The 70,517-nt window shown below is 41.7% G+C and overlaps 7 protein-coding genes across 12 annotated transcripts in view; 4 read left to right on the top strand and 3 right to left on the bottom strand.

Moving 5' to 3' along the window:
• Positions 1-11,517: 11,517 nt before the first annotated feature.
• On the bottom strand, positions 11,518-16,160 carry slc52a3-1 (solute carrier family 52 member 3-1). Its single transcript, XM_079166960.1, has 4 exons — positions 16,020-16,160; positions 13,968-15,055; positions 13,063-13,186; positions 11,518-12,773 (listed from the first exon to the last, which is right to left on the bottom strand). Exons 2-4 carry the CDS (start codon positions 14,972-14,974, stop codon positions 12,561-12,563), a joined length of 1,344 nt encoding a protein of 447 aa, XP_079023086.1. The 5' UTR covers positions 14,975-15,055; positions 16,020-16,160; the 3' UTR covers positions 11,518-12,560.
• A 3,508-nt stretch (positions 16,161-19,668) lies between these two features.
• peds1 (plasmanylethanolamine desaturase 1) lies at positions 19,669-28,639 on the bottom strand. 2 transcript variants are annotated; one of them, XM_079172475.1, is made up of 8 exons: positions 28,481-28,639; positions 27,439-27,558; positions 27,175-27,266; positions 26,940-27,084; positions 26,590-26,802; positions 21,271-21,419; positions 20,801-20,926; positions 19,669-20,356 (listed from the first exon to the last, which is right to left on the bottom strand). In XM_079172475.1, the coding sequence occupies exons 1-8, from the start codon at positions 28,614-28,616 to the stop codon at positions 20,210-20,212; spliced, it is 1,128 nt and encodes a 375-aa protein (XP_079028601.1). In that variant the 5' UTR covers positions 28,617-28,639; the 3' UTR covers positions 19,669-20,209. The 2 variants fall into 2 exon arrangements, with proteins under 2 accessions (XP_079028601.1, XP_079028600.1); XM_079172474.1 differs by lacking the exons at positions 26,590-26,802; positions 26,940-27,084; positions 27,175-27,266; positions 27,439-27,558; positions 28,481-28,639 and adding an exon at positions 22,092-22,148.
• A 1,908-nt stretch (positions 28,640-30,547) lies between these two features.
• Positions 30,548-32,238, top strand: cebpb (CCAAT enhancer binding protein beta). The gene has a single exon (XM_079169204.1). The coding sequence runs from the start codon at positions 30,833-30,835 to the stop codon at positions 31,751-31,753; it is 921 nt and encodes a 306-aa protein (XP_079025330.1). The 5' UTR covers positions 30,548-30,832; the 3' UTR covers positions 31,754-32,238.
• A 9,716-nt stretch (positions 32,239-41,954) lies between these two features.
• Positions 41,955-48,735, bottom strand: ptpn1 (protein tyrosine phosphatase non-receptor type 1). Its single transcript, XM_079179294.1, has 9 exons — positions 48,471-48,735; positions 47,182-47,272; positions 45,923-46,023; positions 45,310-45,408; positions 45,050-45,187; positions 44,732-44,941; positions 44,360-44,521; positions 44,071-44,231; positions 41,955-43,947 (listed from the first exon to the last, which is right to left on the bottom strand). Exons 1-9 carry the CDS (start codon positions 48,525-48,527, stop codon positions 43,656-43,658), a joined length of 1,311 nt encoding a protein of 436 aa, XP_079035420.1. The 5' UTR covers positions 48,528-48,735; the 3' UTR covers positions 41,955-43,655.
• A 392-nt stretch (positions 48,736-49,127) lies between these two features.
• On the top strand, positions 49,128-56,570 carry klhl12 (kelch-like family member 12; the record flags this gene model as incomplete). Of its 3 annotated transcripts, none has more annotated exons than XM_079182056.1 (12): positions 49,128-49,371; positions 50,166-50,392; positions 50,933-51,086; positions 51,549-51,766; positions 52,491-52,640; positions 52,744-52,858; positions 52,966-53,072; positions 53,159-53,354; positions 53,438-53,596; positions 54,131-54,229; positions 54,313-54,499; positions 55,100-56,570. In XM_079182056.1, 11 exons carry the CDS (start codon positions 50,210-50,212, stop codon positions 55,224-55,226), a joined length of 1,695 nt encoding a protein of 564 aa, XP_079038182.1. In that variant the 3' UTR covers positions 55,227-56,570. The 3 variants fall into 3 exon arrangements, with proteins under 3 accessions (XP_079038182.1, XP_079038183.1, XP_079038184.1); XM_079182058.1 differs by lacking the exon at positions 49,128-49,371 and adding an exon at positions 49,523-49,580; XM_079182057.1 differs by lacking the exon at positions 55,100-56,570 and having other exon boundaries at positions 54,131-54,233; positions 54,313-54,493.
• Positions 56,571-59,609: 3,039 nt separating this feature from the next.
• On the top strand, positions 59,610-62,653 carry tuba5 (tubulin alpha 5; the record flags this gene model as incomplete). The annotated part of the gene is made up of 4 exons (XM_079175789.1): positions 59,610-59,880; positions 60,955-61,103; positions 61,598-62,278; positions 62,354-62,653. 4 exons carry the CDS (start codon positions 59,610-59,612, stop codon positions 62,651-62,653), a joined length of 1,401 nt encoding a protein of 466 aa, XP_079031915.1.
• A 2,398-nt stretch (positions 62,654-65,051) lies between these two features.
• The window catches only part of kdm5bb (lysine demethylase 5Bb), a 14,825-nt gene continuing 9,359 nt past the window's right edge, over positions 65,052-70,517 (top strand). The window contains exons 1-7 of one of the 3 annotated variants that reach the window (XM_079171235.1): positions 65,052-65,387; positions 66,708-66,785; positions 67,261-67,383; positions 67,475-67,645; positions 68,126-68,182; positions 69,030-69,185; positions 69,342-69,366. In XM_079171235.1, the coding sequence (XP_079027361.1) occupies positions 65,061-65,387; positions 66,708-66,785; positions 67,261-67,383; positions 67,475-67,645; positions 68,126-68,182; positions 69,030-69,185; positions 69,342-69,366 (937 nt within the window). In that variant the 5' untranslated portion in view covers positions 65,052-65,060. Of the gene's footprint in view, positions 65,388-66,707; positions 66,786-67,260; positions 67,384-67,474; positions 67,646-68,125; positions 68,183-69,029; positions 69,186-69,341; positions 69,436-70,517 lie in introns of all 3 variants that reach the window. The other 2 variants (XM_079171233.1, XM_079171234.1) reach the window with 2 other exon arrangements.

The raw sequence follows: 70,517 nt of genomic DNA, 5'->3' as shown, positions 1-70,517 counted from the left end.
CGCCCGTGTTGTTAGATCAGGAGGCGCAGGGCGAGGGACAAGCAGAACAAGACCGAAACACACTCTTCTGACCTGTGCTGTGCTACGTACCCACTAGCTAACGATCAAGTGCAGTTTTGTGTATACAACAGCAGTTTGGCTCTTCAAATCCCCAAATCACATATTGTATTCGCCCCCAATCTTTATAATAGGAGGAGAAAAGAGGAGTTTAGATGTATAAATAGGGCCGAAACAGGATTCTTTGACACATATTTGTCCTAAACCAGGAAAAAACTAAACAATAAGGACACATGACTAGAACTTCACCTCTGTTTTATGTCACTGAGTCTTTAATGTTTAGTTTAGTTTATTTGTTTTTAACTCCCAGAAGACCAAAATATGTCTTCGGCATGATGTTGTGTTCACAACAATCTGTCACCACAAAGTGTCATTCCTGCTGATTTGCACTTTCATGGCTAAAAGGACAACTGTGAGACTTACATCAGATTTTAATTAGTACGTAATCAATACCTCCGGACCCTGGGGTTATGTCCTCAGTGGTTTTTTTCGGGGACTTTGAGGGTTTTAGTACTCTAGGGTGTGTTTAAAATCCAACCTACCGTTGTTTTATGCTGATTCCAGCATGTTTTTTTTGACTGAGCATATTTAAATTCCTGGCACAGAGGAGCATTTAAATCTCCATGTAGGGAAATAAAACACTTTATTTTACAGGGTGAAAATTCCCTCATCATTTCTTTGACAGCTTCCTGGAAAGAACAATGTAATTTCCCTTTAAGGGAAAATGGAGAATTCTCTGAGACAGGTATTTTAGTTAACATAGTTTATGAGCAGTAGTTGAAATAACTGCTTCGTTTAAATAAAACTATAATTTCACAGCGAAGTAGATACGTTTGATGAAACATCTGAAAAGGTTAACATTTTTGGAGACTTTCCTTTTGAGGCTGAAGAATGGAATCATCCTTAACCTCACCCGTACGCCCCTGATCAATACCAGGAAGAAGAAAAAGACTTCACAGTTTCACTCGCTGTGTTCGTAATGACCCGTTTCTTCATTGATATGACAACAACTCTTTGTTCTGAGATCAAAGGTTGTTTCCGGAATAAAACCGATATTTGCTCAGAGCTCTGTGAACCATAGGAGGAGAATGCACCGGGGCCCAGGAGGCTGGAGCGCCCTGGATGTGGAATCATCTTTTGTAACGGTGCTGAAATGCCTCCTTCCTCCACTGGCTATGAAAGCAGGAGGCAGCCACAGGCCCGGAGCAGCTAATAGAAAGACAGAAAGGACAAAAAGATCCTCTGGAATCAAGATTGGTGTTAGAAATGAGGGTAGTAAACGGAAGGAAAGATGAGTTTGACATGGGCACAAAGATGTGTGTGGAAAATAGTATATCTTGACCATTATTATGGTATCATCATTATTGGCTTTTGTCTGCATGTGTGAAGCTTAGTTTATTATCGCCGTAGTGAAGCTGGCACACCGAAACATGACGTAATCACGGCCAGTGCGTGGTGCGCGTTGTGCTCCGCAAGTGGTCGTTCCGCTTGGTGCTGCACCTCTGAATTGTTCCGCTTAGTCGGGGAACGACCGTAGTTATGATTAAAGAAACCGGCGTCTACTATCGGTTGAAAACGTGAAACAAACGGTGTTAGAGGAGACATGTCATGCTCATTTTCAGGTTCTTGGATTTGTGGTTTCTACTAAAACATACTGTCTGTCTGAATGTACCTTTAGCGCCAAAGCTCTGGAAGTCCTGACGGCTCGTTTAAAAGGAAGTTTCTGAATATGGGCTGTGTGCATTCGTCATTTATATTTTAAAAGTATTTATATAGCACCGAGACCTGCTTTATAATCAAAAAGATGAATCTTAACTTTCTACAATACGGGACCTTTAAAGTCCAATAGTTAATCCATCCGTCCACCACTCTACCTCTGCAGACTTCGCTGCTCTGTAACATCACACTATTCTTTCCTTTGCTCCTGAAGTCCCAGAGCTGCTGGAGGTGTTTGTCCCGTTAAACTTTAATATGTTGTTTTGGGGGATTTTACTGAAACAACTGATGCTGTCGCTCTTTATGAACAAATGTATTTGACAAATCAAAATTAGATGTATGGGTAGTAGGATTTCAGGATGTCTTGGTGCATAATAAGTAATAGAATATTACATTACATTTCAGTCATTTAGCAGACGCTTTTATCCAAAGCGACTTACAATAAGTGTATTCAACATCGGTATTCAAGAGAACTACTAGTCACCAGAAGTCATAAGTGCATCTCCTTTGCTAAACAAGTATCTAAGAGCATAAACCAGAGCAAACGTACAGTGCAGAAACAAACACATACAATAAGTGCAACGAGCTAACATGAATACAATAAGTGCTAAGTGGAAGGCTCAGGGTTGAAACATTTACAGTAAAAATGTATGTATTTCAAAATAAGAGAGCTGTACAGTGTTTGAAACCAAGAGGATGTGCAAAAAATATATAATAAAAATTGCCAAAGTACATAACGTAAACATTTGACCTGATGGTGTCACTAGATGAAAGGTTAACGGATCAACAACGTTTTTACAATTGATCCTGATTAGAAGGATGAATGTCTGTACAAAATCTTTTTCCAATCCATTAGCTAGCTGAGACATTTCCGTGTGGACGGACCGACATTGACTGCCATAGAGCCAAACTGCCAGCGTGGCTAAAAAGTGCTTCGACAACCAACGCAACTATCTTGCTCTGCAGATCTTTAATGGGTGAGATCCATACCGAGCAAAGCTTCCTCTCCTCTTCCTCTGCACTTTGGACGATCATATGGCCACCAACATGAGGAGGCGTACTGTAGAACCGCTACCTGTCATGGAGGGAACAGGATGCGATGCTCAGGTTTAGAGTGTCACCCTCAGGCCACAGAGTGCTGAGTCAGTCGCCACTGACAAGGTCTCCTCGCCCTGCATTCACCCTGACAGCTGAATTATTCATTAAAGGAGGGGAAAGCACAGGGGACCCTGCTAATTTCTCAATGGGATTGTTGGCTGTCCTCACAGTAAGCTGTCCAATGATAAGACAAGCGTCACAGCATCGGTCCGATATGATCACTCAATATATTTATGAAATGGATTTCACCCGCGATCCACGCGGTTAAAAGTGCTCTCAGTGACTCATTGACTTGTGGCAGAGCGGACGGATCTTATGTTTCCTGAACTGATATGGCATTAGCTGCTTTCAAGGACACTGAGCGCCGATGTGTGGGAGCCTGAATCAGACCCTTCGCAGATTTATTGAGTGCACTCCCACCATCGGATACGTCCAAAAAAAGCGGCTTGAGTTGTTTTAAAAGGTTGGGAACTTTGCCAGTTGTCGTCATGAAACAGAGTGCGGCTATGTCCGTGTCCTTTCATAACTGGCAGCGAGCCAGCGAGGCGTGCAGAGGTTAACTTAGCATATGACATTCTCTACAGCACCGAATCCCCATAATGAACTAAATCCTGTTAAAGTGAGAGCGTACGGGGAGGGAGGCCACCGCTTTGAACATGACACATTACTGTTTTTCATCCCCGACTATTCCACTTACAGAGTAGCAGTGCAGGCGCGAGAGAGATCAATAATCTGTATGAGATAATGAAATAAATCATTAGAGCTTAAGAACCCACACTGGTTGCTGCCGAAACTACTGGAGAGTCCTTTGATACCAATTAAAAGGAAATAGGAAAACTAAATGTCATGCACATTTAATACAAGTACACCACAAAAGATTATTTAATTAAATTACAAGTGAGAGAGCACAGCAAACAATACAGAACGCACGTCTTTTCCATTATCATTTAATCATTTATCAATTTCTTATGACCAGAACAACCCTGAATCGAGTTACATATCGCACATCTATCAGAAAGGTTCAATATTTACAAGGTCAGTGGTATCAAAAGTCATGTTCCCATGAGATGTGTAGAGGCCGATATTCTTCACTGTAATGCGCAGCTCAGAGACATTATGATCCGTCAAACACAAACAGTTTCACCGTTTACCCTCAAGACGAAGGCTTAGAAAAAGGTTTAGGAAAGGTGTGTACCATTTGCTGTAGCCTTATACCTTTTACATTACAAGATGTTTCCCATTAGTCTCTTGCCTTCATGTCTTTGGCTTGTTTGTCATTTGTTCTAACGGTTTATTAATATATAATATATTTCATGCCTTTAGAGTGTACGAAAATTATTGGGGTATGAAACGTTGTGATTCACTGCATGAAAGAGCGAGACCCTCTCCCCGCATTACTAATAATTTATTTGGACTGCAACACCCTCCCCCAATTATTTCAAAATAATATAACGGTAGTGCATTGGTACAAATAGTGCTAACATTATAATATAGCCTGTGTTTTAATCAGCTATCAATAAAATACTTTCCTACTCCGTGTTAAATGTATACTGGGGAAGAAAACAAGACTATGCGTAACAGATGAGATGAGCGCACGAGACAAAATACAGTTTAAAATATTGTTTGTAAGGACATTAAGCCTCTCTGTCATGATCATTTACATTGTTCCTCTGCACTGCTTCCCTCATTGAATTTCACTGAAAAAAGATACTTAAAGGTGAGACACAAATCCACATACACAGGAGTATTTAACGCTGAAGGCGTTCAACACCACCTTCGAAAGCCTTTTAATGCTCTCCGAGAAGATACGGTGTACATGATCACTAGTATAATGCAGACTCAGCAGGATATAAAAATCTGTTGTTCCAGTATGTTAGAAAGACTGCATCTATTTGTTTCTTTTATGCATATCTTTACATCTGTTTATGGGGACGATAAAGGGTGCAATATGCTCATTTCCTCCGAATGTATAGATCTAAACACCCCCCAGCTCTCTAATGCTACTTCTGTTTCTACTAATTACACAGCGAGCATCTTGCCACATTTGTTTGTCACCTCTTTCCGCTTTAAATACCTGTTTCATGCCTACAGAGAGAGCGAGCGAGCTACACCTCTGGGGGCAGCGGCGTCAACAGGCGCAAAACCACAAATCACATATTTTCTGCAGCCTCCCACTCCCAACACACACACACACACACACACACACACACACACACACACACACACACACACGTGCGCTCAGATAGATGCCGACCTGTTCGCAAGCACGCTCGCCCACAGCGTCGCAGCAACAGATGGACGGCCTTGAGGCAGAGCCTGAGAGACTTGTGTGAGGGTAGCGCTGCCAATTGATTGCTAAGATCAGGTGTGCGTCTGCACAAAGGCACCTCCTGCTCTTTTCAAGTATCGGGGCTGTACTCGCCTCGGGACAAATGGAGACACAAAACAACAGTGGCATCTGTGGCAGGTAATGATCCCTTGACCAAAAATCTGGATAATGACACACCCCGACCATTTGTTGCAGTTAAAATCACTGTTGCTCCACGTGTGTCCTCCAGCAACATGTGCCGGAGCTGCGAGAGAGCGGCTTGGTCGAGTTACAGCCGTAGATCAGCAGTCAGCCGGTGTTGGAGTCGAGCCAGTTGACAGCAAGGCCGGCTGAAACGGTGTCAGCTTTTATCTGCTGCTGATCCAACCTGCAACCATAAATTGGGCTGCGCACATTGCATTAGGTCAAAGGTGGATTAGAGCACACTGCATCAGCTAATGAGCATATTAATCTTTTTCTGAACCGTATTTCAGTTGTCAAAACACTGAGAGCAGCATTTTATATTCTTCATTTGTCCTGTAAAACGCCGTCACTCACTTAAAACAATTAACTTGTGTCAAAAGAAGAGACATTTGTCCACCAAACCCACCATGATGTCATGTCCCCTTATCGTTACTAAAAGCGTCTATAATCTCTATTTTTATGATAATAATGTTTTAAATGACAAAGTGAACGGGGTCACTTGTAGTGATGAACGTGCAGTGCATGAAGTAAGCGATTAGGTGGTGAACGTCTGAACGACTGATATTTTCCCTGAACATTGAACTTACATTCATAAAGGAGCCGAGTGCACCAGCTGTTTGTAAAAAACACAGGTCTTTGCTACGTCTAACTTTGTGATTTCAATTTACACCGAGTGCACCAAGCCTGACTGACCTCGGTTGTAGCACCATTTCGTCTCAAGAAACACACTTCTATCCAAAGCGCACTCTAACTTCTCCCTTCAAACAAACTGGGAAAGATACACATTGCACATACCCCATACTGGTCTTTTTTATTTTTGTTAGTGTCGTTTATGCCCATAAACTAGTTACTAGCCTACGTTTGAGCATTCCCATGCAGCGCTCAACGCTGTTCCTTGTTGTTGCATGTGTTTTGTTTAAGTTGTACTCTTGTGCAGTTCTCGCTGCGATGACAGGTGTCATTAGCTACCGCTTCAGTAGTAATCCACCATCTCAGAGGGGAAGATCCCTGCCTCTGTCTCTGAGACTGTGAGCATCATGAGTCGACCCAGGCTCGACACTGGACCTGTCCGAGTTGCAGACAATTTGTAGATTTGTTCCGTGTCAGACGTGGCTTGGAAACAAACAAGAGTACCGTCAATGCATCCGACTGTTACGAACCTCTTGGCTCATCAGTTACTCAAGGAACTAGCAAAAAGAAACTCTGAACCAAGCCTAAGCACACAACTGCTGCTGAGGCCAGAAGCTGGAAGGGGACAGAGTGAGCTGGACTTTCTATTCCCTCTTCATTGGCTTCCTTCAATCAGGCCCCAACCAGGTTCACCTGAGAGGAAACACAAGTAAACACGAGTTAACGCGTGTACACATCACAGCCAGCAAGGGGGGGGGGGGGGGGGGGGGGGGGGGGAGCATGTGACAATACTGTATAGCCTTGATTTAAAATAGAAGTCCTACTTGGCCCAAGGACACTCTTCTAAGAACCTGGCATGCTGGCTGTCGTCCGATGTACATTCATCATGTCTCCCAGTATTTTGAAAGGCTACATTTGCATAAAATCTGAACGCAATCAGCACCTGCATGCAGGGCGGGCGACAGCACTGGGTTTCTGTCCAATACATGCTGGAGTTGAGGGGAGAGCTCTTCAATTAACTCAAACAGGGCTCATCTGCCAAAGCAAAACCTCTCAATCTGCTCACTGTCTGAATAGATGTCCGGTGGGTTTGTCCGAACTCTTTCTGGTCTTAATGTCCTTTCACTGTTTATTCTGTGAACAAGATCGTTGCTTTTCTTTTCTGGTTTTGTGATCTTTATTTTTTGATTTTGCAACTCAGGCCTGCATACTGAGTTACACACAGGTGACTTAACAGCAGCTTAAAAGGTGATAATGTGTCAATGTTGTGTACACGTGTTCCTGCCATCAAGTATAACTGTGTCAGTGAGACAGAATACACTAGAATTGTGTATTTTTGTGTTATTTCTCAAGTATTATATCCTCTACAGCTGACTGAATATATTCCCGTAATACAAAGTTTCCACAGTTTATTTACAGGTTTCTATTCATATTAAGAACATTTTACGTACCACTAATGTATGTCTTAATACAATACTCTCATGTAAATAGGAAACCATTTAGAAATGAAAAACAAAGATATTTGACTGCTGTGTGAAAGCAGCAACAAATGCGTGAATGTTTGCGAGAAAATGAGACCTTTGATAATCGCAATAAGTGTTTTGAGAGTCATGATTGTCATTAGAAGTGCAGCAGTTTGTTACCTGCGATATCGGACTGAAAACAGCTGTTTGAAAAGTAATCACAGCGTGCTGAGACAAACCTATCATATCACCACCTGTTCACTAAAAGCTCGACTGACATGTTGAAATACAATCTCCACCTGGCTGCGAGTGATCCCATGTCATGTTTCCCCACAATGCCACCGTGGTGCGGCTCAGACGAGCACCCCGCTACCCCTGGACTCAAACATCAACCAACAGGGTCTCTCCCCTTGATCCCCTCTCCTCTCCTCTTGCTTTAGTAAACACGATAATAGCGGCGCGGTGTTCGTGTGGGCTCCCATGTTAACACTGTGGCTGTCAAAGGCCATCATGCCCCTTCAAAGGATGATGGCTCTCTAAAGTGGGCTCTCTCGGTAGCAGCCATTTTCCACTTGACTGGCCCCACACACGAGGGGGACTGGTAGCCCCTAGCAGCTGGGCAACTGGTCACTGGGGGTGGGGAGAAGGAGATGAATGGGCTGCGTGTAAGGGGAGGGGGCTAATAGCAAGAAAGGAAGGGCGTCTATATGCATCGAGAGGTGTGTTTGGTATTTTGACCTAAAATATACCCTTTAATTTACCCTCCAAAACACTCCTGCTAATGCACTTACCGCTCAGGTGGGTTTACACATTTAGGTCGACCTGCTCGCTGTTACATTTTATGAAATGCGTACATGTTCACTCACTGGCGTCAGGATGAAGCATCATTTTATACGTCGGCTGAAACATTTTGTTGCTCGCCCCGAAAAAAACCTGGCAGATCTCTTGCACTCCTTGATGAGAAACAGACTGCCAACATCTCATCAGAAGCTGGGAACAAAAGCCCATCGGGTTGTTATGATATGAATGATAATTCGGCGAGTGCGTGTTTGCTCGGCCATATGGGCTTTGTGTCAACACTCCGGGTCCAGCCAGGTCTCGCTCGGGACCGGCCGAGCAGGATGCATTTTCATAAATCATTTCTTGACACCACATCAAGGTTATGTGGTTGGCAGTCTGTAGCCTGTAAATTGCCTTTGCATTGACAATGCAAAGGAGCTCCACTGGGATTTAAGTAGTTCAGTAGCTATTTATGGCCCGAAAATTAGGATGACCTTTTCCCGAACTGTGATAATGGTGCCTTTAATATAAACCAATTCACTGAAGTGAAATGTCTCATCACATACTGGAGAAGTGAACCACTGCAGCTTTATGCACACAGACGAGCTAGCTTTTGTTGCCCGTCCATGATGCACGGGGGTGGATGCGACACACGGGGTGGAGGTAATAATTAGCTCACCACTGCAGGGTAACAAGTTAGCACCCCCCCGTCCTGCTCTGCAGCTCTGTAATTGGTCCCCTCATGTGGCACAGTCGGGCCCCAGAACAAAGGGTTCCCAGAGGGGGAATCTATGCTGACCCATGCTGAACCCTCCACAACAATGACAGGCAGGAAGCATTTACATATGCTGACAGACTTGTCTCTTCCTAGGGTGGAGTGCTAGGCACTTCATTAAAGCAACATCAATACCTGCTGATAGAAAACGAGGACTGGGCCCATGTGCATCGCTGTCTGCTCTGAGACACTATAGTGAAATGACATAGGGCTGTCACATCCAATTTCAAATAAATGGACGGCATTTATTAGATGGGGTGTATATGTGTGTGTGTGTGTGTGTGGAAATTGATGGGAGAGATGCTGTCTGAGCTGTGCATGTCTGTGAATTGTCTGCATGCATCAGCAATTGGTTTACCCACAAGCTGTTCACCTGAACATCAGCTGCCAAAATCTGTCGGCCTGTGGGTTCACCCGAGCAAATTTCCACACTTCCCGAGCGTTGTTTTGTGGTTTTCAGTCGACAACAACAACAACAAAAAACACACTACCTTTCTTTTTGTGTGGTCAAACGTAAAACTTGGTGAACCTCGCATTCGTGCCTCGGAACGAGAAGATCGCGCAAAGTCAGACACAGGTGATGTATCTGTCGATTCAGCGGGAGTGCAGGTGGGTTCACTCATTCATTGCCTCGTGGCACTGTGATTTTATTCTCTTATCCCGTTAAAGGAAGGGTAAATCCTCCTTCCATTTGACACGCTGCTCATTTAGCTGAGAGGCACAGTGGCTGGCTGTATGGGGGGGGGGGGGGGGGGGGGGGGGGGGGCCTGCGGGGGAGCAGCGGTGATGGGTGCGGGGGCTCTTTGGGAGGTGCCGTCCTGAGCAGATGGACCTCTCTGTGGCGTAGTAAGTGGAGTCTTCACATGGCAGAGGAGACTGCAGGATCTCACAGGACCGGGACTGAGCATCCAGGTGGCCACAGCCCCTCCTGACCAGCTGGAGGAGCGGTGGGACCATCTGACACACGCAGGAAAATGATGCACTTTTCTTTGCCGCTTTGTTTTGTCTCGACACAAAGGCCCTGAGCCAATCAAGGAATTTAGCTAATGAAGCTTAGAGAAAATCCTTTTGAGTACATATAAGCATTCAATGTCATGTTCACAATAGCGTTAACAGGCAGTCTTCAGGTACACGGTACTCCCAGTTCAATGAGCATGAACACCAATTCCTTTTTTAATGTCCCAAGACAAAAAAATAAAAAGGTATTGTTTGATTTCATTCAAAGGCATTCCTCAAATCAACAACCGACCGCAGTGATTCTGTGCAGCTTACACATGCTGCAATGTAGATTCAACAAATCCAAGTGAGAAAGTCCCATCTGTGCTTCTCCTCCACTGATTCCGGGCCCTAGAGGCTACATTGGGCTAATTGTGGCCCCATTTTCCTTTCCTTATCTTTTTGTTTTTACTCAGTGTCGGGGTCAGGGAAGCTCCCAAGTGACCAGCGGCAAGAGCAACAGCCATCGGGCCCCCGCTGAGCGTCAGTAATTAGAGCCCTCCTCCTCTCGGACGGGGAACCTCTCGCTCTCCTTCTGAAGGGCAAGGGGGCAGGGAGGAGGAACAGCTGCTGATGGGAAAGCACTCTCTGGTTCCCATGGATGACCGGCGTCCCTCCGTCCTCCTGAGAGGATGTGCAGAAGCATCCTTGATTGGGATGATGGGGGCTTGGACCAGACAAATTATAGGATCTGTCTGGTTTCTCTTGGCTGTTTATCTTTCCTTTCTTTTTGTTTGTTATCACCATTTCCACAGCCAGTTATTAATCTGTTGGTGGTTTAATATGGTAATATGGAAAGCATTTCAGTCTGTATTTGAACGGCGGTAATTCAAGACTCACAAATGCATCACTCGAGCAATAAATTACAATAAGTGGACTATAACATTAGCATGGCCTTTGTGAAGCTTATAATGGTCAGTTTGATTAAAAATGAAACTACTGGACTATATACCGTTGTTTTCAGAGGCGGTAACTAAATGTACCGTACACACAGTGGTGGAAGATGTACTCTGATCTGAGTTTTTTATTCATATTTTGTTTAGATACGTTAGGTTTTTTAAATGTAAAATCTTAATTAGCAAAGTAACCGGTAGCTATATCTGTCAAATAAATGTAGAACAGTAAAAAGTATTGTATTCAACTCTGAAATGTCGAAAAGTAGAAGTGTAACGTTGCATAAAATGGAAATACTCAAGTACAAGTACCTCAAAATTGTAGTTCTTGAGTAAATCTACTTTGTTACTTTCCACCACTGTGTACACCTAACGATACAATAAATACAGTATATAAAAACAACAATTCAACAAGCTATTAAAGCTTTACAATGTCAGTATTTCCTGCAGGTGTTATGTTGTCCACTCCCTGTATATTATAGGCCCACATACAGTCTATAGCCCACTGAGCTGGAGCAGTATTATACTACATGTAGCTGTCCATGTCCTAACTGTCTCTCTGTCATATTCACAGTAATGAAACGCATCAACAACCGTTTTTTATTATTTGCATGCATGTTTAAATTTAAAGAGAAACATCCCGTATTAGAGGTGTATTAATGTCAGCATTAAATCTTTAGCTTACATGTGCGACATCAATTTGAACTTTATTTTTTCAAGTGCACTGTATAAATGGATTTCGTGAGCAGGGATTTGTGGTCACAGTGTTTCCTGCAGAATGTGGATTGACAGGTTGTAATACATAGAAGTGTGCTTCCGCCATCTAGTGGGCAAATAAGCTAGCAGTTTCATGATTGGTGCAATGCACTTACTGGCCTGAAGGCACTGAATCAGAATGAACAAAAAGAGCTGCTTCTAAGTGTGTCACTTCTTAAATCTAATACTAATACAAGTTAATAGCATTTCCCATCATAGTATATTAAATGGCTAACACAAACATTGAAAAAGTTAAGTGCAAACATGGTGTAAAAATCATCAAACATCACTTCTTTGACAAACGACTGAGAATAACGGACTCTTGAGTCCTACAGAAGGAGTTGTTTGACATTTTGAGAAGTTAGAAGAAAAGATTTTGATTCCACTCTCGTGTTTATATACTAAATATGAAGCTATAGAGCCAGCAGCTGGTTAGCTTAGCATTAAGACTAAAAACAACTATAGCCTGGCTCTATCAAGTTGAAGAAAAATCTACTTACCAACACCTCTAAACTTAAATAACATTACAACTGTGTTGATCATCAAGAAATAGTTAAGAGTTCGCAACTTCACAACCACAACATTTTCACGTTTTGATTGTGCATGAATCATACAAGTTCAACAGGTTAATGATCTGATGATTAGTGGTCTGTCGAGGTGCTTGTAGGGACATTTGTTTACCTTTAAACTAGCCAAGCTAGCAGTTTTCTTTATGCTAAGCTAAGTTAATGGACTCCCACCTCTTGTGCTGTACTTAACACACAGATACGAGAGTTGTGTTGATCTTTTCATCAACCTTTGTGAAAAATGTAATAAGCACAAACTCCTCCTTTTAACTGAGAGTGTCTCCAGCCTCCTCGGTTATGTGGCTCTCACATGTCCTGTCATAAAGGACATTGGATGCTGCAGAAGTCCCCTGACTTAAACAGCCCGTAGACGTTAACCAGAGGGAACATGGTGACCGAGCCGACGAGCGAGCCCATCTGTTGTGCAGCTCCGCACCAGACCAGGGCGCTGTGACTCCGGTCTCTCAGGATGACACCCACCATTACTTTGACATAAGACAGTGTCCCAGTGAAGAACAGCCATGAGAGCACCTGGAGGGGGCAAAAGAACATAGTGGACTCATCTGAATGATGATCTGGGAAATGTATAACATCGTTAGTGTCTGAAAAAACAAATCAGGGTTTCATAATAACGGCCCAGACGTGTTTTACGTCATCAGTTATGAGAGTAAGCAGAGTTGCTCAATACTCGGGTCTTTTGTAAAAGAGGGGTTGAACTTTGACACAGGTATTTCCCTGATAAAGCCACCGAGACATGTTTTCTGTGCGTTGTATTTCTACGCCACATGTCTCTTACACAACATGTGTGTGTCTTACTTACAATGATCATCTCTCCCGCCACAGACCCTTGAAGCAAAGGACATGGACTCATGGCTGCCATAGCCATGTTATAGCTGCCAAATCCTGTCCCCAGTGCCGCCAGCACGCCAAGAAACACCAGTGACCTGAAAACAACAGAGGTCTGTTTTCAGCTTCCTCATTTCTAAGAATCCACTTAGAGGTGAAAGATAAGTTGTCTTTCAAAAGGATAGTTTGATTGATTTTTATTATCCCACATAAACGATCTGGCCAGACATTCATTTGAGTTGCTCCTGTACTAGCTTCTCTGACTCAATACAATCCCTCAATCAGCATTTCTTTCATGTCTTTTGGACAAAATGAAACGTCTTCCTGAGGTTTAGTTTCCATTAAATTAGTGCGAGTACTTACGTTCAATACCAATAAAACTCATCAACTCTCTTTTTATGTTATTTTCTTAGCTGGAATATCTGCTGTCTACATTTCTAGAGCTTTCAGTCCTCTCTGTCCAGTACAGGTCTGGAGCTTTGAGGTAATGGTGTTTGTATATATCAACCGTTAGATATTATATCAAAATATTATCTTCCCTGTCTTTTGGTTATGACTGTTATTACAAATGTTAAAGGGTTTTTGAATGAGGTTTTCCTCTGGAACAGAACCCGGAAGTTGAGATTTCACTTTGGCTCTTAAATTCAAATAAACTTTGGAATATATTTTTGCACACGGTGGAGTTTGGCCCCCATCACTTATACTGCAAAAGCATTAGAAAGGGGTCTCTTTAAGGCCGGTATGGACAGGAGGACCTCTAACTGCAAGTAAAACCTGTTTCAATGTTCAAATAGACTGACTATTGTTTTACGGTAGACTGCTGTGAACCTGTGAACCTATCCTCTAATTAAAAATCTAAATCCATACAAGAATTTGTACCTGTTTTGGAAGAACATTGCAATGGTGCAAGCCATTGGGTTGGCCACTGATGCCAGAGCAGCAGAGAGGTGATAGGCCAGGTTCCCATAGGACTTACAGGAGTACGTCTGCACGGAGGGCAGCAGGCCGTTGGTTGCACAGTTGACCCACACCACCATGAAGTAGATGAAGGTCAGCTGGTACACAGAGTGTTTCGGGCCAGCCAACAGAGGCTTGCTCGGGGCTGCCCCCTGACCCTGGCGCTTAACGCCCTCTCCATCGGTCTCTGCTCCGGGGTTCTCCAGACCGGAGCAGACAGATGCCACGGTGTCTCGCACGAGGTTTTCGGTAGACAACTCAAATGTCCGAGGAAGCCTGTTCAGTGCAGCAAAAGCAGCCAGGCTTACGCACATCATGACTGCTAGGAGGATGAAAAACACCTCTGTGGAAAACTTGGGAGGAAGATACTCCGTATGTGATGACCACAAGCTCCCGTTTGTGTGGTTCCCTGCAGTCTGAGACGAGTTAACACATTTGGCGATGCCAACACTTTGTGTCAGAGCGACTACGGCAGGAATGAATCCACTTAGCCCCTCTCCGATGAAGTATGTGGTGATGTATTTGGCTGGAAGCTGCATCATAAAAGGCAGGAAGGTAACCGAGGAGGTGCAGTCCACCAGAGAGAGGAAGAAGGTGATGATGAAGAAGGCGGTGCTGCGCGATGCCCCGGCCACTATCGTAGTCTTGTCCCAGAAGAAGGCGAGCAAGACGCAGGAGAGCACGCCGATGGAGAGGATGCAGTAGATGACAACGCGCTCTTTAAGGCGACCCGGGCACAGTTTGTGCATGAGAGTGACCAGCAGAGGTCCCAGGTTGGCCAGCTGGATGATGACAGTCAGGTAGGAGGGGAGCTCCCAGCCCTCCGGGAGAGTGTTGACGATGAGGGGCAGCTCCACCCACAGACCATTCACCGCCACCCAAGAGCCAAGGCCAAAGGCACAGGCCAGCACATGGACGAGCAGAGCCATGGTGCAGCCAGATCAATGAGAAGAAGAAGAAGAAGAAGAAGAAGCCTCCCCAAATGGTTCCACCTCTGCTGCGTGTCATACCTAGAACATAAAGTCTGGAGCATTAAAAAAAAAAACTGTCAACCTATCTGAAAACAATTGTAATTCATTTAAACTAAAGTTAACACAAATGAGCAATGGGGTGTGGAAACCAGAATGTCTAGCCATGACAGGAGGGGAAAAGCAGGAGGAACCACATAGGCCAGCTTATTTGCCCAAGGGCCCCGGTTAATCAGCTGACAGCCCTCCACCGTCAACCAAATGCCTACTGAGGTGGGCCAGAACAACTAAGAACAAATTAAATGTCAACAAATGTGAAACGAGTGTAGTTATGTTGTAAAACAATACAATATTTCCCTCTCGTAAGGTGTAAAGTAGCATAAAAGTGTCGCAAAATCCTTGGATGTTGGCCGAGGCAGTAAATCCCTGATAATTCATGAGAGCAAATGTCAATTGAGGCCAGCTCGATTTACTAAGTCCTTATCAGTAAACCCTAACAACTCATGTGCATTAATGGAACGAAGCAAGTCAAGGACAAGTTTCTTTCTTCGTAGATAAAACCAGTGGGAAATCAAGTCTCTGCTGACAGAAACTAACAGCAATATCATTTTTAGTTCACACCCACAGAGCGTCCCACATATCTGAAGCAGCTGATACAATTTTCACATCCCCTTTTCACACGTTGTGGTGGAATCCAATTAACCATATGGGCTTCCACGCTCTGCCTCTTGGCTTGCTTCTAGCTTCCCCACTGATCCCATGATGAAGTGCAAAAACAATACAGAAAATGTTTTCCATGTTGGTTCAAGAAACTGTCTCAAAGGCACCTGACATGAACAGTGTCATGTCTTTTTAATAGTGTAATCACTTGAGATAATGGAAGGAAAATGTGGTCTTCACACAGATTCTCATGCTTTAGGAGAACATAAAATACAGTGTTTACCAAACTCTCACTGCTGATCCCGCGAGCAAATAATCTGCCTTCTCAACATGGAAATGTACTTACAAGTTCCTTCAGTAGAAGCGTTGAAAACAACCTGCTGTCATCTTATAGAAGGGTCAGCAGCAGACCTGTTCTTACACACACACACTGATGAGAATCACATGGGGCTTCTGGGTAGGTCAGAGTCCACTCCGCTGTCGATCGGCTCCGCTGTCTAACAGAGGGCAGCGTCTCTATCCGCCGAGCTTTCTTTACTGCACCCACCTCTTAATTAGGTCAAGTCAGGGCTGAAACACTCCAAGGTTCCCTTGACATTTTATTTGGCACACATCTGCCTCCCCCAGAAGGAAAACTAAATGTGCTGGACTATAGTTGTTTTTGACTGGCCAAGCCTGCAATGCCCCCTACTGGCCCCAGCTGGATCTGGCACTGAGATGTCATGGAGGTTCACTTGTACGCAGCAGTTTGTTGCACAAGACTCCAGCCCTCAAACTCAAAAGAGTTGCAAAATGATTCCAGGGAAGTAGACACTCAGTGATCAAAAGATGCCACTGTCGTCATGTGAAAGCCCTCACCATCTGCCTCCTGTTGACTTTCAGTGAGTCAGTCAAGTTCAACTGACACAAGTGTTTGTATTGATTTTGTTCATGGCCATTAGTTTGTTTCTTATAACTGCTTTAACCGGCTTTTTCCACAGTGGACAACGTTTTGATTGTTGTCTAGTTATTTCATTTATTCTAGTGGCGCAGCATGCTCACTATGATAATGCTGTCATGTTTATGTTTACCATTTTAACCACGTTACTTTGGCCTGTTAAAATACAGCTGACGCTGATAGGAACGTCATTAGTTTTGCAGGTATTTGGTCGTAAACCTTGACTTGACGAAGAGTTAAGAGTTCACCAAAATGTTTTCAGTTCATCCTGGGGGAACATGACAGTGTGTACCCAATCTCATGGTAATCCATGATCCAGTAGTCGAGGCATTTCACAGGAAACAGGGGTTAATTGGGTTAATATTAACTTTTTATGTAGCTATCAATACAGATCTAATTGTATATAACTATAATATTGCATATATGCTACAATAAAAATGAAAGGAATTGTCTTAGCATTAAGCTATACGACCAAAAAGATGTAAGTGTACTCATGTGACAATAATCAGAAGTACCAACATGTTGAGCCTATGGTACCGGCTTGTTCCAGGCAGTGTTTATGCATATTTATATACCTATTAATGTGACTTGAGCACAGATGTAATAAGTAACATTAACAATGCCTCTGTATCCCAGTGCGTGTCCCAGTAAACCAGCATAAACATGAGTCCATAACAGGCTCACCTCAATGGAACCCAGTCGTTTTTGATGTTATCAGTTACACCCGCGACGTGTGAGAATGTCATGAAATGCAACATCATTGTCAGTGTTTGCATCATGTGGTGTTCTTTGTTATTGTCTTTTGTTCTTTGACTTACATGTTCTCAGTTCTGCTTTTCACTTTAACTTTGCTTCAGGCTACAGCGTTTTTCCACAACACACCCATTTTCTATTTTTCCACATACGTATTTTCCTGAAACCAACAAAGTAGTTTTGTAGCCTGTGGACTTTTACAAGTCACATCAGACTTATCTACTGGAGGGTGCTCATCGTATAATTTCAACACAACCCCTGTGACATTTAGCACTGCAATATTATACTACTAATAAAGATTATATATACAACACATATAAAGCCATATCTGATGACAAAGTTATGTATAAAGGGCAGGCATGAGGCAATAAAATCATTCCAAATGTAAAATACACACAAAGATATATATGTATTGTCTATTATGTGTATTTGACATTATATTTTGACCTTTTTATATAGTTTATTGTCTGATGCCATCATCTGTCACTGTCACAGGAAAAACAGCAGCTCCACCACGACCATTTAGGCAGCTTAAACAATTGTGAGGGCAACTTGTGTCCAAACATCAAATCTGTTACTTTGGAAATAGTATAAACTTTCAAAATAAAAGTCTTGTTGGAAAGCGAGCATGGATTAAAAAGACCCAATTTTGCTAAAACGCTAAATCCACTGAGGAACAGTAGACCTATATGTGATCGTCTAAATGTAAATAAAGCCACTTACATTGACCTTTTCATTAACGGTAGAAGACGGGGTTTGAGTAACATTTTCTCTTTCTCTATTAATTTATCATCTTTCTGACATTTGGTGATGATTGAGTATGAAAGTGAAAGTAACAATATCTCAGTGTAGAAATACTCTGTTACAAGTAAAACCCCTGCTTTTACAATCTTACTTCAGTAAAAGTACGAACATATTAGCATCACAACATACTAACCTATAAAAGTATTAAAAGTAAAAGTACTCATTATCCAGAACGGTTCCTTTCAGAGTAATATCATTGGAATATCATTCGTGATGGATTCATGTTGCAGTTGGTAAAGGTGGAGCTAATTGGAACTACTTAATATTTACTTGGGTAGCTTCGCCTAAAATAATACATTTATTTCAATGTATTGGTTGATTTGGATTTTGTATTAATAATCTAAATCTGCAAAGTAACAAGATGTAGAGGAGTTGCAGTATAAAGAAGCATACAAATGGAAATATTCAGGTTCAGTACAAGTACCTCCCTCAGTTATAACCACTGCTCTAAATAAACACACCACCGAAACAAATGTGGAAATGTCACTTCTTTTTTGTCCTTCATTTCATCGACAGGTGTTTGTAGTGTTGGAGCAAGCAGGAGAGCAATATTGTATAAAAACCAGCAGAACTCTACCGGCTCAGCACCAAACAGCATGAGAACGTTGCTCCTGTAACTGTTGGACGTGTGAGGAGTCAATTCACAATGACACGTCGCCACAGCGAGGCGGCCGATGACTGCAACGGGAGGAAGTCAAATCATTTAAGTCAGTAATGTTTTTAACGACTTAAATGATTAACCTATAAGTCAAACAGCAAAATGTCAACATAATTATGAAGTGTAATATATACTCGGAAATTGTGTAAATTCCACAATACGACAAATTGGTGAATGCGGCAAGTTCTTTGAGATCACTCCTACAGGCCACTGAAGGATGAATCTATTTGTACAAGTTGTTCATGTACGAGGCCTAATGTCAACAAACCTGATGGAATGTTAAGAAGTACATTTACTCAAGTACTGAAGTACAATTTGATGCTACCTACTACTTCTACTCCACTACATTTTTTTTCAAGCTGTTGTATTTATGACATTACAGATTATCAATACAAAATCTAAATCAACTAATACATTTTGAAGTATAATTATAGGTTAAGCTACCACATAAAAATGAGCCCCACCTTTACCGGCTGCAACGTTAGTGATCGATCATAATAGAGTTATAATCCAGCGATATGGATATATTTTTGGGGCCATTCTTTAATTTTACTTTTGCCATTTTAAGTACATGTTCACACTAATATAGTTGTAATATTTTAACCTAAGTAAGAAATGCAGGACTTTTACTTGTAGCAAAGTATTTTTTATATACTTTTACTTAAACTAATATCGGAGTACTTATTCTCACACAGAAAAGAAGAAAAAAAAAGAAGCCACGTGTGACGAAAGTTGATCACTTCCAAGCACCTCGCTGAGCTGAGCTGAGTTTAGTGAACTACGTGTGAATACGTTAAGTGGCCATTTTTTTAAATGTTACAAAAAGACAACACACAAAAGAGGTACACTCAATAAGATTATTTATGTTATTGTACAATCTGCATTTTTAACAAATAATAAAAACAAAAAGATTAGTAACATGTACAGTATTGAAATGAATCATGATCACATCTGGTGTGGACTGAGGACTCCGCCTGTCTCGTCACATCAAGGGGGGGGGGGGGGGGGGGGCTGGAATGACTTTAATGAATGCTCAACAAGTGTGTGTTTACATATATATGTGTACGTATATTTGCCTGTGCCCGTTATTGTATAAGTCTTTTGATGGGTGTGTGTTTACAGATAAATATGTATGTGCATACGCATGTATCTAATACTGTGGACTTCAGTCTTCTGCTGTGTGATTGTGTGTCCAGATATGTGAGTGTTTGTTTGCATGCGTCTGTTACTGTATACGTCTTCAACTGTGTGTGTGTGTGTGTGCGTGCGCTCAGTCAAGGTGTTGGCATGAGGTGTGACATCACATGGCGGAGAGGATGGGAATAAAGGGATGAAAGCAAAATAACAAGAGGAGGGGGGCAATGGAGGCAAAAGTAGCAGGGGCTCAGTTGTTGTAGATCTGGCCCTCGGGTGGCTGAGGAAGCTTCGTGTTTTCCTTGCAGGTCATGAGCCGTCGCAGCTCCAGCAGCACCATCCGGATGCTGTAGGAGTTCTGCCACTTGGCCAGTGCCGTCACCGCATTCACGTCAACCTGCAGCACGGAGAAACAAGTAAGGACGGGCGGACACATGCTTAACTATTACCTTTCTCAATGACCAAAATGTTAAGACGTTTATGTTATTTCATCACAGGGGAGGTGAATGTCCTCGATCTGTGGTTAGTTAAGTGGTTAAGTAAGCCCATTTTGACATAAAGTAGGAAAATGGAGAACAATAAAGGGTCGGGGCCTAAATCAAAAGTAATTGACATACTACAGTTTAAGTTAAATTAATCTAGACTAACTCCTTCAGGTGGATCCTGAAAGGTTTCTTGGTCCGGTCATATTACCAAGTCTTTTAGAATGAATGCAATGGTGTCATTAGCTGTCAACAGGAACTAGGATCAAGAGCATAATCTCTTTCAAAAGAACGCCGAGTCACCCAAAGTTGAGTAATCAAGCCAGAATAAGAACAGCTGGTTTAGAAGATTTCCGTACCTCCCCGCTGGAGGTGTGCACGCCATTCAAGTTTATCTTTGTCACAAATTTGACAAACGGTGGTGACTCTGGGTATTCTGGCCCGCATACAACTTTCAGATTGTACATCCTGTTTTCAAAGCTGGTCTGTGGACAGAGACAGGGAGGGAGGAGAGTTAAAACACACACACACACACGATTATGACAGTTAAAAAAAAACGGTAAAAATGAATTTTTTTAGAAAGAAACTCAAGCAATTGTGATGTTTATGTTCTTTATGGTGTGCTGCCTGTTGCTTCTTGTCATTTTGCGATGACATTTTATCTTTGCTTAAATGTTTTTTTGCGCCGCCGTCTCAAATTTGCTTTCACAACTAAATGTAGCATTATTCATGACTCTCTCCTCCTGAATGGTACTCTACCATGACAATCTGTTAAAATGCGTGTTGCACAGCCCTGGTGCAGGTGTTTAAAAACAGTGGCAGCACTCACCCTTTGGGGGCCCAGGATCACCCCTCTCCAATGTGTTAGGGTCATGTCGTCGTCATCCTCCAGACCCCAGCTCACCGTCCCATCTCCCACACCTTTCTGGCCTTCCTCCAGCTCTTCCAGGAGCCGGAAATTGCGAGGGACTTTAACAACTTAGTGGACAAAACACACCGAACATCAGACTTCACAACAAGTTAATTTAGGTACCAAAACAGAACAAAAAAAAAAATGACATTTACAAGAGCGTCTGCCGAGAGCGATGACTTGCAGTTATGAGCTTATGGGTTCGTGACTCATTCAGACTCATAACGACGTGAGGAACGCTTCGGTTTAACGAGCTTTCTTTCATCCGCCTTCTTAATACTAGCAGACATTAGTCGTTGTGCCCAAATTTGGCATCTGGCTTCGACGATTGCTGCATCACTTGGCCTCTGCGGTGAGATTGCGAACCGTTAACTGAGCCGTGCAAACAAACACAGTCCCGCTAACCAGATGGTGCAGCAATTAAAGCTCGGGATCACCGGCCTCTCACGAGCCCTTCCGATGAAACTCAACACACGTCGTGTTTTCTTGGTTTGCAGTCTCAGTGCATCTCGTTGCCATTCTAACTTAAGTTACGTTAGCTTAGCTCGTAGCATCGCTTCCTATTCATTGCCTTCAGAAGCTTCCAGAAGCTCCAGCGTTGCGCTTGCTTGCACATTTTCACACGACTCGCGCGGCAGTAGATATTCAACGTCATTACGAAGCTCGATAGCTACATCTGGATATTTAATTCGGACGATTATTCGGTTTATGATTGTGATGCATTTCTTTTGTACGTTTACCTGATCCGGCGGCGACCGCCATCTTGTCGCTACACTCAGCGGAGGCGCGCACGTCGCTTTGCTTGTGGCCAATGTGCGTGCGCGTGGAACAAACGCAGAGCAGCGCTTCCTTTGTTGTCCCTCTGGCGAGTTAGAAAATCAATTTAAAGTGAATTGAATGCGATGCAAAGACTAAACTGTTAAGTGTTGTCCTAAAACATAAAGTGTGTGAAGACAGGTATTAATATTTTAATTTGAAATACTCAAACTATTCGTAGGCGACATCGATTAATAAATCAAAACAAATCAAAAGCAGGGAGAACAATGATTAAATAGGCCTGAAAGAAGAAGGCCTTCCCAATAGGCAGCACATGTATTAATAATGTATAGGCCCTGTTCATAGCAGACATTTTAACTTGTCATAGTGGGGAAAGAGCATCCAATAACATTTACAATACTCTGTTAATCTGTTTTATTACTTGCAACTCTGCATTTGTCTTCCTTAAACACTCCCATGGCGCTCTGCTCTGGCTGTAGGCTTCTAAAGAGAGATTGTGCAGGCAGAGCAAGAGGAAAGTAACAATATAAAGGATGATTAGCCTAATTATTTAAGAGAAGGGGAGATAACGCTGTATTTATCCAGAGGGAATTTGTTGTGCAGCAGTTGCAATACAAACTGGTAGGAGTGCAAATAAAAGTCTAAGATAAAAATGAGGTGCAAATCCAAAATATATACAAGGCCAAAATCAACAGTTAGTATCAGTCTAGGTGGGGTTGCTTATAGATTTCTATGTACAGTACAGATTTGAAAAAAGTTAAGCGTGGTTAATACAGAATATTCATGATAATAATACCCTTATATTGCACATTATGTCCTGTAAGTCAGTTGTAAGGAGTTGAGTTGTAATGATTACAAAAGAAAATGTAATCCATGAGACATTAATCCAGAGAGAATATAAAGCTACAGAAAGAAATGAACTAGAGGAAACAGGTAGCAGTCATTATCAACCTTTTATTTAGATTATTTATAAATACAGTTTAATATATATACATTGTAAGTCTCCCGAATGGAAGACAACAAAAAGGCATCAAGGCATTATTCTGATATCGAAAACTCCATCACCACCAGCATACATAACCAACTACAACATCCATAAATTATGGGTTTCACCTCAGAAGTTAGAGGCAAGTGAAGGGCAAATTAAAGTCAGTCAATGAATTGTTTTCCTTTTTCGCTGGCAAGAACTCCAGTGAATCCATCAGGGAGAGGATAAGGTAATTCAATAAGAAGTCCAGGGATCATTACAAACGTGATTTAAAACACAGCGTGTTGAACTTACTGCCCACCACATTTACCAACAACTTCACTTGCTTTCACAATTTCCAAATGAGAAAATATTTAAGTTAACCACACATCGTCACAAAATACCCTTCAAATCCACTGACGCCTGTCTCTGAAACAGAAAAACCAAACGACGTTATCACTAATTCTTCCTTGATAACAGGAGGCCGACTTAACTGTACTGATACATGGTTACAATAGAACCGTTAACTCATTTAAATCATTCGGCTACTTTGGCCAACAGACTCTAAGGAAAAGACTTAAACAACTTGTATCATTTTAAAAGGCCTTAACTTGTTTTTAGTTTTTTCACAATTTCATAATAACCTACTTAACCACAATCCTGAGATCATCTGGAGAAAAAGAATGAAGAACAAGTTAATGCATGTTAGATCTATACGCACAACCAGACTCCCGACTATGACAAAAAGCGATTATGGCGAGTCTGTATCCAAGTTAACATTGTTATGTTGTGACTTCCTTCTGAGCTCACCAAATATATTCATCAGAGGTTGTCAGTTCTGTCAAATCTCCAAACTAATTATGGCACGTCTAGTATTTCCTTTAATATTGTATTAAAAACATGAAATGATGTCGAAGTTATTACTTTTATATTATCACAAAAAGCAATTTGCTGAAGTTCCAAAAACATCCTTCAGAGCCAACGGCAAAACTCCTATTCATAAAACAAGTTGTCTGTCTACATTCCCAAACTATACGCTGTCTAATACTGATAAAAAAAAAAGCTAAAGAATTAGAACTTAACTTAACTTAAGAAGCCTTAACCTTTGATGCAGTGACAGATAACAGCATCCCTTTACTAGCATTACGCTACCGAGCACACGCAAAACTGCTTCTCACAATACTCTACAAGCACTCTGCAATCTGCAGTGTATTTCTGCTGTTGACCTATGGCGAACAATTCTATATAATCAAGTATGAGGGATTCAAAAACTGGAATTTTACACCATATAAAGCATAATGTTGGCTTCAAAATGAACTATACCCATCTACTATAAGTACAATATCAAGCTCACCAATTCAGCTTTTTCACCTGGTCGACCCAACCAACAGAAAGGTGAGCTCCTTTAATTTAAACCTGAAAGGGATTTATTAGAGAACATGTTGTTCAAACCCTGGGACCACTTAGGGGGGGGGGGGGGGGGGGGGGGTCATCTTTTAAAAAGCAGCACAATTGACTTCATATGGAACGAGCACAAAGCTACACAGAGTGGGATGTACACACACTCAAGGGGGACGCTGGTGACCCAGTATATCACATGTCGTATGCATGCACGCATTCTTAGCTTCTGTTGGTACATGTCTTTTTTCACATGCTGTTTAAGTAGCACATTTTTTTAAGCTCCCGTTGTCCAACTAAAATGGCAACTATGTGTTTAGTCGTAGAAAAAGAAAGGCATTTGAACCTAAGCAGATGAGTTAAGACATATGGTTAACGGCCTCGTATTACACTGCATAGTTATTCGCTGCGCAACACATTTACAAATCACTGACTTAAGCATTTAAAAGAAAAATCTTCCGACGAATCAATTAACAACACAATCTCTCGGAGAGAAGAAATGAAAACTATGTTACACACTGTTGGCACATAACTTTGGAGTATCTGCGTCTGACCAAGTAAGACACAAATCCCAGAAAGACAGAATTACGGTTGCAACAACACAAAGAAGTGCAGTGAATGAAACAAAACAACGACAGAAAGGACACAAGTACTGCTTCTGTGGTGCGTATAAGGCAGCTTGACGAAACTGTGTCGTCCTCTTTCCTGCAAACCTGTTTGTTTACCAGGAGTCAAATTAAAACTAAAAAGGCTTTTCAGAGGACACGTGATCATCGAAGAGACTAGTCAGTGGCCGAGCATCAGTACTGACGACAGTTACACACATTTCAATGCTACTTTTTCAGATCAAATTATGATGTAAAAATCTTTCCTCCATTATCGAATGAATGCAAACTGTTCCAATTGCCAGATAAGATAAAAGATCCAATCAAAAACAGCGTAGGATCTGACAGCAATAGGAGCAATTTGGTTGTTTGTATTTTGGTTTGTTTAAATTGAAACCCGTTCTCTTGAGCTGTCAGATCTGTCATTTAGCATCCTGGAGGGATGATTTTGGCTTTAGCGTAGCATCGACTCTTCCATTGCAACTGTAGTCTCAAATTGACAAATCCATGACTAAACTATCAAATATTGTCGTCACCTCTCTTTAACAAAACAGCCCCGAAAGCGTGCAGCTGATCCCCAAAGGTGCAAGAAAATCAACAAATGTAACAGTAATTAACCATTTTGTTCTTCAGCCGACAACATTGGTAAAGCATCCAGGAATCCTGCGCTACTACTTGCCATGGCCTGAATCCAATTGTATTACTTGCTCATCAAGTCGACCCTTGATGAGCTGCAAAGACTGATCCACAGACAATAAAAAGCAGTGCTGAATATAGCGCGACTTATCCACTCTGCAAATGAACGGTTTCTCTCTGGAGGAGGAAAAAAGTGAGCGTTCATTCTTTCAAGTATTCTTTTTTTGGGATCGTTTGAAATTTTCTGACATGAGGGAAATCTTTTAATCTCCTTGGAACCGATTTACAAGTAATCTGTATCAGACGGTAAAGTATCTGAATAAACCTTCTTAGCAAACGCATTTGCAAAATCACCTCGAAAAAAAAAAAGTGATGAGTTGTTTTAGACGTACAAAGAGTTTAGGATATATTGCGTTTTGTGAGTAATGAAAAAATTCCATCAACAGAGGCCTCTTCTTGAAAAACAGACAACATGTGCAAGACTTAAAGCTATGGCATCAGAAAGTGTTTGTTAGTCTTTCTTTCTATAGATTACAGTTCGTGTGAGGCAAAAAAAAAAAGGGGGGATGAGAAGCCTGGACGGAGCCAGGGCCTTCTGAGGTAGGGTGCAGGTAGCCTGCGGCGTTACTTGACTTTTTGAGCCCATTTCAGATCGTCCGACCTGGGCTTCTCTCCCGTCACGCCCTGGATAAGATCCTCCAGGTTCTTCCAGAAACCCAGCTTTTCCAGAGGGTAGTTCAGCCAACCTGGAGAGACAAAGCTCAATGACAAACCTGCCCAGCTCTCACCCCCGTCCCGCTTCAGAACGTTATCTACAGGCCGATATGAGCCCGTATAACTATAACAAAGACGAACCTGTAGTGATGCAGAAGTACGTCTCGTGAGGGGAGACGTGATGGACGCGGTGGTGCTTGCGGGGGAGGATGACGTGGCAGTCCTGTAGGAACACAACCCAGCGAGGCAGGCCGAAGTACGTGTGCGACCACTTGTGAATCTGGTTGGTTAGGGTCACAAAGATGGCTAATGCGAACAAGTAGCAGTACCAGGGGTAGAAATAGTAAATCTCCGCTGCAAAAAGGAGACAGAAAAAACTCGTTTGTTCGGTGTATGGTCGTTGAAAATGCATGAATATTGCATGGAAGGAACAGTTTGGAAAATCAAGACAGAAGAAAATGTCAGATCCGGTTTGTCGGTACTAAACTCACCGGGGGAGAGGGTGAGGAAGCTGAAGGCCATGTATGCTAGAGGGACGATGGTCGACATGCAGTTGTCACCATTGGTCTCAATGAAGTCGTGACGGGTAATGGCCGTGGGGTCGATGTGGTGCTCTCGAAATGGTCGTATAAAGGCCTGAAAAGCATGAAATACGCACTGTGAATGCAAGAAATGTCCTTTTTGAAAAAAAAAGATTACTTACAGTATAAACAATGGATATGTTACCTTTCCAAAGATCGGTAAATCCACTGATCCCCACGTATCAGCCCCCCAGTGAACAAGTCCCGATGCAAAGTCTGCAGTGAGTATTCCCGCCACTGAAAAGGAGTTTGAGGAGAAGAGAAGCACAGAAACAGGATGAGAAAACCATTCAAAATGGGCTAAAGAGAGAACACTTTGTTTGGACTGCAGCTCTAAAAAACAACGGAACTCATCAACCAGCGACAACACAACACCAGATCATTAGATAATGTTTCAGTCAGCACTTACCAATGCTCAGCAGGATGTACCACAGATGTCCCAGGTGGAAATTGGCAAGAAGGTGAATGAAGTTGAAGGCCGTGAGGGAGAAGCAGAGGGCGACACAAAGCCATTCTTGGCATCTTTTGCCTGCAATAAAAACACAAGCGGACGTATTAGTATGATTCAACACATGAGCAGAAGTTCTTTTAAACACAACGTTCCTGATAGAATTATCAGTCACACTATGTCTGCACTCTGTATCACCTGAACATGATGTGACGAAGTACGATCCAAACTATCCAAAGATTAGTAAACTAGGCGACAAGATTAAACTATCAGATGCTTCCTTACATCAGCGAGGAAACATTCCTCTGCACTTTGCTTGTTACATGACCTGAAATACCTGTCTACGTCTTACAACTACAAGGAGGATAAAGTCTTAGTGGCTAAAAAAATAGAAAAAAAGCCTGATCACCATGTTATAATCATAGCTGTGGGACAAGCTCCTCAACTGATATGAGCAGCTCAAAGGTACCAAGTATTTGTACACCGGGCGTGGAGGCCTTTCACTTCATGCATTGAGTTTAAATAGTGTGCGTGACCATACTGGGTTACAAATAAAGTCCCCTGAACACAGTGGACGGGCTAAGATCTGAAAACTATGTGATTAGTTTATGGTTATGCATCGCTGTTATGAACGGTCACACAGCAGCTCCGCGGACAAACGAGGCTTCAGAGCCTAAAGGAGACTTAAATTCTTCTCCCCCTCCTGACGCTCCAAATGTCAAAGGACAACAGCGACTCAGACACAGATTCAATCTCAATCTCACATGATTCCAGTTGAGTAACAGCAGAAGTGGGACTGTGGCGGACGCAGAGCTGTCGCTCATTGTTCCGCGTCCTTTCATGTTAGCAGTTAAAGGTAAATAGGCTCCTCTTGGTGTGATTTTATAAGTTGTTTCTCAGTTTGCCAACGTTACTTGGTAATAACTACGCGGTATTAAAGCCTGTCGCACTTGAACCGGGGGGAAAAAAGTCCACGAGACCGAGCGGCTGCTGATCGACTCACCTGGTGAGTAAAAAGTGGCGAGTTCTTGGGCACCGGCGTGTTGTGGACCCCATCTGGCCGAACCTCGGCCCGGTGCCCCCGACTCCGTGCTCTGTGTTTCCACTCCACACTCGCTCGCGTTCACCATTCTCGCCATTTCTCCACTGTGAGCCCAGCCCCTTCAATCTCTCTCTGTGTACTCGCAGTCAGTAACCAACGGAATCATCTAGTTCTCGGCCCACAGACAGCGTAACGTTCTCAACCAATCAGGTGAAAGTCGTTGAGCGCGGCAGCCAATCACCGTAAAGGAAAATGTTCCAGACACGGTCGATTGACCAATGGGGTGTTTACGAGGGCAAAGACCGCATTTCCTGACTCCACCCGTCCTGTCTGGTGGCCGCTCTGCTCTCAGTGCTCTGCTGGATGTACAGTAGATGGAGCTCTCTCTCTCTCTGTGACATTATCGTTATCAAACAACCCAACAGGAGGTGTTACAGCGACATCTGTCGCCCGTCACATTCTGTGATGCTACAGCTTCAACCAAGTTATGGAGAAGGCCGACAGTTTGACAACGTATTGACAGGTGAGGAGTTAACGGCTAAGAAATAGTGGACGAATTATCGAGACTTTGTACTTAAATTCAAATTTAAAGCATTAAAACGCCAAATTCACCACAGACAAGGTTTTTGCTGCTACAGCCTCATTTAGTCTGGTATGACCAGTTGTCTATGTTGGCTAATGTTGGGTAACTTTTGTAACGGACACGTGTTGCCATAGTTAGTTGTTGTTCTGCTGTTCTACTCCACTACTTTTCGGAGGGAAACATTACACTTTAAACTCCACTACATGTGTTTGACAGCTGGAGTTACTGGTTACTTTGCAGATTCATATTTTGCATACAAGCTTTAAGCTTATACTATCAAATGTATTGTTGGGGGAGAGTGCACGAGAGACAGCTTTCAGTATTGACCAATAGACTGGTATTGACGTAAGTGCCACGTAAAATTTCTACTCCAACAGCAATTTTTTCTGCTCCAGGGCTTCCATGTTAATCTTAACTCTAATGAGTCACCGAATAAACTGTAACACCGGTGCATGTCCATGTTGAGGGTCCACTTGGTAAAATGGGGTCTTATCATTCTGAAAAAAGTAAAACATGTTTTTAAGACTCAAGTGGCTTTTGGCTGCGCACCAGTGAAACAGTTTATGTAGAGATGCACATGTCCTAAACATTTATATTATCTCTGTTGATGGAATGTAGCTTGGTGTACATTCTTAAAGCTCACCACAAGATGGCAGTAAGGCCTTTATAATAAAACGTCTTCACTTAACTCTGACTACACATTTGATAGTCAAGGTATGAGCAGCCTGTGCGCATCGAGGCTCATGAGACCAACTGAGCATGTGTGTGATACCAAGACCTGTGTCCGGTTCGTATCACCTGTGTGTGAGCTCCTTGTTGTTAAATGTAGTGATGCTCAATGAGACATTCATGGAAAATCTTTTTTGGACCTTCGTGAAAACACCTTCCAGAGTTTTAGTCATAAACCAGGCAGACTAAATGCCGAACACCCACCCTGACCCTCATACAGTGTTGGAGTGGATGTGTCATCTTGTACAGTTTGACCACACAACAACAAACTGGTTTGAACTAGTTTCTGTTTGTGTTGTGGGGAAACAGCTGTCTGGAGATGTGTCTCGGGCTGCTTCCATGAGCATCGTTGTTATGGCGTGATTACGCATGAACTCGGTTGCCACTGAGTCGGATTTTTTTTTCCCGTTATTGTGGAGTGGATGAGATGTGAATGCAGAGGGTGGGAATGGACGCGTTGTCAACAAATGCTGGTTACAAAATAAATATTCAGTTGTGACCGTAAAATGCAGGCGTTGGTTTGTATTTTCACTTTTTATTTGTGTTGTCTCAGTTTCGTTATGAAACCCAATTAAGTTACATTCTGCTGCTGCACTCAAAGTCTACACCACAACTAAGTGTCACAAATGCCACAACAAAAAAAACAAAAAAAACAGATCAACCCAAACAGTTACATACTAGAAAGATCCTCCAAAACCAGCACATGTTGTCCGGTTGGCTCTGCGCTGCGCGTCACACACCTGCCCAACTAAAGCCCCGCCCCGCGCGTCTAATAAAACACCCCCGAGACAGGAAGACTTGTCAATCCCTCCCAATTCATGAGCGCAGCTCCTTCAAAGTAGTTTCACTGCGTGCTGTCACTGGCGGTGACACGGGAGATTTAAAACTCGTTGCATTCAGACACTTCAGCCATTTCGCAACTGAGGCAACTGAATCCAAAACAACCTGGGCGTCTCATCTCAGCGCTCCATGCTCCTTCAATCCGGCGGGTGTTAAGATCCATGGAAGTGGCCGGCTTCTACGACGAGGGCGGCTTTGCTATCCACAGTAGAGACAACATTATCAGTCCCATCAGCAGCGGCTCGTATTGGAGGGTCGGCGACTCGATGACGGAGCTGGGCATCGAAGAGCGGGAGAGAGCGATAGACTTCAGCGTTTACCTGGATTCAGCTTTGCACTGTCCGCAACTGGCGGCGCAGACGCACCACCAACACCAACACCAGCACCAGCAGCAGCAACAGCCGCAACAGCAGCAGCAAGGGGAAATTTTCTCAGATTTCCTGGCGGAGAACAAGCTCAAAAGAGTTGCGGCTCTACAGAACTACAAGAACTATTCGCTGTTGACCGAGCTGGAGAGCAGCCAGTGCGACAACCTGAGGGACCCCCTGAGGGACCCCAGGGAGCCCTACGCGCTGGGTTACACCGAGCTGCAGGAGACCCGCGTGGACAGCGTGCTCAGCCCTGAACTCACCGGGAGCCGCTACAGAGCTGCTGCCGCTGAGAGAAACGACAGCCAGAGAGACGCAAACATGGAGAACGGCTCGCCTGGTTTCTACATTCATTACCAGTCCACCAGCGGCAGTCTTGGGAACATCTCCAGCGCGTCCTCGACCTGCTCCAGCCCGCCCGGCACACCTGCCCCTTCAGGTAAAAGCAGGTCACCGTCGCACAGTGGCAAAATGTCCTCCGGGAAAGCGAAGAAACGCCTGGACAAGGACAGCGACGAGTACAGGGTGAGGCGCGAGAGGAACAACCTCGCCGTGAGGAAGAGCAGGGACAAAGCCAAAGTGCGCAACATGGAGACGCAACACAAAGTGCTGGAACTGGCCGCAGAGAACGATCGTTTACAAAAGCGTGTGGAGCAGCTGTCCAGAGAGCTGTCCACCCTGCGCAACCTGCTCTCTGCCACCGGACAATGTTAGAGAGAGCTCAGCCGGAGAGACGCCACGCGCACCACTTTGGCTGCTTGTCTAAATCATCGATGGACTTTTAGAGCTGGAGGTGATCCACTGAGTGTTGGGGGGAAAAAACGGTACGCTTCACGGGTGAAGACAGCGGCCACCAGTTTACAGAGACAGTTTCAATGGGACTGAAGGAGTGGGTGCATGGATTGCGCAATCGATCACGATTCTTCACATGTCACCGTAGCTTTTATTCTCAGATGTAATTTTGTGTATGCAGTATTTCGGTGCATATTTTACATACGTGCGAGTGAATTTCTACATTGTGTGTATCTGGAGCAATGGTTGTTAAGGGAAGAGTTGTGCTGCAGTGAAATGATGCAACTCTTTGTAATAGTATTGGCAATGAATGAAATAAGTCAAATTATTTAATATTGAATGGTTAAATGCTTTAAATGTACTTGATATTTTATTGAATTAAACAGATTTATACTTTGTACAAACAATTACATTTGTAAGTTCTTTTTTTTTCTGTCCTTTTTGAAGAAGGTGCAGACAGGGGTGTTGTGCTCGCCTTAAATATTCACACACTCCTAGTCAGACGGTGTACTGATGTGTTTCAATTAGAACATATTGCAGATAAATATGGCTCGACATGAAGGCAAATTTGCAATCCTTTAATTCAGACCAATATGGCAAAAATTTAAAGAGACATCAACAAGCTAAATTAACGTGATGTTAGTTTTTGTACGTGCAGTGAATTTTATATGTCTAGTCTTCACCAGTGACGCTAAGGACATTTTAATAATGTCTCAGATTACCATCACAATACATTATTATTTAGTGATTCCACAAAGCAGAAAATGGCTTCAGTGGTTTGATCAGTGCCGTTATGCGGTGACAGAAACCTCTGTTTCTATAAAAAAAGGATTAAACAAAATTGTGTTTTTCTATTGCCATGATACAATAGAAAGGTGAAGGGATTCCTCATAATACCAGACTGCCCATACTATTATGTGGTAACCCTTAATGTCAACGTCGTGCATTCCTCTGTTTACTCATTGATTGACACAAAAGTCCTCCAGATCCTGAAATACATTCAACCAATTTATACTGAAACGATACTGCTGAGAGCAGCGAAAAAAGAAAAAGGGGAAAAAAGAAAGAGAGACATCTGTCACACTGCACGTAGCACAGAAATGTTAGCTTTATCTTTAGCACACTGCTCTGTCAATAGTCTGCTGGGTCCACTGGCCCAGAGAGGGGTTCAAGGTTGCATAGAAATTAATCAGCAACTAACCTCCTCACACCACCTCGGGTCACGCTTCAACAGCCCAGAGGCCTGGCTGCGAGGCGAGATACCGATAATCCTGAGCAAACCTCGTTTTAACCCGAAGTGGAAAACATTCGGCAGAAAATGAAGAAGTTAAAAATGGGAGTGACGAAGTAGGTTACACCAGACATGATAGATAAGTCGACTACTTGTTTGCAGTGGAATTTACCAAGCCGATAAACTGTGTTTCACTGCACAACACGCAACTTATCTGTCTGAAACAAGCAAACCCCAGACAGAGAGGATAAAGAAAGAGGCATGGTGGGATTTGTAGATGATCCATGACAATTCAGGGTGGGGTGTGTTCTTCCCACTCAGCAGAAAAGAGCAAAATAAACACCTCATAGCTGTTCAAAATGGGACACATTTACTTTATTACCATCACTTTATATTCCCTTTAAATACAGTATAACAACCGTTGCTGTTTTGTGCATTGAAAGATGACATTTTGAACACAGTGGATGTTTCAACACACTCAATGATGGAACACTTTAGCTTTTAACTGTTGTGCAATATCCTCCCTTTCCAACACATCACCACTTGAAGAATGCTACACCCACATTTGAATAAGACATTGTTATCCTCCACGAACATCACAATAGCTGTAAATAGTTGTGGTTTAGTGTCAGGCCTCACTGGGTGCAAAACAGTGCCAGCAAACATGATCGTGTCTTTTCTTACAACTTTTAGGAAAAGTTGTCGGTATTTGAAAAAGTAATTAACAAAACCGCAGAAAGATTAATGTGTCATCTAAAGTGTTAATGATTTAACATCCAGCACTCCATTGTTGTGACTTCTTTCAGCACTTTTCCTGCTCCTCTCGCTCTCATCGTACCCGTCAGTGTTGGCAAAGATTCATTTTGACATTCTCTGCATTTTTTTCTTCGATGACCCCCCCACTGTTTCCTATTGGAGCCCCGATGCAGTCGTTCCCTGCTCCTGGCTCACATGCTGACAGGAGAGAGGGAAATTCCCACACAGGATGACCTCTTTTCTTGAAAGTTTAGTCCGGCCCCCTTTGCACATTTTACCGTCAATGGGCAGTGTCTGTCCGTAAACTGCTCGTTGCATCACAGCCCCTCCACAGGCCAACTGGCCTCCTAAAAAACTCCTCTGATAAGGCAATACAAACACACGCACACACACGCACACACTTACCTGCCACTCTAATGTCCACTCTGTACTAGTTGTTGAGAAATGGAAGATTTTTTTTGTCATGTCAGAATGTTCTTTTGGTGCATATTACTGTTTCTTCCTCAAATCACTTTTATACAACTTAGCATTAGATTGTTTTCTAATTTATTTATTTTTTAAGTTGAATGATGAAAACTCAACCACCTATTTAACACGTTTAATTCATTTGGCTTTGGTCCAGTGTTTCTTGCTTGTCTAGTTTGACAATGTGTCAGCTGACACTGCATGTGTTGCTGTTTTACATCATGGATAACATACAGAAGTGTGTTGTAGTTCAGCTGCAGTGTGAGTAACAGGGAGTGAAACAGATGGATTAGTTGTTTGTTGCATCTCCACAGATGTTATTAAGAAAAAGGTTTGACAAAAAATGAATAAATGGTAAAGAGCTACAAGAATTTGTCGATACATCAATTAGTCGATCAACGGAAAATTTATTGGCAACTATTTTGATAATCAAATCACCGTTTTGTTAATTTTTTAAGCAAAAATGTCCAAAAATTCACTGTTTCACGGTTTTCAAATGAAAGTATTGAAATATTTTGTTTGTTACACATAAACTGAATGTCATAAAGAAACAAGACATCAGAGGATGTCACGTGGTCTGTGGGAAGTTAGATTTAGCATTTTTTACGACAAAATGATGAATTGAAATAAAATAATCGACGGGTTAATCCTTCATAACGTCCAATCAACTTATTCATCACAGCAATTACAAAATGGCAAATGAGCACATAACACAGTGATTACTATTTTCTGCCAATTTGGTTATTAAACTTTGCTTCTGACCTAGTTTGCAATCCATCTAAAAAGGATATGGTGGGCAATAATAAATATTTGTATTACAGTCAACAAATCCCATAAAAAGACCAAAACCAACAGTGTGTTTTTTATTTTAGTCCGTCTCTCAGTACGTTTCTGACTTCCCTGCCTCGTCTGTTGAGGTCATTGGTTCCTACTTAAGACATTAATCTTTAAAAATAGGTCATAAATACATACTTAGCAAACTTCACTCAGACAAGAAGAAAATGTGCATTTTGTTGTGGACTATTTTCAGCCACAGAACAAAACATATTTTGTGTTATAGTGAGTATCTACGGCAACAAGATGGTGTATGTGGAATTGAAAAAGAAACCAGGTTCGTCATAGTGAAGGAACATGTCACCCAGTGCAACCGTGTGGCTCGTTGGTGGGTTTTTATTAGTGTTTGGACGTAAATGAAGCTTCATTCACCAATCAATTAATCATTTTATGAGATTTGTTGTCAATAAGTAAACATAGAATATTAACAAAGTCATCCTTTAAATGAAAACTGTTTCTGACAGACACCAGTCAGTTAGTTTCTGTTTTAATGTTTGTTTTTATAATTCCTCCTGATCACAGTTCATTTGTGGAGTACCTCAAAGTTCTCTCCTGGGTCCTGTTTTGTTTTCTCTATTCATGTCTTTTCTGCACATTTCTTCCTTTAATCTCTTAAATTACCTTTAGCTCAATGAAGATAAAACTTAAATGACCATTTAGTGCAACAGTGCTCAGTTGTGTTGTTTCTTCTATTCTATATAGAACATATTCTATTAGGATCGACCTTCTTTACATTTGTAAAACTTTTTTTATAATCTTTATGATTAATTTATAAACAAAGCTAAATTAATGATCAAATAACCCCAAATTTAGAAAACATGCATTGGCTTGCAGTCATTTCGGACCCTCAGATACTGAAATGGTTTGTGTAATAATACTTGATCATGAAGCTGTACCTTTATGGCTACACTTTTTGCTCAGAGTATTGAAGACTTTTAAAACAAAAGATGATCGGCAACGTAAACTTTCTAATGATTCTCACAAGTCTGACCAAAGGCAAGATGTATTCACGGTGTCTGGACGCTGTGAAACTCTGAAATACTCTTTTAAAAGTAGCCAAACAGTTTGTCGCCTTTCTAGCCCAAATTAAAACTGATATTTTTAAATGGTGATTTTTAACACTGTGATTTCGCATGTTTAATTACAGTTCCTCCTCTAAGTGAAAGGAACACCGGATATCCGGACCATGGGTTGTAACGGGAAGCCAGACCGCCTGAGCTACGGTAAACGGACCAGAACATGATCTGTCTCCAAGTGCACCAAGATTTCGACATCTTAGTTCACTTCTGCTATTTTCGCCGTAGATGACTGTGAAAACGCTAAACTGACGTGCAGAAGTGACTTGCGGTGACTACACAGGATCAAGTCTCACTGCCCAGATGTTGTGCAACACCAGTCCATCTTTGCAAAATGACCGTTAATTCTTAGAGAAACAAGAGTATGTAAGAAGAGTTCATTTTGGTATTCTCGCAGTGTATCAAGAGTTAACTGATGGTTTATGCGGAGTGATCAACAGGTGTGTCCTTACTGCGTACAGAACCCTGCAATGATGTAGCGTTAACCAATCAATGTATAGATTCATGTGTAAATGAAGCCTGATCAAACTTTTACTTTTCACTGGGCTTTTCACTTTTACTAAATTTGGGAAATCTGACAGGAAAGTAATTGAAACTGTATGAAAACTTCTTCCGTGCCATTTGGGACTAAATTGTGATAATGGTGATTTAGCTGATGTTAAAATAATCAAAAACTAAGGATTTCATCAGAATTTCCAAATCGTTAAAACGACCTCTGAGGATGAGCCTCCAGAATACATTTCAATTTATTTGAAAATGTATTTAGCACACATCACTTCAAATGTGCTTTTACAAAATGTTAGCAAATCAGTAGAGTGCAGATCTCTGCCAGGTGTGTATGCAAAGAGCACTGCTGTATTGTGTGATTGAATGAACGTGACCCACAATTAGCTAACTAGACCACAAGTGTGTCTGTCATTTTAATCTATTGTAAATATGCCGGTTCAGAACGGGCTGAATGCTTGGCCTGTGGTGTTGTTGCTGCTGCTTGCATACAAACAATTTTACACTCACCGCTGCGCTTCCGTGGGTCCTGAGCTATACACCTGCCATGACCTAGTTGTGTCACACACACACACAAGTCACGGCTACTCCCGGTCAGAAACACCAGTGAAATACACTCTGGTGCACGGGGGGGGGGGGGGGGGCAGACTTTACCGTTAGGCAACCTTGGCCTGGGGCCCCCAACTAAAGACTCCACAAATTGTCTTTTATCTTTTTAGATATTTTTTGTTTAGACGTATTGTACCTCAAAATAGCTTTCAAAAGGCCCCAAAAGCACTTAAAAGGACATATCGCTCAGCTGTATGAGCTACTAGATACTGTGTACTTCTACTTCAGAGGAAAACATTTTAGTAATACATTCATTTGACAGAGAAAATGTTACTGATTGCGTTGCAGAGTCAGATTTGACTCACAAACTATAACACTCAAAATGTGATGCACCAGTATTGATCAAACTATCCACAGGGTCAGCTCACATGATGAAATGGGTCCCTGCTCAGCAGTGATGAGCCAACATTGATTTAGTACTGTTATCACACTGGCTCCTGCTCAGACCTCAGTAATTTATTATGGAGTTCATCATTGCAAGACTTTATCAAAAGGAAGACATCCAACTGGTCTTTCACAATGCGGCCGCTTCTATTAATATTGAAAGTTCAACACATTGCACTATTCCTCAAAGCTCTCCTCAAAAACTTTCCTAGATTACCAGACACGCTGCTCAATTAGACTGACATCCTGTTTTATTTGGACAACTGGACATTGGCAATTGTGAGTAATATGGAAGTGAAAATTTACATTTACAACACATTTAAGAAATGCCACCACCAGTTGTGCAAACGTAAATTGTACATGTGAATTAAATCAGCTATACATTTGATGTATATAGCAGCTGTTGACTGACTTGTCATTCTAAAGCTTTGTGTGAAATATTATTGATAATCATTCAGATAAAAAGTTAAATTCCCATTTAAACAAAAAGTTAGCCCCACCTAAAAGAGGGGGGGGGGGGGGGGGGAATAATAAGACATGTGTTTAGAGAGGAGATATATATATTTAGACCAACGATAGGAAGACAAAACTGTGGGCAGATTGTTCCCCTCTGATCATGTGACTGCATGTATGAAAGCCTGACAGATCTTTTTTTTTAAAGAAACAACATTGTTTTGTTGCCAAGTTGCTGCAAAGTTAATAAAATGCACAGTAAATCCTCAGCTTATGAAATCACAGATACCTTGACATAATAGTAGTAATGTGTGGGCTTTTGACATGTACAGATTACTCAACAGGAAGTAGGGAGTGTTGAGGACGTTGGCAGCGATGAAAGCATTCCACCCACAATAACTTAACTATGTGACCGTCCTCACGTTCACGTCTTACCTTTCACCTCATTCACAAAAGTTGTTGTCACAAACACACAATCATTGACGTGTGTGCGCTTCTGTCACCGACTCAGTGCTGCATCAAAATCAAACTCTGATGCAAACATTTTTTTTTTATTTCCACAGTTGCTACGAAGAAAAAGCATCAACAATAACCCAAAAGAACACCGTGGTAACATCTGCGGTGAAGCAGGCAGGTCAGCCAGCTTTGTTTACATGTGGACCACATGTCAATGTCGACGTCAAGGAAGGATGCGGGAGCTTTGAACCGAGGGGAAGCACCGGCTCCAACCTCTTGGTATTTACGATATGACCTATATGCATGAACTTAGCCAATGACAGTCAAAGTACCCTATGTCACGCCGGTGTCTACGTCTGACGATTTGTCCACAACGGCAGCAGCCAGGGGGGGGACAGGAACAGGAACAGGAACTGCTCACGGGTGAGAGTCTCTACAGACGCAACCAAAGATATCAGCCTCTGAAAGAGAGGCTGCAGTTTAATGAGAACAACAACACAGTGGGTGTTTTTTTTTTCACCCATTCTATAACCAAAAAAACCCAATCTTGCTTTCAGCAGAATGCACTTATATCATCAGATGTGAAAGTGCTTGTATTGTAGAAACTGGCATATTATCACATTGTTAATTAAATTAATACCTAAGTAGCATTTTACCGTAGTAACTAGTTGAGATGGAGCTTCTGTTAGCTATACAGTTGGATGGTTTTAGTCTACTGATTCCCAACCTAGGGTTCTGGCCCCTCTAAAGGGTCACAAGCTACAACTGAGGGGCCACACATTTGATACTAACAAACCTGTTTTGGGCCTTGAGCAGTTATTCAATTTAAGCCATTGGAGACATTTAGAAAGCTTACAAGGAGCCCAAACTGGACCCTGCTTTTCAACGATCAATACCAATCTCATGTCTGTATATGAACAACCAGTTAGCTTAGCTTTGCACAAACAGGTGGATCTTGTCACCTTTGAACAGAGCCACGCTAGCTGTTTCCAGTCAAGTCACAGTATGCTAACCGGCTGCTGGCTGTAGCCTCGTATTTAGCATATTGAAGTATACGGTATACTACGTAAGTATACCTTAGAATTGTACCTAAGTACAGTACTTCAGTAAATGTATTGAGTTGCATTCCACCGCCGGTCGATACTGAGGGCCGACTCTGTCTCACTCACTCCCCTTTGCTTTGTAAGTTTTGAAATGATAAAGGCATGAAGAGACATGGTACACCTGACAGACGTACTCGCACTTCCTTGTATCAGGCTGTGAATTGAACAACTCTGGTATGTATGGTGACTCAGACTTTGCAGAGTCACACTTGGAAAGATATGACTCTCCTCAGATTCAGGAATTTCCTGATGCCTGCTCAGCTCCCTGCGCAAATGATCTGCAGGCTACAAAAGAGGCTTGCAGTCAAAGATCGTCCCCACCCACCCTCACAGCTGGCCAGCTATTGGGAAGTTCCAGGTTAATAACTAAACTGAGGACACATGCTGGAAGAGTCAGCAGGGCAGGGCAGGGCAGATATCCTTTTTGGTCGATCGTGAGTGTGGAGTCAGCATTATGCTGAGCAAGGAGGCACTGTAGTGCACTTTTAACATTTGTTAGTCATTTGTGACATTTTTCAAAACTGTCATATTTTGAAGAGAGCATTAATATGTCATCTAATTTACAAACATTATTTATATATGGGCAGGCCTTAGTGGATGACATACATGGATATGACATACATTCAAAATAAGATAAGTAACAACATGACAACACTCTTAACCACAAACAGTCGCGACACTGTCAGATCAGACGGTCTGCTGTTTGAAACAACTGTGGCTTTAAGAAGACTTCCGGTCCTCGGTCACACCTTGATTGTAGTTTTCCTAGATGAGTTCAGCGTGTTCCATCTTGCCAGCTTTGACGTCAGCAGAGAGCGGTGGTTGGGAGTGCTATTACTCACTCTGTTTAAGTTGCATTCTTGTACAGCACGTACGAGCCTCTTATTTCCCAAACAGGAAGTTCTAGCCAAGACTCTGTTGCCAAATCATCTGTACTATATCAGTGTGGTGGAGTTTACTCAAGCAATGCATGTGTCAAGACATGTTCCTCCGCCCTTTAGTGTGAACTGATCATTATTGTTGTGGTCTTTTACACTCAAATTAGCCTAAACTTATGCTTGGGCTCAGCGGAGCAGTTTGGACATCAGCCGTAACATTTTCTGGGTGTGTTTTCACAACAAACTGTCAGAATAAACATAAGAATTGAGTACTATTACATTCTATAGTAGTATTTTTCACGTAAAATCATATTAGTTTAGAGCCAATAGAATATGAATATAATGAGAGCAATATTTGTAGCATGCAACATCACAATCCCCTTAAAGACGAGAGGTTCTGCCAATAGAGCATAACTCATGACTCACATTTACTGTAAATAAAAGTACTTCGCAAATTCAAATTAATTACTGAGCAAACCCAGGTCCAATCCAGAAAACCAGACAGAGTGGGCTGCAATAACAACCAAGGCTCCATGTTAGCAGTCAGGAACCAGCTAGTTTTACAGTCCAGCAGCGCCACCTGCTGGTGTTTAAAACTACTCACTCAGAATCTGGAAACAGAATGATCAATACTCACAAAGCTGGAAGAAGTACTCAGAACTTTTACATAAAAGTAGCAATACCACAGTGTAAAAATACTGTTACCAGTAAATGTCCTGCATTCAAGACCTTACGTATTAAAATCAAGTTATACGTACCAAAAGCAAAAGTACCCATGCATAATTGATTTATTGAAATATATATATATATATATATAAAATAATATAATCATTGGATTTAGTTAGTGATGCATTAATGTGTACTTAAATGTTGTAGCTGGTTAAGGTCGAGCAGATTTGATACTTAATATATTGCTGGCTAGTGTAATATATAACAATACATTATCATTTATTAGTTGATTGATTAGTTTTGTAATAATAATCTAAATCTGCTAAGTAACTAGTGACTACATATGTCAAATAAATATGAGTACAAGTACCTCAACAATGCATCTATGTACAGTACTTTAGTACATGTACTTTCCTTCACTGTACTCATATTGTTAAATATAATAAAAGGAAATGTAAAGTGCACGATAAGAGTACAAAACATGAACACATCCTTAGAGATATTTTGGTACCGTTTGTAAAGGATTTTTAAGTTGTAACTAATGTTGGCTTTATTATTATTAATAAATAATGTACTAATGTTTTATATATCAGTTATAAACCATCACACAGTCATGTATTAGCATAGTCCTTACCATAGTGAGAATTAGAACGAGGTTATAGATGTAAATGTGTTGGAAAAACCGGCACAACTCAACAGTAGACTTAGTTTGTTTTATTTAAAAAGTAAAACAACAAATGTAAATAAAAAAATACATGTTTTTGAGCTCAGCATAAGTAGAAAAACAGGAAAACCTGGTGCGATGGCTGCACGGGTGCTGAGAGTTCATCCCTTGCTTAAGCAGAACAACAACAAAAAATAACATTGAAACCTGATTTGAAAAAAATATATATATCTAATAAGAGTGTGTCCTTGTTGAGGACGTTTATACATTCTAAAGAAAAGTACAGCGGTCTGACTCATGTACTGAACTTTGTCGAGTCACAAAGGTAAACTGAATGCTAGCAGCTTAGCTAATCTCTTCTTAGGACAAACCTGTTGATTCACAAATGCAGCATGCTAAAAAATAAAAAAAATGTAATCATACAAAACAATATTGCCAGCTCAGGGCCACGCCATGATACAACGGTTCATTGCTACAGTGTATTGTTTTCATGCCTGTGCTGGTGTTTGATTTTTGGTTTGTTCAGAAGACCCTGGTTCCCCATTCAAACTCAAGAGTTTGACAAAGTAAAGGGTGACACGTTATTGGGTATTTCTTATTGCTGGCGAAAAGAGTTGGGTGTTAGCTACTTTGTGTCTCAATAAGCTGGCATTCTTGTGTGTAACTTAACACACGTACAAAAGGTACAACAGTGTCATTCAGGTTGTGTTACACATTCTCCTGGCAAGATTTTTCCCCCACTGTCAATTTGCGAATGCCAAGCAAATGGAGAAAGAGACAAACCACCACTGTGCCTGCACCATTTTGTTTTCTGTGTCACTGTTAAGCCACCAGGGAGAGAAAACGCAGAGGGAATCAATTACCAGGAGGCAACTCAGTCTACATCTCACATTTGACGTACTGAAAAATGTTTAAAAAAAAAGCATCAGTAGAAAGCTCCACTAACTACCACTCGCGCAAACGTCCATACACACACACAAACGTCCATACACACACACACACACACACACACACATACTCTTATGTACTCAATCAGCAGGCCTCCTGCAGACCTACACAGGCCACCAGTGAGGACAGATAATTCAATGCCCACCCCGGCATGCATCTCTTATCTTCCCTCTTACTTTCACATCCTTCACCTTACTGTCGGGTTTAATATTGAACCACAACAAAAAGGTTTCTGCTCAAAAATCTGGCTCTATGATTTCTGATCATTTGGGTACGCAAAACAAAGAAACGGTGGAGGAAAAAAACAACAATGAAATCCTAACGGACACCTTAGTAAGGGTTAAAATGGAAGAACACATACAAGTGTCATTTGGTAAATAAGAGAGGAGACACGAGTAAAAATGATGCTGACAGGCCATTCATCCTGGTTCAGTGAAAACAAAACCCTTTTTCCTCAACAGACACGTATCGTCTGTGTTTAAGTCGGCACACGTATTTGGGATGTGACCCCTGAAAAACTAAGGCCCTGAGCATTCATGATGACGTATTGAAAGAACGTTTGGGTGGGGTAATGAGGATTGGCAGCCCGTTATTCCCAACAAGGCAACCCCCCCCCCTTTACACTACTTTTGTCAAATAAACGAGTGAACCTGAATCTGCTGAAGTCCAAATAATCCACTCACTCGTAGAGTAAACCCAAAAGTCAAAGCAGGCTGATTGGGCAGCCTAGTCCACTTTGCGACATCAGTGGAGAGACAGAGAGCAACAGAGAGGAGGAGGAGGAAGGACGGACATCAGTGGAAACAGGCTCGATAACAGACATAAGCACCGAGAGCCAGGGCCGTGCCCAGGCACACGTTGGTTAGTAGAGGGGACCACATCCCCGGCACCGGAGAGCGTTCCTTTGGCGGCTCCACTTCCTCGGGCAACTCCTCCTCCTCCTCCTCCTGCTGCTGCTGGGATTTCATTGGAGCTTTGGAGTCGTGATGTTCCATTCTGATGGGGCCATGGAGCTGATCAGCACCGTCGGGAGGAGGCTCGGGTGCAACAATGTTCCTCTTTCGCAGCTCCGGCTCTTGTGAGGACCTGAGCAGAAGAGAGCAGAGTAAAGCTTTAATGTCCCCCAAGCAACTTGGTTTTTAAGTTTGAAAGTGAACTAGTAGTTGATGAGTGCCCTCCAAAACCAAATAACATTGTTTGGATGATTACCCCAGACTGCGGCTCGCCGTCTGTTCGATGATCTCATCATTTTTGGGAAAGAAGGACGGCTCAACTTTGCCGTTTTGAGGGTCTCTGGGAGGAGGAAGAGGAGGCGGGGGGGTGAACTCTGGAGGATCCTCTTCTTCGTTTGGGAGCTCTTTCCAAGACTCCTTGAGGAAAAACAAAATACTTTTATTTGCAAAAATACTTTCATAAAAACAATTTCTACTTAACATAACACCCGATTGATGATTTCCTTAAATTGAAAAGAAGATGAACTGAAGGAGGAAGGACTCGCCTGCAGAGATCCGTCTCCCTTGATGTACTTGGCACCTTCAATGACGGCTAGGTAGGAGAATCGAAGTTGATCTGCTGTCTGAATCAAGCCCATGCGAGAGCGTCGCATCTCCAGCAACACGTCACGAATACGCACTGAAGACGGGTCCTTACGGCTGGCCATCTACACAACACAGCAAAAACATTTAGTACACAAAATACAGCAAAAACATTTAGTACACAACAGTCTCGAGTCATAACTATAATAATAATACTTGAGTCAGACCGTTTACAGTCTTCTTGACTGGTTGCTCGTAAATTTAGTCTTATTCTATTTCTGCAGACATGATAGGTATGACATCATGATTTCCTAATAGCAGAGCTCTGTACAGACCAATAACAGGCACGTGTCCACGAGACAAAAGGTCCCAGAGCGTCCGATGCCGGCGCTGCAGTGCACCACCACTGGTCCCTTGTCGGAATTCAGGCAACCCGACTTCTGCACCTCAAACAGGAAGTTAAGGAAGGAGGCCGGAGACTCTGGTACCCCAAAGTCAGGCCAGGTGGTGTAGTGAAAGTGTAAAACCTCACGAGTCTCATTGGTCTGGAAAGGAAGATAAGACATGGAGGGAAAAATTAAAACAGTATAGAAGAGACCAGCACAGAGGCACGGAGTATTAAAAGGCTGAAACCATGTCTACTTTAAACTTACCGACAGATTGTCCAGCTCCAGCTCACGGACTGTGTAGTAAGATTTGATCTCTTCTGACAAGAGGCTGAGCCTGAAATTGGCATCTTCAAAGACAGCATCTCCCTCATCTCTGTGTGGCCAATATTGGGCACATTTGACCTAAAACCAAAACAGGGGGAGGGGGGGGGGGGGGGGGGGGGGCACATTACACATAACCCAAAGACAAACACAATGATGTCATAGGGGCAAACAATCGACTGAGGAAAGAAGCCACCGCTTACACATCCTTTCTCTATGATTCGGTTCAGCATCACTACACCACGGGTCCTCTGCTCCCACACCATCTCCCAGAAGTTGCCACATGTATTTGGAAGGGGTCCCTGAAAGAGAGGATTTTATTCTCAGTGTAACTAAATAAAAACAGTGCATCTATTCAAACATCTCGTTATTGCTGAGCATACCAATTCCTCCTGTGAAGATTATTTTAAAATATGACTTTATTACACTGCCTTTTATTATCCGTCTATACACCAGCCTCCACTTGTGCGTTCCCACAGGAGGATTTGGTCATTGACACATGCATTAATAATCAGCCTGTGCTGTAAACCATTAGTTAAATGTTTTCACACTCAGTTTATTAAGTACAGCTGCAATAAATCTAAAATTCATGGAGGTTATAATCTGTGTTTATTCAAACTGTTCTAGAGGTCGACTTAATGAACATTTTGGAGGATGTAGTTTGTAGCATGTTGTACCAACAGGTGTTTCTATTAATTTGTCCACCCCATATGCATCAATGAAGGCTAAATCTCTCAGTTTCTCTCCGACTTCATAATGAAGTCCTCCCTTGTATGCTTCAAAGCTGTACAGAGGAGTGTGCTGAGTCTTGCTTACCTGAGTGAGGATATACTTCCTCTGTGCCTCTTCTACCGTTATTAGGCTGGCATTAATGTAGTCATTCGTTCCCAGCTGCAGACATATTCTGCTGTGGTCAACTTAGGAGAGGATGAAAAGAAGAAACATGAAAATAAGCTTGTATGTTTCCAACACGTCACCGCCCCTCAGGGGACGACCGATCAGACCGACACAGCTGCTGTGAACATGTGACGAGTCTGTCTTTGACGTCAAACTGTTGTTGAGACATCCACTGAAAGAGCATTTAAGTTAAACAGCATGAACAAGTTTCAGGATACAGATTTTCAAATGTTCACACACTTGACGGCACATATAGAGAGTATTTGCATAAAGTTATTCAGTGTGAAAAAGAGGAAACAACATTCAGCTGTGGAATTGTGACATTGCAGAAAAAAAAACATTCCGGTGAAAAATGATTCATTTGAAACACTGAATAGTTATTCTCACATGAAAAGACACACCTGTAGTTGAAAGCTGTGGGTCTGTGGGGCTAGCTGAGCATTAAATATATATATATATAATAACAATTAAATGTACTTAAATGTTGTGTTTCTTATGTTTACAAAGTGCCTGAAGGAATAAAATCTACTGAGCTATGTACCGACGGATGATCAACGCTAACTTGTTGAAAAGTGTTTTAAACTTGTCCGACTGTATTGTTAGTTTTAAGATTATTGGAACAAATTGGTGTAATTCATTTCCTCCCGTTTCTTTTGTCTCCAGTTCTTATTGCGACTCCACTTGGTACTCATGTGTTTAATTATTTGTCTCGACGGGAATATGAGAGCCGGTACATTCACTCTGATGTTGTTAAACGTCATTGACGATCACATAAAAGCCAGCCTGAACAAGTTGGTTTTAATTAAAGATGATTATCATGTTGCCATACCAACATGTACAATTAACAACCGTAATAAATTCACAGCAAAGAGGCCAAAAGTTATGAACTCAAAGACACGTCCTTTATGACGTCGATCCCCAGTGATGCAACGCTCTGCCTATTGTGTAATACTGACATTGTGTTGTTTCAAATGACTGAGGTCAAACAGCAGTAAGCTGTTTGTATAACACTCCACTGAGGAAGACTCTGTTGATGCTGTAACTTCAAACAATAACTCACCACTGGGCTGATGTTTCAACATGAACAAGCAGATTACAGAGCGGTCATCCATTTAAAGGAATGTTTCAAACATCGGAAACTGCTCCGCTCGGTGCGATCAGACAGAAGAGCTACTTACACGGGCTAACGTCTCTGTAGCGGTTCCGGTTCTTGTTTTCAGGCAATTTGGCAACTTTGCACGGGAGTTCACATGACTGCTGGCGAATGTCCTGTGGCAGAATTAAAAAAAATATAGTGGAACATTAACATAACATCAAAGGTCTGATGTAACATGGTGCAGACTGTGTCTCCATGGCTGTTAGATGCTTTAAAGCTGAATACTGTAATGGTTCTTGGGGGGGGGGGGGGGGTTGCTTCCTTTATTGAAAACATTTCTATGAATTCTAAAAAAAAACAATCCAACCCCCTGAAAGTGTCATACTCGTGTGTGTGTGTGTGTGTGTGTGTGTGTGTGTGTGTGTGTGTGTGTGTGTGTGTGTGTGTGTGTGTGTGTGAGATGAACATGTTAATGCACCCACGCGACTGAATGAACTGTGAAGATATAATAATAACACCTGATACACACCGAGTTGTAATTAATGGAGATTTTGTGCAATAAACTGTGGACAACCCATAGAGAAAGAATCCGAGGCAGTGATGGAAGTTAGTTAACTCAATCCTGTACTTAAGTACAGTTTTGAGGTACTTTTACCTTATTTGTGTATTTCCATCTCACACTAGGCCTAAATAACCTTATACTCTACTACAATTTAGAAGGCAATAATACTTTTTTTACTCCACTACATGTATTTGTTTACATTAGTTACTTTGCTGATTCTAGTTATAAATATAGAATATGAACCAACTAATGTATTATGATGTATTATTACACGTTAAACTACCCAGAAGTATATAAAGTTGTTGAAATTAGCTCCACATGTACCGGCTTCAACATCTGTTTACACATCAATGCATCAATAATCATAATCTGGTTACATATTATTCTTAAGTAAGACATTCTACATGATGAGTACTTTAATGTTCGGTACTGTAAGTATATTATGATGATAATACTTTTGTCATTTTACTGCAGGACTTTTACTTGCAACACAATATTTGTTCAACTGTGGAATTGCAGCTTTTACTCAAGTGAAATATCCGAGTACTTTTTTCCAACACGGACTCGATGTACAATTTGTATTAAATGTACAATAACAGTTTAGTGTTGGGGGGGGGGGGGGCTGGAGACCCAGGCAGACACATCAATCATCGGATTGATCCGAGCAGGCGGAACACGGACTTAAAACAAACATTAAACGGTCGCTCCGCTGCCGCACACTCGTGTGCATTGGCGATAGTGTGGCCTAAACAGCGGAACAGCTCCACTAACAGTCCGTTTCCACCTTGGTCGTGCCGGAGAGGTCCTACCTGGTAGATGGTGCTCCAACTCCCGTTTTCATCGATTTCCCGAAACTCGGCTTCCATTGCTGACAGTCCAGCTGCCACTCCTTCTTCTTCTTCTTCTCCTTCTTCTTCTTCTCCAGAAATGTACAACCGCAGCTCCCCGGCGGTTAAACAATCTGTAGTCTAACACTGTCCCGCAGTAACTGCTAATTGTTCCGTCAATATCCTGTAATTCTCAGTACGACGGCATAGATTACCGTGTTACCTCCGTCGGCCTGGTGTTAGCGGAAACACGCCGCTGGCTCCTCCCACACCGAGCAGCCGCCGGTGGCTAAAAAAGAGCAGTGTGTGTGTATGTGCGCGCGTGCGTGTGTGTATGTTTACGAGTTTATAATCCGCACCGGGTTTTCCGGGTGTACATTGGGATTTTAAAATCCTCATGAAACCAGAATTGTGTAACTTTATTCGTGAGAAATAGTAACTTTACCGATTCTAACGGCAGCCGCACGGGCAGACCAGCGAGCACGAGCGGAAGTCGTTTTGTGTGTATGTGGAACGTGACGCGTCCGGCTCCACGCGCGCGCGCGCGTACACTCACGTAATGGTCTGTTTACGTCCAATCTGTGGAGTCTCTGCTGCTGTGACCTGCTGCAGTTTACTCAACGAAATGTTCTAGCTGATTAAAACTCGTGCCGGGGGATGATATGATATTATTTTTGGAGGCGTTTTAGACTTAAATGTCTTTGAGCAGGCGGCGCACAGTGTGACCCACCAAAGGTCACCATGGATTAGCTGTAGTTCAGTGGCTTCTCTCCACACAGTGTGACTGACAGCAGGAGCTGGGACAAGGGACTTTGGTGCTACTAACGTTAGCTAGCAACGCAACTTAGCTAGACGTTTTGAGTCAGCGTTACTGCTGCGACAGGTACTATACACATCCTTGACAAGTTCCTCTGTGTGTGTCGCTTCGTATGTTGTCCTCTTCTGGCCGTCGGCTCACTTTACATGCCTGTGTTTTCCTAGTTGTTGTCTAGCGTTGGCGTTAGCCCTCAGCTGTCGCTGGCTGCTGCTTGCTAATGTGTAGCTATAGTTATTGCCTCCCAGTGGTGGAAAAAGTATTCAAATCTTTTAACGGTAAGTTGCATTAGCAATACCACAATGCCAAATTACTCACTTCAAAGTTAAAGTCCTGCATTCAAAAATGTCGGTAAAGTAACAACTCAATTATTAGCATACAATATATATGTATTTATGTATGTAAATTGTAAGTACTGAAATTGTTTTTATTAGTTTTCCATATGATTTGCATGTACAAAATCTTAATCTGCTGACTACAGCTATCAGACAAATAACATCAATTGCTATAAAGTATAATATTATCCTCTAAAATGGAAATCTCACAAATTGGAAATACTCAAATTAAGCACCAATACCTCTAAACAGTACTAATGTTCAGTGCTTGAATATACTTCCATCTTTGTTTCTCGGGCTTTCTAACTTGTCACACCTAAAAAAAATATCCATTGTTTCTGTCAGCATGCAGCACAAGCTTGAATCTTAGACACACATTTAATGCACACATATATACACACACACACACACACTCACCAAAGGATGACAGATACAGTGAGTGCTGCATGTTCACATTATAAAGTAACGGGTGGTGATAAATATGTGTTTTGACGATCATTCTCAACAAAGCTTATCAATCTATTTTAGATTCCTGGAGTAGTTTGAGATCCTTGAGAGGTTGTCAGGGCAGCATGGCTCCCAAAGACATCATGACCAACTCCCACGCCAAATCCATCCTCAATGCCATGAACTCACTTCGCAAGAGCAACACGCTCTGTGACATCACTCTGAGGGTGGAGAACACAGACTTTCCCGCTCACCGGATCGTCTTGGCCGCCTGCAGTGACTACTTCTGTGCCATGTTCACCAGTGAGGTAATACTAGAACTGGTTGGAGTGCTTAGAAATACGTTGACTTGTAATTTATTATTTAGAGTAGAACAATATCTATTCTCAGACATGGAAAAGGTTTTTCCCTCGTTTTTTGGCTTCTCCGAGCGTCTATAAGTGAAGTCAATTTTTATTTTTGCAGTCCACAAAATGTACCTCAAGAGCTGTACAGCATACTGCATTCTCTGTCCCTCGAACTCCCGATTTGGTAAAAGGAAAAACTTTCCCAATAATGAACTTTAACAAGGAAAAAATGAAAGTAACCTGAGAAAATGAAAGAGCAACTGAGAAGAGATCCTTCACGCATGCAACAGATGTCGTGGACACTGAATAGACCAACAAGTAAAATGACAGTAAAGACAATCAGGATGACAAGAACATAGATAGTAAACACATATGAAGAATAAGGCAGTGTTTGTCTTTACTAAAACAACACAGTTCTAGATAATACCCGATGCAGATTACTAATCCCTAAATGAGACGTTTCTTGTCATCGCTCCTGACTCTGTTTTTTTGGCCCTGCAGCTTGCAGAAAAGGGGAAATCTTTCGTGGACATTCAGGGGCTCACTGCAGCGACTATGGAGATCTTGTTGGACTTTGTGTACACAGAGACGGTGCTCGTCACAGTGGAGAACGTACAAGAACTGCTCCCTGCAGCGTGCTTACTGCAGCTCAAAGGTAGGTTCAGAAGTGCCGGCCGTACCTTTATTTGAGAAGTGTGTGTGCTCAAGACGGCTGATATCGTCGTGAGTATAGGCAGAGGTTATTGTCAAGCATTTCATTCAGTTTCCCCAAATAAAACGTCTTAGAGGGTATTAAAAAGTATTTCTATTGTTGCGACAGCATAATATGTTTGTAGGAGGTTGTTTAGTCCTTTTTAGTGGAGTCTCAGTCTGCACCATCAGACCCGTAGCAAACCATGGAGTTCATTATCAAATATAACTGTTTTAACAAAAACTTTAATTAATTAATTAATTTAAGTTTGGTTGATCCTTCTATCCATTTTAGAAATATTAAAAAGGTGATTTAATAAATTCTTCTCGCCACTTTGGTGGTATTATCATAAAACAGGTCTATGCTTTCTTTAAAAAGTCTTAACTTATTGAATGACTTTATCAAACGTGTCTTTGTTTTCCTCAGGGGTGAAACGAGCGTGTTGTGATTTTTTGGAGGGTCAGCTCGATCCAACCAACTGCCTGGGCATTCGGGACTTTGCAGAAACTCACAATTGCCTCGAACTGATGCAGGCGGCCGAGCTCTTCTCCCAGAAGCATTTCTCTGAGGTGGTTCAGCACGAGGAGTACATGCTGCTCAGCCAGACAGAAGTGGAAAAGCTCATAAAATGCGATGAAATCCAGGTATGAAAATCGGATGTTTTTAAACCTTATTGTCAGTTGTTTTCCGTGGAGGCTGCTTGATCTGTTGTCAATGAGTACTTTAGATAAATATATGTTATTTAAAATACCTGAAACCATAAATGTTACTCGACTAAAATAGTTTAGTGTCAACTGACTTTTACAGCATTCTTATTGTCTTTCAAACAACTGAGTGTGAAAAGAGAAAAGCAAGCACCAACCTGCTGTAGTCTCAGTCAGCCCCCCCCCCCCCCCCCCCCCCAATTCCTTTCACTTTTGCGGATTGCGCTGACAAAGAAATTGCAGTGAAGAAAACCTGATGCCTTGTTCTCAGGGAATTCCTGTTCCCAACCACACACCTTGCTTTGTGAAAGCATAGTTATTATACAGATGATTTATAGATCATCACGTCTCTCTCGTAGTTCTTCCTGTCATTTCTGTTGTTTTTAGAATAAACCTAGACCATACATGGAAATCCCTGTCACGCATAATTTGTTCTCAGTAAAACTGTGTGTCGTCTTCCTCACGTGAGGAATTCTTGGCTTGTCTTAACTTTCAGACTGCATTGTTGCACGTTGTGTCTTTGCAAGAGGGGTTGCATCACAAATGAATATTGTGCAACATCTTTAACCTGCAGTTTGTCAGCGAGGTGTTTGATTAATATGTGTATTTACAGGCTTTAAATGGAGCTGTAACTCCTCTGACTGTAAGTGCTGTCTGTATGCAGGTGGACTCAGAGGAGCCTGTGTTTGAAGCCGTGTTGAACTGGGTCAAACACAACCGGAAGGAACGAGAGCCCTACCTGCCAGACATGCTCCAGTTTGTCCGAATGCCGCTCCTGACCCCCCGCTACATCACAGATGTCATTGATGCCGAGGTGAGCCAGGCGACAATGTAATCACACGCCAAGCTCCCGATTATGTGTTGGAAGTATTTATCACAGTTACCACCATAATTATGCACGTTTGGACTTGTTGCAGCCCCTCATTCGGTGTAGCCTACCGTGTCGAGACCTTGTTGATGAAGCCAAGAAATTCCACTTAAGACCGGAGCTGAGGAGTGAGATGCAGGGCCCACGCACACAAGCTAGATTAGGTGGGAATCCTTCTTTTAGTAGCAGTTTCGCTATAAGCTTGTCTCCTATATAACTACTCTGTAATCAACACGGATAGTAAAAGTGATTTATGTTTGGTTTTTTTCAGGTGCCAAAGAAGTCCTGTTGGTTATTGGCGGGTTTGGCAGCCAGCAATCGCCAATAGACATAGTTGAGAAATATGATCCGAAAACACAAGAATGGAGCTCCCTTCCTGTAAGTATTGAGTATTTCAAAGAGAGCATTGTGATGTTTTTTATCCCAGTGGGTTTGACTAATACAAACAGGTGTGTCTTGATTAGAACATTGCACGGAAAAGACGTTACGTCGCCACGGTGTCTCTCCACGACCGAGTGTATGTGATCGGAGGCTACGACGGCCGGTCGAGGCTCAGCTCCGTGGAGTGCCTGGACTACACCGCGGACGAGGACGGTGTTTGGTACACCGTCGCCACCATGAATGTGCGCCGTGGCCTCGCCGGAGCCACGACGCTCGGAGGTGAGCATGTTTGTGTTTGATCGATTTGTATGGTTTCTCGTCTCTCAGAAAGGTACATAATATTTAGTTTCTATTCCCGACAGACATGATCTATGTTGCCGGTGGCTTCGATGGCAGCCGGCGTCACACCAGCATGGAGCGATACGACCCAAACATTGACCAGTGGAGCATGCTGGGAGATATGCAGACAGCTAGAGAAGGAGCTGGTCTAGTGGTGGCGAGTGGACTTATATACTGTCTAGGTATGGACAGATAATGTTTTATAACTTTGACACATGGGGTCATATTAGGAGTGCAATTTATCATTATTTTTGGTACCAATCAATTCATTTTCTAAACTAACCTAATATTTGGTGTTGTGAATACGTAATCATCTTGTCCTGGACTATAATACAATTCTGTGAAAAAGAGATTGCTTCTATTCAGGCCAATACGGTAGTTGATTTACCATTTTAGTTCTAGCTCTTATTGAATCAACGGGGTAAACTTAAGGATCACAATTAATCTGACAGTTATTTTCTCAATCGTTTGGTTTATAAAATGTCAGAAAACTGTGAGAAATTACACAATTTCCTTTGGTAAAGGATTAATTAAATGTTCCTGTTTTGTCCTACCAGTCCTCCAAAACCCTAATATTTAATTCACTATCACATAAGACAAAGAAAAAGAGAAAATACTAGCAAATGAGAAGTTGATAAGTGGGAATGTTTTGCTTTTTTGCTTAAAGAATTCAGTCAATCTGTCAATAGATAGATTTTCCTTGTATTTCCTCACAGGTGGATATGATGGACTAAATATCCTGAATTCAGTGGAGCGGTACGACCCGCACACGGGCCACTGGACGAGTGTCACACCTATGGCCACCAAGCGGTCAGGTAGGTAAGAAAACAGAATGCAGTGAAATATTCCAGCTCTGTGTGCTGCTGCTGTTTGTCTGAGACCTTCCTACTGCTTTCAGGCGCTGGTGTGGCTTTACTCAACGACCACATCTATGTGGTGGGAGGCTTTGATGGTGTTTCACACCTCGACTCCGTTGAGGTCTACAACATCAGAACAGACTATTGGACCACCGTAGCCAGTATGACGACGCCTCGGTGTTACGTAGGAGCGACCGTCCTCAGAGGACGTCTCTACGCCATCGCCGGGTGAGAAAGGATGTCCCTCTTTCTGTGACACTGGGTTTAAAGAATAATCTCAGTATACATCTCACATGCTGCAGGAAAAACCCTGACCCGGCAAGTCATTGGTCAGTCAAAAACATGCAAGATAGATTACTTTGTAACGTAAATGCCGTAGTCCCATTATTTATTTAGCTGATGCTTTTATCCAAAGCAACTATACGGGTACAACCCCCAACTTAAAAACCTCTGTGCAGCGTTTTGGCGTCTGATAAGCCTTCAAATCCGTGGATCTGTCACTCAAACTGGACTTCCGAGGACTTTGGGATGTTGTCCCCCATCACTTGCATTGAAAGCTTATTGGCCAGTATAATGTACAGTAGAAATGATAACAGCCAGCAAAACCTGTTTCAGTATCCAAATGAGCACTTCATTCTTATTTCAAGACAGATTTAATAGAACTGTGACGCTATCCCTTAAGATCTCTAAGTGTATTCTAACACTTTTATCCGATTCCCTTGTTATCCGATAACTCACCAAGTGTATCTGGATACCTATAATTGTGGCGCACCATTCTCGACTGAGCAGTGCTGATTATCTGTTTGTCTCACATCTCTCTGTCTCCAGATATGATGGGAACTCTCTCCTCAGCAGCATTGAATGTTACGACCCGGTCGTCGACTCCTGGGAGGTCGTCACCTCGATGGCGACGCAGCGATGCGACGCAGGCGTCTGTGTTCTACGAGAAAAGTGATCTTTGCCAAGAACCACAAGAGGAAAAAGCAGACGGGGAGGACGGGCAGCTGGACTTTGCTAAAATGCCACTAAATACAGAGCCAAACAGAGAAAGATGTTTGATCGCCAGTATGCAAACGTCTACTCTCAAAAAGAGAATAGGTGCAGCCGTTTGGGCTGCCTTATCTGATGGACGGTCAACCCTTCGACAGACGGACTGTGCAACAGAGATCGGGGGGGTAGAGTTCACCTCAAAAGAGGCCTCCGACGAGCCCATCGCCACTTGCATGACTCTTCGGTGGTACTTGTTGCTGTCGTTACCTGTGAGATTATTTTTTCAGTTTGTCTTCAAAGTGCAATATATTTCTACTCGTCACAAACACAGAAGAAGATGGAGTTGATTTTGACTCCGGTTGCTGCTATATGCCTTATGACTTTGGCCTCCATCAAACAGTGAACATCCGTGTTGCCTCCCATGTGACCTTTGATGACAGTCACAGTGCATCGGCTTATTATCGAGTGTACTCATTTAGCGTTTGCGAGGTCATTAATGGGTCAGTAATTCAACCCTTTTTGTAATTCCTTCTGTAAACAGTGCTTTTAGATCGAAATCGCTTTCATACAGAAGGTTTAATACTTATCGTTGCTCTCAAAATATATATTTAGAGATCAATATTGTTTTAGAAAATGACTGAATTGTACCAGTTGACTTTGATTATTTTGTCCCTAAAAGATCACAAAAGTAATAAGTATGAGGTGCATGTGATTTTTATTTTTTTCTTCCTCCACTTATAAATCTGGAAATGTACATGTAGGACACGGAGTCCTGACATCCTTGTTGCCTGGGAAGTGAATAAACACACTGAGAACTGACGCGTTTCCTCCTCTCAGTCTGTAAACACCTGATAAGTGATGCAGAGAGACAAAACGCTGTGTGTTCACTTCACACGTCGGCAGCTGAGTCAGTGGCATCACCATCACCATCCACATGAGACGAAACATCGAGGCGCTCGGAGCAGCAGATTCAACAAACTAACCCAGGTAGACGTGTTGTATCTCTGTACTATGTGTCCATTCTAAGAAACGGTAAAAACCACGTGCCACCGAATCACTAATTAGCCTTCTGATAACGGCTGTATGACTCCATGAGGTTGATATTTGTGGCTCTATTGAAATGAAAAGCTCTGAAATTTGGTAGAAACATTTATGTTCCCTTCAGAATAAACTAAGAACTTTTGTGATCCTCTGATGTTTCATCCAGCACAATCTTCAGGTCACAATTTTAATTTCTCCAACAGGAGAAGTTTAGTATGTCTCTGTTGATAAAAGGAAATCATAACACGTTCACAAAATAATAAATGAATAAACAACACATTTCACCGTCTTCTGTTTTATGTACAGGTTTCCAGATTAAAGGCACAACAGGATGATAATGTACAGATATCTGTATATAAGCTATTTTGCTAACTTCTAACTTAAACCCTGCATGATATCAGCAAATAACTTACATCTACTTGAGTGTAATTTGAGGTATTAACATTTAATTATACTTCATATTTCTACTCAACATGTATTGGACAGTTAGTTAGTTACCTTGAAGATTAAACATATCATCTAAAACATCACCTTATAAAACATGCTGCACTGAACTAATACATAAACTGAACTACAGTAGTGAGCTTTATGGACCTTAAACTGCTGCAACATTAAAATGCATCAGTAATAATGCAGCACATCAATGATACATATTTTCAACTACTACAAGAAAACCAATTCAGTTAATTTTCACAATTAGATCTTCAGAACTTCACAACATTCAGAAATCACGGAAACATCTAAAACATGAGAAATCTGAAGAAATACTAAATAATGAATCCATGTCTGTTAAAGTGAGTAAACTTTAACAAATCAAAACCACAAAACTCGTCCTATTTTTAAGCACCATGTACACCAGATTATTTCAGGGTTCCGTTGAGACATTTCCTGGAAAACACTGAAATCATCATAGAACGCAAATCAAAATGGGACTTATTGTTTATGTTTTCTCATTGAACCAATATATGAATTATCTCTCCAACTGTTCTTTCTTGTGCCAGTTACAAGACCTCCCCCCCAAAATAAAGCGACTAAAAGAACATTTTGAGGAGGAGCAGATTCATGCGAGAGGAACGTCAAAGTCATCAGCCCTCCCTTTCTCCTGAGCCAGGAGAAGCACCGCCGACGCTCAGACGCACCAGGTGAGTCTGTCTGCAGGTATAACGAGCGGGACAGAGCAGCGCTGATCGGTGGAGACACGGTACCGGCCCCGGATCGGTCACGAACAAACTGAAGCAAACATGGTAAGATGATTACGATTTATTAGAAATGTCTAGTTTGGTTTATGGTATTGTTGCATCATCAGTAGTACATGCAGCATTTATCTTAAAATATAAATCTGCATCAGTTTTTAATGACTTTATCTGCAGGGACGTCTCTGATACGAGTTTTATCCAAAACCTCACCAAACCTCTGGCAGCATGCATGTATTTAAAAATGAGAATGCAGTTGTTTGTGTAAACATACATATAGCTACACACGTTTGAATTCTCAAAGGATTATTTATACATCTTCAACTTTGGGTGTTGATAGTTTAATGAGTTTGTAGTCAAAGCATTGGGAGCCCAAAGCTTCTTCATCTTCATCTTCATCCTCAGACCCTCAGAAGAGACTCTTATTTTCAAGTTTTGGGATGGTTTTTTTTGTTCGTTTTTTGTAATTGGATACTCATGTCTTACAAATATCACTCAACAACGAAACAAAAATCACCTTTGCCTTCAGGGAAAACTAAATTCTCAACATGTTCAAACAGGACTGCTGGAGGACCCTAAAGCAGTGAAGTGTTGCCAGATCTGTTTTTGACTTTGTTTACTCAGACACAGATGTAGAAACAGAACACAAATACCATTAATAACACATTTAATCATCAGACCGTTTTACATTTTTGCACACTGAGCTGATGAATATGGAAGTAAGAAAAGGCCATCATTATGTAAATTCCATAACCAACTGAATTGCGTGTGGTACAATAATTAATTTGGTATTTAACACTCTAGGATCAGAATCTCACCAATTTCACTCACTTGATTTTTTCTTTAACCTGACTTTTGAATAAACATTTAAGTTCCATGTCTGTCTCTTCTCCACCAGGTTATCATTTATGTGATTTATTAAAAAGACTTTATTGAACTATTGGAACTATTGGATTGATCGCATGAAGTTGGTTATCCTCTAACTTTCCCTCTAGCGCCATCATCAGGTCAAACTTTATATCTATTTAATATGTCAATGACTAAATACCTGCAAAACTAATGACATCCCAATCAACCTCAGCTGTACTTTGTGTATTAGCATGCTAACAGCTAAACTAAGATGCTTTTACATCAGCTCTTCTCATCCACTGGTGGCATCAGAGCGCCATCTAGTGGGCCACAGAGGTACTGCCAAATGCTTAGATTAAGTTAAAAATAGCAATTAACAAAGCTAGTTATCTAAATGTGCTCAAGAATTCAAGAAAATAAAAATCATAGTAATTAAAATCAACAACATTTGAATATCACCACGCCAACATCACAACACATCATCTGGTGAAGTCGAACGTGTTTCGCTTCAGTTAGCTAACGTTCCCTCGGGGTAAGTGACACTAACAGCTTTATATCTTCAAAGCTCCAAAGCCTGTGGTGAGGAAATATGACCCTGAAACAAACCCTATATTTGGATTCATAATGGCAGGCAGTATATTATTTATTTAAATGTATATGTATCATTACAGCTGACAGAGGCATAGGACACAGCTAAGTATATTTTTTAGATTTTCTTTTTCGTCATTTATTTCGGAAGATGGTCCTCAGAATTTGTTTTAACAATCACAAGTGGGCCTTAAGTAACAAAAGGTGGAGAACCCTGTGTTACATTATACCTGTTTACATTAGCATGTTAGAGTTTAGCTCTAATCAGTCTCACAGAGCTGCTGGTAGAACTGTAGACCTAGAAGAATATTATTACAGCCGCCTTGAATTCAGTTGTATTTAGATTTAATTTGGCATTCATTTGCTTTTTAGATTCACATCATTATAGCCTTTCTTTACTTCCATGTGCATGTTTATCTGTTTGTAATAACGTTTGACTGCACACATCCACACTACCATGATCTGTATTTTCAACAGCACTTAAAAATATAAGGAATAAAAAATGTCTAACTTTCAAATATGAAAAAAATAAAAGTTTCTTATTCAACCACCATTATTATTCGAATTCATTCAGGTTTATGTTTGCAATAGATGGCTGTGCTTACAAACCATTCATGTTTTTGGGACTAGAAATGTTGAGGAAAAAGTACCACAATGATTGTTTCACAAAATGTTTTATGTTAAAAACTTTACTTCCACCTGTTGTGTTTCTTTCTGTCCAGAGAGAGTGCATCTCCGTCCACGTGGGCCAGGCAGGAATCCAGATAGGAAACGCCTGCTGGGAGCTCTTCTGCCTCGAGCATGGCGTCGGCCCTGATGGCGTCTTCCTGGACAGTCCTGCAGCACCGAACTCTCGTGAAGACCCGTTCAACACCTTCTTCAACACTGGGAGCTCTGGACGCCATGTTCCTCGAGCCATCTATGTGGACCTGGAGCCCACCGTGGTCGGTGAGTCGTCCTGTGTTTGTGTTTATCTTTATCCTCCTTTCTCTATTTTTATTACCGTTCCCGTTCGCCTTTCATGTGTGGTCGTCTAGTGCGAGTGCATCTCCATCCACTCGGGTCATGCAGGTATCGACTGATGGGAACACTGGTATCCAAGCAACCAGTGCACTGGTGACTCCTTTGCCTTTTATTCAGCGCTGCTAACATTTACAGAAGCGTAGAGTGTGAACAGCAAATTACAGAGTAGAGTATTAGATTTTAGACAGGACAATATGTCCCTTCAGTTTATGTTTGAGGTGCTTAACATTTTAAACACAACACATTTTAAACACATTTTTCAATCAAAATCTGCTCAAAAAGAAGTGATCTAATATTTAATATTTCTGTGATATAGTGAAGCCCTGATCCTGACAAAACACAGTAAAAGATATAACCTTTTACTGAACGCATCAATATTTAGTTAGATAATGGAGTGTAAAGACACATTTATACTTCTCTATTAACCTCCAGTTTGTTAAAATCAATCAAAACTTAATTCATTTTACTTTTATATTGATCTTTCTTTGTCTTCTTTTCTATTTTACACATTAAAATGACAGGTTCACAATATTTGATGTTGTGAAAAGCAAGCAAAAATCTGTTATATTCATGAGGGTACCTGATTGGATAAAGGGTGAAACTATCCTTTAATCATTTATCTCCTCACATTTTTCCAAGTAAACATTTCCTATTTTGCTTAAATGATAATGAGATGGGCACATATTGACATGTATATCCTGTATTATTTATCAATGTAATCAGTTTTTCAGTATTTGACTTATTAGATGACCTACTATGTTGTCTGTCACTGTATGAAATATACAAAACATTCAAATACAACAACCCATTCTTTGTAAATCTTCAGATTCAGGGTAAAAAAGCAGAAGTTAGTCATGAGTTGCTACATCAATTATGGAACCATCAATAATTCAATATGGTTGAAAAGGTCAAGATAAACTCTAACTCATCCGGTCTGTCAAGTTAAACCACGTTGCAGTTGATCTTATTGACCTTTCTGAATGGAAACTTTCCTTTCAGATGAAGTAAGAGTTGGAAAGTACAAAGAGCTTTTCCACCCCGAGCAGCTGATCTCTGGAAAGGAGGATGCAGCCAACAACTACGCTCGAGGCCATTACACCGTCGGGAAAGAGATCATTGACGGAGTCATGGAGCGTATTCGTAAAATGGTCAGTGACACGACACAGTAACGATAAACACCTGATTTTTACTGGTAATCAGCATCATCATTGTTTGGTTTTGACATTTTTGTTCTGCTCTAGATTACTTTTTAAAGTCTAATAGTGGAAATAAAGATGCTCTTAGAATAATCACAGGTTCATTGCATGAACTTAAAGCTCATACATTAGCTAACATGTGAACTTTCTGCACTACATTAAGCAATATTTCAACATTTGGGGACTTACACTCATTCCTTTCTTGCAGAGAGTTAGATGAGAGGTTCCTCTCCACTCTCACTGTCCAGACTGGAAACGGCTAGCATGCACAGGCTAGCCGTTTCCAGTCCAGTGCTAAGCTAAGCTAAGCTACCAGGCTGCCTGGTAGGCCGAGATGAGTGACATGAGTGGTATCAATCCTCTCATTTAACTCTCTGCAAGAAAAAGTGCTTTTTGCAAAACTATTTCTTTAACAGTCTGTGCTGTCCTTCTGTCGCCCCCATCAGACGAACCAGTGCACCGGCCTGCAGGGGTTCCTGGTCTTTCACAGCTTTGGAGGTGGCACCGGCTCTGGTTTCACCTCTCTGCTGATGGAGCGTCTGTCTGTCGACTACGGCAAGAAGTCCAAGCTGGAGTTCGCCGTGTACCCAGCTCCCCAGGTGTCCACTGCTGTGGTGGAGCCCTACAACTCCATCCTGACCACCCACACCACCCTAGATCACTCAGACTGTGCCTTCATGGTGGATAACGAGGCCATCTATGACATCTGTCGTCGCAACATGGACATCGAGAGTCCTGGATACGTCAACCTCAACAGATTGATCGGTCAGATTGTTTCCTCAATCACGGCCTCCCTTCGTTTTGACGGCGCCCTCAACGTCGACCTGACGGAGTTCCAGACCAACCTGGTCCCGTTTCCACGTATCCACTTCCCTCTGGTCACCTACTCGCCCATCATCTCTGCTGAGAAGGCGTACCACGAGCAGCTGACTGTGACCGAGATCACCAGCGCCTGCTTTGAGCCGTCCAATCAGATGGTCAAGTGTGACCCTCGTCGCGGCATGTACATGGCGTGCTGCATGCTGTACCGAGGTGATGTCGTCCCGAAGGATGTCAACGCTGCCATCGCAGATATAAAAACCAGACGTTCTATTCAGTTTGTCGATTGGTGCCCAACTGGCTTCAAGGTGAGTCACCTCATGACGGTAGGAAGTGCCGCTTGACATTCTTCATCTTTCTGATCATTCTCTTCATCTCGACAGGTTGGCATCAACTACCAGCCCCCCACTGCAGTTCCTGGTGGAGACCTGGCCAAGGTCCAGAGGGCCGTGTGCATGCTGAGCAACACCACTGCTATTGCAGAGGCCTGGGCTCGGCTCGACCACAAGTTTGATCTGATGTACGCTAAGCGTGCGTTTGTGCACTGGTATGTGGGTGAGGGTATGGAGGAGGGAGAGTTCTCTGAGGCCAGAGAGGACATGGCAGCTCTGGAGAAGGATTACGAGGAGTTGGGTCGAATGAGCCCCGATTCTGAAAATGACGACGAAGACCAAGAATACTGAACCTTGTGAGGCTGTGACGGCTGCACAGCAGTGATTTGATAATGATTTCATATCTGTTCTGTGTATCTTTTAAACTAGAGTTAACCAAATTAATAATCTTTCTCACTGTCATGTTTTTTTTTTTAACATCATGCTTTAGATTAACGAGACAGACTGCTAAAGTTGTATTTGAATTGTGCTTTGAAATAAAGTTGGACGTGAAACTTGTTAGTGACGCAGGATGTTACAGCGGTCAAAGACGACACGACGACACCACCTCGTCCTCATTACAAACACATTCAGGGAACACAGGTCTGAAAGGTGAGCATATATTCAGTGGAAGAAATACTTCATCTAACTAATACACTTTAGTTTAGCTTAGCTTAGCTTAGTTTAGCTTAGCTTAGCTTAGTTTAGCTTAGCTTAGTTTAGTGAGATGAAGGACCGCAGGTAACACATATCTACAAAATGATGAGGATAACACAAAAAAGGTCCAAGACTGATTTCCATCGTGGTTCTTGATATAAAGACAGTGTTGATGGAGGATACCAAGACAACAAAGTACTGTGGTATAAACTTGATGTACTTGTGCTTTACTTGAAGAACAAATCCATATTATGCTACTTTATACTTCTACTCCACTACATTTCAGAGGAAAATATACTTTTTACTTCCTTACATTTATAATAGTTATTAGTTACTTTTCAGATTAAAATTTTGCATGAAAATGATACGATCATTTATTAAATATGATGCCCAACAGTTTGTGAAGTAGTCAAAATTAGCTCCACATTGACCAACCAAGTTACAACATTAAAGTACCGCTTACATGTTAATTCATGAATAATACAACAATACAACATAACACTGGCAGAGGCCATTCTGCACAGTGAGTACTTTTACTTTGATACTTTAAGTACATTCTGTTGCTACGGTTGGAAAGGAGGAATTTAACTTGCAATGGAGTATTTTTATAGTGTGATTTTGCTACTTTTACTTAAGTAGGTAATTTGATACATTATTACATATAAAAATGAACCAAGATGATGAGCTCTCGGTTCCAAGTGTCCCAGAAGTGGTTTTATGACCCTGAACTATATCAAAATGTATAAGTTTGACTAAGTGGTGTTGCAGCAGATGTTATAGAACCACGAGAAGCATCCAATCAAACCGCGCGGACTGCTTATTTAAACAACGAGTCCCGGCGGCCGTGAAGGTGTCACCTGAACATATCCATCCGCGTGGAAAGTGTAAACAGTAGACGTTCTACAAAGAAGAGACTTGTGTGACAGATTATAATTGACTATTCCTTAACAGTACGATAAGAGGAATCCTTTGTAATGTATAAAATAGCAAGAATCTAGAATCTAATCTTCACTAGATGAATATTTTAGGCTGCAGCATGTAGAACATCTCATATGCGATGGACACATCTTTTATTTATATTTTAGACATTTCATGCTTTGAGCAGTAATGGCAAGTAATTATGTACATTTACTCAAGTACTTAGCCTTAAGTTCAATGTTGTGTGTTTCTATTTTATGCTACATTGTAGTTATACTACATGTCTGAGAGAAATATTGTACTTTATACTTTCCTACATTTATAATAATTTCTTTTCAGATTACAATTTTACATAAAAAATTATAATAAAAACGTCTATTTAACAGCTGCAAACTACTTTGGGAATTTAGATAATCAATTCAAAATCCAATTAACAAATGAATTATGGTGTATAGGCTACAATTATGAATTCAGCAACCCGGAAGTTTATACATTTGTTATAATGAGCTCCACCTTTACCAGCTGCAACATTAAAATGATGCTTACACATAAATGCATAGTTATAATCCGATTACACAACATATATCATTATGACATGAGCCATTCTGAAAAATTACTACTTTTACTTTTTATATATCAAGTGTATATTGATTTTAACACGTGTGTACTTTTACTTGAGTCATATTTTGAATGCAGGACTTTTACATGTAACACAGTATTTTTTTTTTTCCTCTGTGGTATTGCTACTTTTACAGTAAAATATATAACTAATGTGGTTTAGGGTGGAAAATCCCAATTCAGACTTTATAATATGGTCTAAGGTCTAATTATTTCTTTAATTAATGTATCAGTGGCAGATCTCTCATCTGCTAAATCAGGCTGAATCCAAGTCTAGATTGTGTGGCTACTAAAGTTTGAGGCTATGATAAGATTATAAATAAAAAAATATGTATTGCACCACCACAGTGACAAAAATTGAGAAGTAGGTTCAATATCAAACTTTAATCAAACTGATAAATCTCCCACATCAATTAGAACTGTGTGGTGTCTAGTTTTTTCAGCGGACGTGCTTACTGCCTTGGAACATTCTCCTCACTGTGCATGGAAGTGTGTGTGTGAGTGTGAGTGTGTGTATGTAGGCTGTATGTGTGTGTGTGTGTGTGTGTGTAAGCTGCCTCCTCTCGTGCTGTTGACGACCGAGTCTGACCGTGAACAAACGGGATTAAAAAAAAAAACACTCCAGGCGAACCGTACCACGGCGATACTTTGTGTGTGTGACCAGTCCAGTACGAGCTACCACCGGGTCGGTCCAACAACGATGAGCCAGCCTCGGCCGGACGAGTTCAAGCCTCCTCCGGAGTGCCCGGTCTTCGAGCCGAGCTGGGAAGAATTCAGAGATCCGTTTGCCTTCATCAATAAGATCCGTCCCATCGCCGAGAAAACGGGCATCTGCAAAGTCCGCCCGCCTCCGGTGAGTGTGATTAACAAAAAAAAAACGGCCAAACGTTCCACGGATGCTCTATTAGTTAACCGTTAAGACGGTTAGTAGATGGACCGAGCGGTTGGGATTTAAAGGGACTGTTCAACATGGCGGATGTAACGTTAACGTTCATTCTTTGTGCTGCTCGCAGCTAGCTTAGCTCTCATTTGTGATTAGTGACGCTGCCACAGCGCCGTTTTCTAGTCGATTTAAAACTCGTTAGCATCAATAATGATGTGTCGGTGTATTAAAAGTGCATTTTTTATTCTCGGTTCACCGTGTGTCAACAAAGTGCCCCGTTCATTGAACCACTTAGCGAGCTAGGCTAACGCTAGCTAAAAGCTCAACCACCAACCTGTCATAATGTAGCTCTCGGCTTTGACACTATGCGGAAGACATTCCTCCTTCTTCTGCGTAGAAGATGATGATGGTGATAAAACAAACATGGATGTTAGCACCTGTTATTACCCTTTTGTCTTTTAATGTCCTCGCATCCACACAGTGGAGGTTAATTATGGATTATTTGTTGAAGATCCTCATGATGGGTCATTTCCATCCATCACTTCTCAATCCACTGGCTTGTTTCTGATGAATTTCTGTAGCAGTGTGTATTTATGTCATGGGTCAGGCTAAATAAAGGTTCCCTTTTAATGGTTTAATCGTCATATAAATTGCCCCATGATGGGACAAGAGGTACACTGAGGTTATTTAAATATATAAAGTCCACTATCATTGTTAAAGAACAAGTAAGTTGTGACTTTTTGAAGTTGTTGTTGAATTTGTCTTATTATACATCTGTGCAGTGGTGTTGTTATGGCGTCAGTGTCCTGTAAGATAACCAGTGTTCATGTATGAGCCTGTGTTGTAGGGTGTTGTCCTCCATGTTGGCTTTGTGGTAAGCTGGGCTGGTGAGTGAGTCTTCCATCTGGCCATTTTGTGTGCCAGTGGGGGATGTTGGCTACTGACTCAAAACAAGAACTTGGGTCTCTTCTTATACAATAGTATGTTTTTGTTCACACAAATATTGATCGGGGGTTGTGAGTTATAAACTGAAAGAGATCGATGTGTTCCTTCTGTGTCAGCAAGGCCTCGCTTTTCTGCCAAACTTGATTCTAATATTAGTTTAGTAAACTATTAAATTATTAAACCGCCTCTTTTATCTGCCTAATTTAAGTTTATTTGAGTCACCATGAGTAAAGAATATAGACAATTCTTAAATTTGGTTCAATGCTTTGAAAAACAATTGTCATAATGGGGACCATCTGCAAAGCAAAAAGAAATTCATGTGCCGTTGTATGTATTTGTGTTTAGGGTTGGCAACCTCCGTTCGCTTGTGATGTTGACAAACTTCACTTTGTTCCTCGGATCCAGAGGCTCAATGAACTGGAGGTGAGTTTCATTAATCTGATTATTTACCAGTGATTATCTAACCACATCTGTTTGTGTGTCAGCACTCTCAAATTGTACATTTTAATAGCACGTGTTTACATTGTTTATGTAATTACTCGGCCTGTACAGGCTACACTGATAATAACAAAGAACTCTAATGTTATTAATGCCTCGTAATGATACAATGTAACAATGGATACATTTCAAATTTAGACTGGAAATTACAATTCGTAATTGTTGCTTAACCCAAACTTAATAAATACACTAGACGTGTATTTATTTATTTTAAACAATAGACAACACTACCCTGTTCTTGAATATAAATTCAGCTTCTTCTGAGGATTTTTTGCCCCTATTTTATTTTCCTAAATGATTGCCTTAGTTTGAAAGCCTTGACTTCTGTATCTCGAATGATTTCGTTGAGCTCAATTAATTTGTGACTGACTATTATCATCATTTCTTCTATGTGATCCAGGCACAGACCAGAGTGAAGCTCAATTTCTTGGACCAGATTGCCAAATTCTGGGATTTGCAGGGATGTGCCCTGAAGATTCCTCATGTGGAGAGAAAGATTTTGGATTTATATAAGCTAAATAAGGTTGATAATTGACATCACTGCGCATTCTTTTTTAAAATATAAATTGCAATTAAACAACTTGCACCACTCGCGTAACTCCCTGTCATTTCAGCTGGTAGCAGATGAGGGTGGATTCGACCTTGTCTGTCTGGACAGACAGTGGACCAAGATTGCACTACAAATGGGTTTCGCCCCCGGCAAAGCTGTCGGCTCACACCTGCGAGGGCATTATGAGAAGATTCTCTATCCCTACAATCTGTTTCAGAGTGGAGCAAACCTGCTGGTGAGTTGGGCACATGCATCGATATGAAAGCACATCTTGTTCCTGCTGATACTCACAAAGAGAAGCTGTCATACATACATCTGTGTGTCGCTCATCTGTAAACAAAACCAGAATAAGGCTTATCCATACCTTTTATTACTGCTAGTTAGTTAACATTACAGTTTTTTTTTTTCATTATTCCTATCAAAGATTTGAGCGAATATGGATTACACTAAGACCATAAAGATAAATGTAAACAGATGCATATTCGTTTTTTTTCCACAGTATTTGTCGTTGGAGAAGTTAACTCTGTTGTCTGACTAATGTGCTGAGCGTGAATTTACAATCTGGTGTCTAGTCGTGTCATTTAAAAGCTTTTGCACTCAAATATTCCATAACATGTTGCAAGAGAGCTTACGAAAGTCATTGGATTGGTGCTGGGTGACCTCTCCGAGACGTCACTCTAAATTTCTTAATTACCGAAGCTCTCTCTTGCCTCAGGCACCAGAGCCAGCTTCCAAACAGATGCGTTTGGAGGCTGATCCTGAACTTGAAAAGGTATGTTTGTGTCATGGTTAAATGCTACTTGGCTTTACAATGCATGTTTATCTACAGCTGGACACTCCACTGTATGTCCAGCTTATTGTTATAATATGTCCAGGCATGGTAATGTGTATATTAACCCTTCTTAAAACAGTTATTAACTAGTTTTACAGCAAACGAATAACCTCAAACAGAATTCCTTCGCCTCTATGTGTTAATCTGCACTTAACATGCATCTTGGGACACATTTAAAATGCAATTCTTTTGTTTGTGTGACAGGTAACACGTGGCAATTTGGTGCTTATTATTTATCAGTTCAAATATAGTTGTATTCTCTCTTCTATCCTTCTCAAGTGCAACTATAATTAAACTTGAATATCTGCTGTTCTTTACCTGCTTAAATCTGTTTTTTTTGTCCTCTGATTCGTCATGTTCCTCCTTAGTATCTGTGCTCCCTGTTTAGGGTGACAGACTGTAACCAAACATGTCCCTTTTTTGTCTTCTGGTTGTTTAAGTTTAAACTGAGTTAATACCAAATCCTGTCTTTGATAGAGTACATCCCAGTCTTTGAACCACGCTTGGTAGCTGCTGATACCTATTTTATTACAGCTGGTAAACAGAAGTAATAACCATATAAAGAGATATATTGTGGTGGTAGCTGTGGTACACTCACACTTCCTGTTGTACACAGTGGAATCTATCATGTCTGTGTTTTGGCAGCCATATTAAGCAGTGTTTAATATTCCATTCATGTCTTACTGACTGCTGCCTTTGAACCTACAGGTAATTCCAGTTAGACACGGGCATGTTTGGATTAACAGCCAGTGAGCTGTGGTTTTAACCGGCATGCTATTTCCTCCAGTGTGTTCAGAAGCCAATCCAGCCAGTGGAGAGCACAGGAAGCACCGATAACATGGACACCAAGGACACCACGCTGCAGGACCAGGCTCAGAGGACGGCCGCCCAGAAGCCCGACATCGGCCCCGCTGCTCGCAGAGCGAAGCGCATGAAGTGTGAGGTGGGTGTCGCTTAAGAGAGCCACGGACGCTGGACTAAAACAGTCCCGAAACAAGCAGCACAGACTCCACTCATCACCATTCTCCACATATTTCCACGTCATGATTTCGGTAGTTTTAAAGTTTGCCTGCAGTTTAACTTCTCCCTCTTTCTGTAGGCCGTCTGTGTGAAGACGGAACCAGGTGAGCCCGGCGACAACAAGCCCAACCTGAGGCGGCGGATGGGTTCTTTTGTCGCCAAGCAGGAACCAGGTCAGGCTCCACAGAATAGTTACCCTAATGACATTTACAGTATTAATCCACATCAGTTAAACCATCCCTATTTACAAATCATAAGCAGTAAATAAACATTTCACAAATGGTTTATAGCTCACTCAAGGGTAGTTTTAGGCAGAGAGGAGCGTATAGTCGTGTATTTTTAAACTGTGAGTCCTCCTGTGGGCGATCATAACTGTAGGCTGGTTTATAAACAGATAATGCGTGACAATAGTAAAACACAGTTATAAAAATATGAAATATGTCTTCATAGACGTTATAATTCTTGACAAATACTACAATCATTTGTGCATACTGACTCGATTCTGAATGATGTGAATATACAGATAAAGGAATGATTGGTTAATATACAATTTAAAGATAAATAGTGAATGTAACTAACACCATTCTTTTTAAAGACATAACTTAAAATAACAGGACAAGACAAGAAGGGAAGGATAAAAGACAAAGAGCCCAACCTAGACGCTCAAAACTAAACCTAAGGATCCTCCATGATGTTGGTAACAACAATCTGTCAATAACATCAGACTCTGTTTGTTATCTTCCCCGAATATTGAACCAGAGACTGCCAGATAGCGTCAAATTAGTTTATTTGATTCCTTCTAATATATCTGTACATTAGAGGTGTGAATCTTCACTGGCCGCACGATTTGATTCAAATGCACAACAATTCTCGATGTATCGCATCCTCAATTTAAAATATTATTACACATCGCTTTTCATGAATTAATACAAGCAGTAAGATCAACCTGAACTCCCTTTATATTTAGAAAGGGCCTGAAAAAAATCAGTCCACAGCAGTCTATAATATATAAACAGCTGCATCTTTTCAAAATCAGTATCTGTTTGAGACACCTCAGTACATAAACAAAACAAACATCCTTCTGCAGTACATTACAAAAATACGTTTTTCACATAGCAGCTCTAAATGCCTACGGCAATTTACACTGCATGAGTTAGCCTATTGTCGAGCAGACTTTGCCTTTCTCATAGCTCTTCTGCTCTTCTGCTCGGTTTGAGTCACTGCTTCCCTCGACATGGTTACAACACCGCGGTTG

This window comes from Pholis gunnellus, assembly GCF_910591455.1.
Source record: "Pholis gunnellus genome assembly, chromosome: 2".
NCBI classification, from domain to species: domain Eukaryota; kingdom Metazoa; phylum Chordata; class Actinopteri; order Perciformes; family Pholidae; genus Pholis; species Pholis gunnellus.
The sequence above is the reverse complement of the archived record's forward strand: the minus strand, read 5'-3'. Positions and strand labels throughout refer to the sequence as shown.

What these genes read in the sequence shown, in the direction of transcription:
- slc52a3-1 (XM_079166960.1), bottom strand. Translation starts at nt 14,974, where the DNA reads ATGGCTCTGCTCGTCCATGTGCTGGCCTGTGCCTTTGGCCTTGGCTCT. An exon ending in GCAATGTTCTTCCAAAACAG is followed by an intron (nt 13,187 to 13,967) that starts GTACAAATTCTT and finishes TGTTGTTTTCAG; the next exon opens with GTCACTGGTGTTTCTTGGCG. An exon ending in TGGCGGGAGAGATGATCATT is followed by an intron (nt 12,774 to 13,062) that starts GTAAGTAAGACA and finishes TGCCCCCTCCAG; the next exon opens with GTGCTCTCATGGCTGTTCTT.
- peds1 (XM_079172475.1), bottom strand. Translation starts at nt 28,616, where the DNA reads ATGGCGAGAATGGTGAACGCGAGCGAGTGTGGAGTGGAAACACAGAGC. An exon ending in ATTTACCGATCTTTGGAAAG is followed by an intron (nt 27,085 to 27,174) that starts GTAACATATCCA and finishes CATGCTTTTCAG; the next exon opens with GCCTTTATACGACCATTTCG. An exon ending in GTACTTCTGCATCACTACAG is followed by an intron (nt 21,420 to 26,589) that starts GTTCGTCTTTGT and finishes TTGTCCACTAAG; the next exon opens with TTGTTAAAGTCCCTCGCAAT.
- cebpb (XM_079169204.1), top strand. Translation starts at nt 30,833, where the DNA reads ATGGAAGTGGCCGGCTTCTACGACGAGGGCGGCTTTGCTATCCACAGT.
- ptpn1 (XM_079179294.1), bottom strand. Translation starts at nt 48,527, where the DNA reads ATGGAAGCCGAGTTTCGGGAAATCGATGAAAACGGGAGTTGGAGCACC. An exon ending in GTTGGAGCACCATCTACCAG is followed by an intron (nt 47,273 to 48,470) that starts GTAGGACCTCTC and finishes ATTCTGCCACAG; the next exon opens with GACATTCGCCAGCAGTCATG. An exon ending in TGGACACGTGCCTGTTATTG is followed by an intron (nt 44,522 to 44,731) that starts GTCTGTACAGAG and finishes TGTGTTGTGTAG; the next exon opens with ATGGCCAGCCGTAAGGACCC.